This window comes from Sorex araneus, chromosome 3 (genome assembly GCF_027595985.1).
Source record: "Sorex araneus isolate mSorAra2 chromosome 3, mSorAra2.pri, whole genome shotgun sequence".
NCBI lineage: Eukaryota > Metazoa > Chordata > Mammalia > Eulipotyphla > Soricidae > Sorex > Sorex araneus.
Window position 1 is genome coordinate 222670226 of NC_073304.1, and position 70751 is coordinate 222740976.

The 70751-nt window shown below is 50.3% G+C and overlaps 2 protein-coding genes across 8 annotated transcripts in view; one reads left to right on the forward strand and one right to left on the reverse strand.

Moving 5' to 3' along the window:
• Nucleotides 1–4147, forward strand: part of ETV4 (ETS variant transcription factor 4) — a 16012-nt gene extending 11865 nt beyond the window's left edge. For all 7 annotated transcript variants that reach the window (XM_055131872.1, XM_004620971.2, XM_055131868.1 and 4 more), the window contains 5 exons: nucleotides 2033–2107; nucleotides 2273–2341; nucleotides 2509–2681; nucleotides 3105–3206; nucleotides 3478–4147. In XM_055131872.1, the coding sequence (XP_054987847.1) occupies nucleotides 2033–2107; nucleotides 2273–2341; nucleotides 2509–2681; nucleotides 3105–3206; nucleotides 3478–3702 (644 nt within the window). In that variant the 3' untranslated portion in view covers nucleotides 3703–4147. The remainder of the gene's footprint in view (nucleotides 1–2032; nucleotides 2108–2272; nucleotides 2342–2508; nucleotides 2682–3104; nucleotides 3207–3477) is intronic.
• A 3204-nt stretch (nucleotides 4148–7351) lies between these two features.
• DHX8 (DEAH-box helicase 8) lies at nucleotides 7352–41616 on the reverse strand. Its single transcript, XM_004620970.2, has 23 exons — nucleotides 41401–41616; nucleotides 39422–39507; nucleotides 38137–38209; nucleotides 37672–37757; nucleotides 37276–37385; nucleotides 35956–36351; nucleotides 34995–35139; nucleotides 34697–34900; nucleotides 34005–34092; nucleotides 30702–30799; nucleotides 29024–29171; nucleotides 27177–27358; nucleotides 25622–25816; nucleotides 24731–24916; nucleotides 24408–24618; nucleotides 22752–22933; nucleotides 16759–16899; nucleotides 15846–16001; nucleotides 12917–13054; nucleotides 10889–11017; nucleotides 10570–10766; nucleotides 10011–10190; nucleotides 7352–8038 (listed from the first exon to the last, which is right to left on the reverse strand). The coding sequence occupies exons 1-23, from the start codon at nucleotides 41546–41548 to the stop codon at nucleotides 7819–7821; spliced, it is 3699 nt and encodes a 1232-aa protein (XP_004621027.2). The 5' UTR covers nucleotides 41549–41616; the 3' UTR covers nucleotides 7352–7818.
• Between the last annotated feature and the right edge of the window lie 29135 nt (nucleotides 41617–70751).

A 70751-nucleotide genomic window follows, 5' to 3' on the forward strand; every position in this document is an offset into this window, starting at 1 on the left:
ACCAGAAATTGGGGCTGGAGCAATAGCACAGTGGGTAGGGCATTTGCCTTGCATGTGGCCAACCCGGGTTCGATTCCCAGCATCCTACATGGTCCCCCGAGCACCACCAGGAGTTATTCCTGAGGGCAGAGCCAGGAGTTAACCCCTGTGCATTGCCGGGTGTGACCCAATAATAATAATAATAATAATACCAGAAATTGAACCTGAGTTACCCATGTGAGAAGGGAAATGCACTTCGCAAATTCAGTTCTCACGGCCCCCTTTTTCCTTTTTTGGTACTTTTCGGGGTACCATCTGGTGGTGCTCAGGGTGCTACTCCAGCCCAGTGCTCAGGGAACTAAACGGTACCAGGGACTGAACCCAGAAACTACTGCTTGGGCCCCAGTCCTGGAGTCATCTTCCTAAACCAAATTTCCAAAATCTCTCCCCCTCTCCGCCACTGAGGGTCGAATCCAATCCAGGTCTCATGCAAACAAGACATAACTTCATGGTGATCCATATCCCTGGCTGTTTGGAATTATTTTTAATGTTTATTTTGGGGGATGGGGCGCACCAGCTAGTGCTCAGGGTTTATTCCTGGGCTCTGTGTCAGTCGTGGAACCAGGAACTAGGAATGTGGTTCTGGAGATGAAACTTTAGGTTGGTCACATGCAAGGCAAGCGCCTTAACACCTAGTACCATCCCTCCGCCCCCCATTTGGAGTCTTAATGACCTCCAAAGTGCAGTTCCTGGAGCTCGTATAGAGGATGGGAGATGGCTCCGACAGATCCCTGAGCCGGGGCTCACGAGCTTAAATCCAAAGGGATCTGATGGAAGAGAAGCAGCAGCTCAAAACTAGCCAAACCCATGTTTCCTAGTAGGGATGCGGGGCTTCTGAGTGTTTTCCACGTCCTGCTTGAGTCCCCTGATTGACCGCTACCCACTGCCCTGGCCAGGAGTGTGTCCTGGACTGCTTGTCGTTTTGGGGGGGTTGCTATAACCTCAGATACAGGAAGCATTGGTAGCACGGCTTCCTCCGGGCCCCAGGAGGGATGCCTCTCTATTCTCGCTCCCGGCCCTCCGGGAGCGCGCGCTTCTCAGCCCTAAATGGGTCCACATGCCAGCCTGCAGCCCTGAGGGAGGACGCGTCCTTCCTCCGCGGCTTCTGCTACTCTGTTACTCTGTTGCGGGCGGCGGATCCGAGTTCCTTTGCAAACTTGCATTAGAGCGATCAATTCGGAGGTTAGAGAAGGCGGCCGCGGGCGAGAGCAGCTTTTGAGTTTACCTTTTCCGGGTGCCTGGTCTGTCGGTGGGAGGGTGAGCGGCGGAGCTGCGGGGCCGAGAGGGCGGCGCGCCGACCTTCAGCGGCCGCGGCCCCGAGGGCCGGCATCGGGTTACGTGCCCTTGAACTCCCGCCCCCTCCCTCGGCTTCCTGTGAATGGAGTCAGGAATTCCATTCACAAAATGGAGGCCTGAATGGGCCCGGCCTCCGCCCCCTCCCGGAGGTGTCGGGTTTCAGCGCCGCCGCCTCGCTAGGTGGGAGCGCTGCGCGGCCGCCTGCTCCCGCCGCCGGGCGGGGAAGCGGAGGGATGGGGTGGAATGTGCTCTGCTCGCGAACCCAAGCCGCGACGTACCGCTGCCCCAGTGCATTGCCTGTCTCTCCGTCTGTCCCCTTGTCCGTCCAGCTCTGCTAGGAACCTGACCCGCCCACCGGACCTTAGTCCAATTCCAAGGGAGTCACACGTGGACACCGAACCTTTTGCCCGGAGGTTCCTCCTACCCCTCCCTCCTTGCCCCCTAAAGTCGCAGGAAGCAGCTGCTCCCTGGAATCTTGGCCCGGGGAAACGGCTTGGCCCGGCCCTCAGCTGCTGCCGCCCATGCCCTCGGGCCCAGCCCTCAAGCTGAGGGGCTCAGGCCTGGCACTCCCACTGCCTGGGTGGCAGGCGGGCAGCTGGGCTGCCAGCTGGAAGCCCGGCTAGCAGGGAGATCTTGGATGTGTGGGGGGCTCCGGCCCTCAACGCCACTCCCTCCCATTGTCCTTTCTTTCCTGCAGATGTCCCGGGGTGCCCCTCCATGTACCTCCACACCGAGGGTTTCTCAGGGCCCCCCCTTGGGGACAGCAGCATGGGTAAGACACCCATCGTTCCCGTCCCTCCCCTCCCCCTGCTTTCCACTTGGAGGAGAGTCCTGCATTGGGGGGAGGGGGGGAGAGAGACGCTCCTTGATCAGGAGTCTCCCAGAATCATAATAGCAAACCCACAGATCTGAGTGACACCTCCCCCTTCTCCTTAAGGTTACAGCTATGAGAAACCCTTGCGACCATTCCCAGATGACGTGTGTGTCGTCCCTGAGAAATTTGAAGGTCAGAGGAGTTCCCGAGAGGGGCCTTAGCCTTTCTTCTGTGGGTGTATCCTCCGGAATCACACTTGGCATTATACTGGCAAAGGGCCTGCAGACGCCTGGGAGGGAAGAGGCTGGTTGGGGGTCCCAGAGGCCCGGACCCCTCAGCTCCTACTTTGCTCTTCTCAGGAGACATCAAGCAGGAAGGGGTTGCAGCGTTTCGAGAGGGGCCGCCCTACCAGCGTCGGGGCGCCCTGCAGCTCTGGCAGTTCCTGGTGGCCCTGCTGGATGACCCCACCAACGCCCATTTCATTGCCTGGACTGGCCGGGGGATGGAGTTCAAGCTAATCGAGCCTGAGGAGGTGAGCCTCTCCGGTGCCTCCCACCTCCCCCTGCACATCTGTGGGGTCTGCAGATGGGAACTGAGAAGTGGGGGCCGCCCATGCTTTACTGGACCTGAGTTCCGGCCAGGCCGGGTCACTGGGTCAGGGGCTGGGTGGGGCTGGATCGCAGGGATCACTGCCCATACTGGCCAAGAAATGTCCAGTGTTCTTTTGGGGAGTGGGGTGTGGGTGGTATTGGACCACACTCAGCGGGGTTCCGGGATTACTCCTGGCGCTGTGCTCAGGAGACCATTTGCAGTTCTGGGAATAGAACCTGGGTCATCAGCAGGCCAGCACCTTTAACGCCTATCTCCGGCCCCTCAAATGTTCTTTCTGGCTTGGCTTCCATATTCCCTCTGCTGAGCTCGACTCGCTGTCCCCACTTCCTTTTCCTGCGCCCAGGTCGCCCGGCTCTGGGGCATCCAGAAGAACCGGCCGGCCATGAATTACGACAAGCTGAGTCGCTCGCTCCGATACTACTATGAGAAAGGCATCATGCAGAAGGTCAGGCAAAGGGTCAAGGACACGAGGGTGGGGCAGGAAAGCACTTCTCAGCAGGCCTGTGGCCCGCCTAAGGTTTCCCTGCCCAAGAATACCAAGCTGAGACTGGAAGTTTCCAGAACCCGGAGAGATTGGGATGAGAGCGGAAACCAGAGGGAGCCGGCTTCTTAGAGAAACCAGCAGGGCAGGCTCCTGTGGGGGGTGGGGGAAGCTGCTGTCCCTAGTCCCTCCCTGGGTGGAGCCTGGGTGACCAACCCAGCCCCTCTTCCCGCAGGTGGCTGGCGAGCGCTATGTGTACAAGTTCGTGTGTGAGCCCGAGGCCCTCTTCTCGCTGGCCTTCCCGGACAATCAGCGGCCAGCGCTCAAGGCTGAGTTTGACCGGCCGGTCAGTGAGGAGGACACAGTCCCTTTGTCCCACTTGGACGAGAGCCCTGCTTACCTCCCAGAGCTGGCTGGCCCTGCCCAGCCCTTTGGCCCCAAGGGCGGCTACTCCTACTAGCCCCCAGCTAGTAGGGGGCACTGCCCAGTGTACATAGAGCTGTATCTGGCACTGGGAACCCCACACACTGCCGCCCACTGAGGTCTTGGGGCACATCACATTGCCCACCCTGGCCTATCTCTGAGCTGCTCGCTGGTTGCTGGGAAGGAAAAGTAGGGACTCTGCTGGGGCAAAGAAGGGGGGGGGGTACCGTCAGGCAATTCTGGGGACAGGCCTCTGGTTCCCTCTTCTATCCTGCTTGGAGGCCCAGGCTCCGCTCCCACACCAGAGAACGATGAGAGTGTTCCCACTTAACCCTGGCAGGGGTGCACCCCAGATCTCCCACTATAGGGAGAGAAGCCTGGCCCCATCTTCAGCTCCCGGCTGTGGCCCTGGACGGTTCTGCCCGTCAGTCCTTGGTGCTCTTGTGTTCCCAGAGGCAGGAGGCTGGAGTCGGGACTGTGGGGTGTGCAGAGGGTGCTGGGGGGAGCAGGGTGGGTGGGGCTCCTGCACTCGCCCCTGTGTCTCTGCTGTCCCCAGGCCTGAGAATCCACGTCCCCCTTCTCCATGTCTGCCAGGCCCCAATAAAGGTTCCTGCTTCCTGTCGGTTGTGTGTCTTCTTTGCTGCCCGGGGAATGGGCGTGCGTGTTTCGGAATAAGCTCTGGGGAATCCACCCTTTTTTCCCCTCTAGGAGTGGCCTGTGAGTGTCCAGCCCTGCCAGGGAGGCTGGAATGTCTCTGGCCCTGGGCCAGGCAGCCTCCAGACCGGGTCGGGAGGGCTCGGCACTGAGCTTTGAGGCCTTTCACAGGCTTCCTCAACGCAGGACCTTGGACCCGTGGGTCCCCATGACCCCACTATTCATATGTGTACCCCATATGTCCCCGTTCAGGCCTGGCTCCATCCAGGTTGCTGTCTGTCAGGCCAGGATCTGAAGGACAGGAAAGATAGCTAGGCAGGAGGGCGCTGGGAGAAGCTGGCGCCGGCCCCGAGTTCCAGCCAGTGGGAGAAACACACAGCTTCCGTCAGGCCTATAGGGGCCAGCCTCCACTATGCCCAGATATGGAGGGGAGCAGAGCCCCAGGGCCACATTTTCTGGGGGGTGGGGAAAGTGTCGGCATGAGAGGTGACTGCACAGATGAGGGGGCTGAAAAGGATAGCGGCTAAAGCACTTGCTTTGCACACGGCACACTGGATTTGGCTTCCTGAACACCGCTAGGAGTAAGCCCAAAGCATCACTAGGTGTGGCCCAAGACAAAATGCACACGTACACCCATTTTTAAGTTTCTGGAGGAAACTTAAAATATACATATGCTGGCTTTGTACACACCAGAAAGTGGAACAGAAAAAAACATTAAATGCCAGTTTGGAAAACTACATAGACTTTAATTCCACATTCCAATCAGGCTGTCAAGGTGAGAAGTAAAACCCCAAACCCTAGGGGCCTGGAGCAGAGATCGTGTAGAGGACAGGGCTCTTGCCGTGCACACAGCTCGCCTGGATTTAATCTCCCCACCCCAAATGGTTCCCTGAGCACCGCCGGGCCTGGCATCGAAATCAAAACCAAGAAGGAACCTTGAGGTGGAGCTATTCACCCCCTACAGTACCCAAAGAAGCTCTCTCACTGCTCTGCTGCTCGCCTGCTGCCACTCGCAGGGCACTAGGGTGCTCCAGCCGTCCCGGGGACAGCTCAGAACAAAGCAGCCGTGGGCTGTGTGAAGGTCCACCCAGACCCAGGGTCCTGCCCTGGCATGATTTTTTTTCTTTTTGGGCCACACCCGGCGATGCACAGGGGTTACTCCTGGCTCTGCACTCAGAAATCACTCCTGGTGGTACTCAGGGGACCATATAGGATGCTGGGAATTGAACCCGGGTCGGCCACGTGCAAGGCAAACGCCCTACTCGCTGTGCATAGGAGGGAGCTTAATAGGCTGGATCACACCAGCCCCCTGCCCTGGCGTAATTGACAGCTGCCCCCACAAGCACCGAGGCGGCAGCAGGAAGCACCCGAGCTGGGCTCCCGCAGAGTTGGGGTGAACAGCGTATTTTCATGGCCGAGAAGATTCCAGCTCCCTGCACGAGACCCACATCCTCTCCTGCACTGTCACTCGATCTTGGCAAACGGCGGTTCAAGGAACAGAAACAAGGACCCCATTGTGTGGGAGCAGCAGGCGAGGCCTTCCGCTGGCCAAGAGCTGGCTGCTTTCTCCCGGAGAGGCACAGGGTCAGGCCCCAGGCATGTTATCAGAGCACTGACCCCAGTTCCTGGGCACGATGTTCAGGGAACACCCACGGAGCTGGTCCTTGCTGCTCGCCAGCCCAGCTCTCCCGCCCGGGCAAGTTTGCTGTCCCCTTCTCAGACTCGAAAAACCCAGCCCTGGGAGCAGGGGGACCTCTGAGGAGCCAACGCCATCAGTGCTGGCCACTCGGGTCAGGCGCGCTACTCAGCCCAATTTGCTCCTGAACTGCAGAGAACTGGGTTGGATTAAGCCCGGAGAGCAGAAGATATTGCATATCTCCCTGTAAGATATGAAAGTTCAGAGACCAGAGAGAGTACAGTGGGTAGGGAGCTTGCCTTGCATGTGGCCGACCTGGGTTTGGTCTCTGGCACCCTATAGGTCCCCTAAGCCCCACCAGAAGTGACCACTGAGTACTGCTGGGTATAGCCAAAAAAAAAAATTGAATGTTGAGCCTGCAAAGATCCCTGCCCACCTGGAACTACTGCCCTGGGCTTCCGGGGGACAGACCCAGAACTGGAGCTGGCCCTCGGCAGGCTTCTGACCGACCCCAGGCCTGCGTTCCTTCGGCTGAGTCTTCGGGGCAGCTTCGTGGGCTGCCCACCTGTGGGCCGAGTCGCTCACAGTCCAGCACATGATTCCATGGTAGTTCCAGACTTTATGGTGGGATGAGGGAGGTCGAGGGGGTCGTGACTGGACGTGCCCAACCCCCAGGGAACTTCTCCAGCAGCTCCACGTTCAGACCAGTCTCTTGACAATCTGGCCTGGCAGCTTCTGCCGGATGTTCTCTAAGTCTCCCAGCTTCCCGGGAACTGGGACGGGGCTGCCAGGATGGGAGGGGCCCGTTCCCCACCGACTGCTGGGTTGAGGCCACGGAGAAGGAGACCCGGAGCACAGATGCCCGGGCAGTGCCACCCCGCTGAGAGGAAAAGGCTGGTTTTCTGTTTGGGTTGGGGAAGGGGCGGCTTTGACTACAAAAGCCCTTTGTTAAAAAGCCCGCAGAGCGACGTGGGGGTGGGGGGTAGAAACAACACAAAATAAAAACCACGCGTGGCAGGCAGGACGCAGCACACCATGTAAGGAGCGAGGACGCGTGGTGCGGCAGCATGGTGGGCGGGCGGACACCCCAGGGGGCACTCTGTATTCCACAGGCCCATCTGCAAACGCTCTGGCGTCAGGGTGGACACTGTCAGCCATCTGAAGGCCTAGGGGCCCCGAGAGTGAGCTCAAAGGGGTGGGGCATGTGCAGCAGCCTGGCCCAAGCAGCACCACTCTGCTGGGTACTGCCAGAGTGTAGCACCTCCTGGGGTCTGGGCATCATCTCTGAGTCCAGGCCCCAGGCCAGGCGCTGGTTTCACGGGACTCTCCACTCCGTCTTCCCAGCTCTGTCCAGACCAACAGCCTCATTCTGCTAAAAGAAATCACCACAAACCGCTTCTGTTTCCTTACAAAAATAAATATTTGCAGCAGGAGGTTAAGCAAAAGGCCAGAGAGGGGCTGGAGAGGGGGCAGGAAGTGGCGCCAACACTTTCTATGGGCGTCCCAGCTCCTGCCAAGACAGTTCGAGACGGGGCTGGGTGCCTGCGGCTCCCCTGGGCATTCCATCCCCAGGCTGGGCCGAGTTGTCCCTTCCACGGGGATGTGTACCTGTGCTGATGGAGACCCCCATACCAAATGGCTCCATGACCTGGGGTGTGGGAGCTGGTGGTTCGGTCACACCGGGAGGAAATCCCTGCTTCTGTTTACCACCAGGGAAGAAGTGGGAGTCCGGGTGAGAGAGTGCCCAGTTCAGACACGTAGGCACAGGCCAGCTGTCTCCACACAACCAGCTTTTCCCCAGGAAGAAGGAGGCCCAGCCCAGGCCCACCAGTGCACTCGAGGCAAACAGACCAGTCTCGCCTTTCAGCGCCGCCGGAAGGCCCGGGAGATTCTCCAGGCGTTGGGCTCCTCGTAGCGGTTATATAGGGGCTCCAGACGCTGCTGCTTCTTCTGCTTGCTTAGCTTCGTCGGGTCGGAAACCTTGAAGAAGGCCGGGGCAAACTCCACGAGCCACCGGGGGTCAATGGTGGTCACTTCACGCATGTACTCCTTCGTCGTCAGCACGAGCTCGTGGTACACCACCCTGCGTGAAAGGGAGCATGAGGACGCATGTCTGAGCCCATGAGATAGTCCCCCTGTCCCCGCTGACAACATCCCCACTGGCAGCTCCTGCTGACCCCTTCAGAGCGGGAGGTCTCGGCTCACGACAGCCACACTCCCGACCTCAGGAGAGCTCTCAGAACAGTGTCTTCAAGGACTTCAAGAGACATGGAGGGGCTGGAGCGATAGCACAGCGGGTAGGGCGTTTACCTTGCACGCGGCCAACCCAGGTTTGATTCCCAGCAACCTGTATGGTCCCCTGAGCACCACCAGGAGTAATTTCTAAGTGCAGAGCCAGGAGTAACCCCTGTGCATTGCCGGATGTGACCCAAAAAGCAAAAAAAAAGCAAAAAAAGAGAGAGGAAAACGGAGCTGGGCAGAGCTCAGCAGGCTGAGCGCACATTGTATGAAGGAGGTCCAGGTTAGAGCCCTGTACCACAAACTTCAGCCAGGAGTGACCCCTAAGCAGACCCCTAAGCAACTCCGGGAGTAGCCCGAGCACGGCTGGGTGAAGCCCCTCCACACAACAAACCCAAACCACCTAGAGCCAATCCCCATCCCTGGCCTTGTCTCCTGCTGGGAAGCTGGAAGGTGCTTTGTGGGTTGCCTCTACTGATCACGTGGGTCTTAGTGAGGGGTTGCCACAGGCTTGGGGAAGGGGGGTCAGGCAGGGGAGGCTCCGAGTCTCCAATCCAAGAGGCACCGTGGCTTTGAATCCACTTTCTTTTTTTTTTTTTTTTTTGGTTCACACCCGGCGATGCACAGGGGTTACTCCTGGCTCTGCACTCAGGAGTCACCCCTGGCAGTGCTCAGGGGACTATATGGGATGCTGGGAATTGAACCCGGGTCGGCCGCGTGCAAGGCAAACGCCCTACCCGCTGTGCTATTGCTCCAGCCCCTGAATCCACTTTCTATCAGGGTTAAGATTCTAATTTTTGGCTTATTTTGAGCCACACCAGTGGGGCTCAGGGGACCACGCAGTTTCAGGGCTTGAACCTTGAACTTCATCATGAAAGGGTCCGTAAATTGGCCTTTGCCTTATTTTCCCAGCTGAGATTCCAATTTCTTAGGGTTGGAGACAAAGTACAGAGGGTAGGGCACTTGCACATGGCCAACCTGAATTTGCCTTGCCAGCATGGCATGATGTTCCCCTGAGCACCACCAGGACTGACTTCCTCACACAGAGCGAGGAGTAAGCCCTGAGTGCTGCCAGGTGTGGTCTAAAAACCAAGGAAAAAAAAATTAGGGGATGTGGGGACAGGGATGCAGCTCAGCAGTAGAAAGCTGGGCCCTGCCTGCCCTGTGTCTGGGCAGGGTTTGATCTGCAGCACATTAAAATAAATAAATAAAAAAATTTAAATTTATTTGAGGACCACACCCAGTGATGCTCAGGGGTTACTAATGGCTCTGCACTCAGCAATCACTCCAGGCGGTGCTCAGAAAACCATCTGGGATGCCAGGGATCGAACCAGGTCAGTGGTGTACAAGGCAAATGCCCTGCCTGCTGTACTACTGCTCCAGCCCCCCAAATCTTTATTTTAAAAACCAACTCACAGGGCTGGAGCGATAGTATAGTGGGTAGGGGGTTTGCCATGCATGCGGCCAACTCAGGTTCTATTCCCAGCATCCCATATGGTCCCCTGAGCACTGCCAGGAATAATTCCTCAGTGCAAAGCCAGGAGTAATCCCTGTGCATCACCGGGTATGACAAAAAAAAAAAAAAAAAAAAACTAAAAACAAAAAAAACCAAAAAACCCAACTCACCAGAAGATCTCTAAGCACCTTCTCAGCTCTCACCCCTTATCTTAATTCTTGTAAGAGTCTGAGACAGTGAACTTTGCAAACTCATGCTTCTGCTACTCTAACTCAGTTACAACACACCTGGAGGCTGGGCGTACAGCCCAGGTCCTCTGTGCCCAGAGGAGCCCCCAGCCCCCCCCCGCCCGCCCACCTACCACTCGGGCTGTCTGTTGAAGAGCGCGCTGGAAGGGTGGATGTAGACCACCTGTTGGTCGATCAGTGTCCGGTAACCCTCCTGGGGGTCTTTCTTAGCGGCGTTACGGAAGAAGCCACTGCAGATGGCTTTCTGCACGCGGACTGTGGACTTGCCACAGGAGACCACATCCAGCTTGTGTCTAGCAGGAGAATGAAACAAGAAACATGTGAGCTCCCCACGGTTGGTTCTCGCTTCCAAAGTGCCCGCAACTCTGGACCACAGAGCAGGCACCGGGGCCCTCCCTGCCACCCGCGAAGCACAGAGCAGCTCCTCTGTGGGCAGACGGATGCCTAAGGAGCAGGTACTTCACTCACCGAGGGGCGTGCCAGCAGAGGGCATTTCCCGCCCCCCCAAACCCTCTTCCTCCGGGGGACTTTGTGAAGTGGCTCTCAGCCATCAGCTCAGGGAAAGGCAGGGGAGGCATGCAGCTGCCCATTGCTTCACAGGTGCGCACAGGGATGAGGAGACAAGGAATCTAAGGCTGTTCGCCTGCAGCAGCAGGAACAGTCACCAGTTACCTGTCCATTATGCCTAACATCTGTTTGCGAATGTCCTGGGCCCGGCGCAGGGAACGGGCCTGGATAAAGTTCTCATAGCACCAGGGATTGGAGAACTTGTTGTTCTTCCAGGAGTTGTACACGGCCAGTAGAGTGAGGTGGTCCCCTTCCGTCTGGTGGAACTTGGCCTTCTTCTGATCCGCCAGGGCTTGTTTATCCTGCCACGCAGAGGGGAACGGGGATTATTTTCCTCCCCACAGCCTCTAACTGCATGTCCAGGATGCACTGCAGTGATGCCACTGTGCCTCCCCCTCTGAATGGGGGGGTCTGAGCCCCTTACCTTGGGTCTGTAGAAGACATTCTGCACCGACAGCATGGACACGATGGTCAGCATCTCCTCACTGCAGCCCAGATGCACGGACATGATGAGCATTTTGCACAGCATTGGCTCCAGGGGGAATTCTGCCATCTAGAGGGAGAAGTAGAAACTGCAACTCATTTTGGGGAGGTGGTAGGGGTGCTCTGGACTGGTCAGTGTGAGGCAGGCCAGAATGGGTTGCCTCTAGCTGGTTAAGGGCTAGCATGACAGCACAGCGGGTAGAGCACCTGCACTGAACTCGGCTGACCTAGGCTTAATCCCCAGCATCCTGTGTGGTCCCCACCAGAGGTCTGCCAGGAATGATCCCTAGGAACAGAGCTAGGTAAGACCTGAGCACTGCCGGGCATGGTACAAAATCCACAAAAAATAAGCACTGCCCTCCCTCTCCCCCACCAAAGAGACTATACAGAATCATTTCCCAAAGAAACCCCGATCTAATAAGTGTAACCAATTACTCTCAGGGTACTAATCTCATTCTTTTGTGTTTTTATTTAAGGGGGTATTCACACCCAGTGGTATTCAGGAACTATTCCTGATGCTGTGCTCAGGAGCAAGCCCTGGTGATGCAGGTGAAGTACCTTCCCTCTCTGCGGCACTACCTCTCTGACCCCGGGGGGCTTTTTTTAAATCGACTCAAGAATATATACTGAGAGTGTCAGAGCAAAAGTACAGTGGGGAGGGCATTTGCCTTGTATGTGGCTGCCCCAGATGTGATCCCCAGCATCCCATATAGTCCCCTGACTGCCACCAAGAGTAATTCCTTAGTGCAGAGCCAGGAGTAAGCAAGTCCTGAGCATTTCCAGATGTACCCAAAGAACCACCAAAACACTATATGTGTGTGTATGTATGTATATGTGTGTATATATAGATATATAGATATATGCATACACATACATATATATATATATATCACTACCACTGTTATCCCGTTGTTGATCAATTTGCTCTAGCGGGCACCAGTAACGTCTCCATTGTGGGACTTGTTACTGTTTTTGGCATATCAAATACGCCACAGGTAGCTTGCCAGGCTCTGGCATGCGGGCGAGATACTCTTGGTAGCTTGCTGGGCTCTCCAAGAGGGACAGAGGATTCGAACCCGGGTTGGCCGTGTGCATGGCAAACGCCCTATCCACTGTGCTAGCGCTCCAGTCATATATATATACATACATATACATATGTGTATGTTTATATATGTGTGTTTATATATATATAAGCAAGTGTGTATACACACACACATATATATATGTGTGTGTATGTGTGTATATATATATATATATATATATATATATATATATATATGCTGAGGTAAGGTCAAATACGGACAGAATTCCTTTTTCTGTAAAGAGGAAACAATGTTGGAGACCGGAGAGACAGCATAGTAGGTAGGGCACTTGCCTTGCACAAGGCTGGCTGACCCGGGTTTGATCCCTGCACCTCATATGTTCCTGAGCATAACCAGGAGTGGCTCCTGAGTTAAAGCCAGGAGTAAGTGAACAACAACAACAACAAAATATAGAAAAACACTTTTAAGGCCCAGGGAAATGATGAAAGGACTGGAGCAGGAGGCCATATGCTCTATATGCAGGAGGCCCAGATTTGATTGCTGGTACCTCTGGAAGTCCCCTGGGTAATGCCAGGAACAGCACCCCAAGGACTAAACTGGGTGTAGCCCCTGAGCACTTCAGGCATGCAGGCATGCCTGACCCCAAAACCAAACCAAAACAATTTTCAGCAGGTAGGGCGTTTGCACTGCATATGGTCGACCTGAGTCCAATCCCCAGCACCCTGTATGGTTCTCTGAGCCCACCAGGAGTGATCCCAGAGTGAGAGCCAAGAGTAAGCCACAAGCACGACTGGGTGTGGCCCCCAAACAAAATTTTAGTGATAAGAGCAAATCCAGGTTCAACAGAGTGGGCACCTAGAGTTTATCCTGGCTTTACACAGAACCAGGTGTGTTCCCCCGAGCAGCGGCGTGAGTCTGGCTCCTACCCTGCGGCCCAGGCGGGTGAGCAGGCCCTCGTCATCCAGGGCCCCCAGCGTGTACAGCTGCTCCATGGCGGTGATCAGCGTCTCCATTGGCGGCGCATCCATGAAGTCAAAGGACAGCAGGTCATTGATGCCCATGGCCTAGAAGAGGGAAACAAGTGTATGGACTAAGGCTCAGCCCAGCGACAGTCAGCATGGAGAAAAGAAAGCTATGCCCCGTCTGTTTCTTCAGCCACAATCAGGAGGCTGCCAGCAGGACAGCAAGACAGCTCTTGCTCATACTTCAGCAGGAAACTCGAAAAAGCCCTTCCTTGACGTGACAGTGCCTACGACTCAACAACAAGACCAACGACTCAACTGAAAAATGGCCAAAGGACTTGAACAGCCACTTCTTCAAAGAAAACAGCCCAGCAGCGCATGAAAAAATGCTCAACATTACTAGTAATTAGGAAAGGGAAATCAAAGCCACGAGGAGGTACCACCTCATACTCACTGGGATGGCGATTAAACAAATAAATAAACAAAAGAACCAGTGTTGGCAAGAAAATAGAGAAAAAAGAATCCCTATAATTTGCTGGAGGGAATGTACAATGTTGAAGCCACGATGAAAAACAACCATCTCTCCCCACTAAGTTAAACATAGAATTACCATATGATCCCGCATTTCCACTGCTGAATACGCATCCAAAAGAACGGCAAGCAGGGATCCCAATAGGTACCTGCATGCTAACATCCACAGCAGCACAACCCATAATAATCAACAGGGAGAAACCACCCGAATGTTCAGACAGATGAGTGGATAAACCTACACAGGATATACCCAACATGCAACATACAGTGACTTAGATACTGTCACTTACCCTTAAAAAGTAATGAAAATCTGATTTTAGCTACAACATGTATGAACTATAACATCGTATTAAATAAAATAAGCCATATCACAAAGGCTATCACAGGATTTCATTGGTAAGCAGTACCTCTAAAACAGGCCAAATGCATAATAGAAGCAGATTACGGCTGGGTCAGGGATAAAGGTCATACTGCCTTGCATGTATGAGCACGAGACGTGGGTTCAATACCTGGCACCACAAGAGATGAGATAAGAAAACAGAAAAGAGAAAAGAAATAACCAGGGTTTGGAGCAATAGCACAGCAGGTAGGGCATTTGCCTTGCACGCGGCCGACCCGGGTTCGATTCCCAGCATCCCATATGGTCCCCTGAGCACCACCAGGGGTAATTCCTGAGTGCAGAGCCAGGAGTGACCCCTGTGCATCATCGGGTGTGACCCCAAAAGCAAAAAAAAAAAAAAAAGAAAGAAAAGAAAAGAAATAACCAGAGTGGGGCCGGAGCGATAGCACAGCGGGTAGGGCGTTTGCCTTGCACGCGGCCGACCCGGGTTCAATCCCCGGCATCCCATATGGTCCCCCAAGCACCGCCAGGAGTAGTTGCTGAGTGCAAAGCCAGGAGTAACCCCTGAGCATCGCTGGGTGTGACCCAAAAAGAAAAAAAAATAAATAACCAGAGTACAGAGGCAGAAAGGAAAGGGTTAAACAGGCAGCGATTCTGTTTGGGATGATGAAAAGCTTCTGCAACTGGACAGTGGTGATGACTGTACAACACTATAAGTAAACAATGCCATCATGGCGACACTCTGTGTGTCTTACTATGTCTTACTATGTGCGTCTCACTGTGATTTTCAGAGAGATCACCTGAGCTTATCTGGCTCTTATGTACATACACTGCTTCTGCGGAGCACCTAGGAAGCGCTCAGTACTAGTTTAAAGGGTAAGAAAGTAAAGGTGACTGAAGTAGCGCCCCAGGGCTCAGGCTGCACTAGGGTGAAAACGGAAACAAAACCACCGCCCAGTGCCATGTGCTTGCCTGGCACCCAGTGAGCTGCCAACATCTGTTCGCTCATCTGAAAAATAAATGAAGTGACTGAATGATGATTATCCAGGGATGTCCAAGCTAAGCGCTCAGCTTCTTCCCCACAAAGCGACCATGCCCATAAACACAGCATGTGCTCTGTACATGCCCATCTATGAATAATAACTAGAAGGAATTATGTGAGCAATCAGGAAGCACTGTGCCTCGTGCCTGTACCTGCCACAGCCCTCTCCCAACACACACACACACACACACACACACACACACACACGCACACCTCTTTCATGAGGACACAGAGCAAAGGGCTGAGAAAATACACCTGTCGAGGCCACGCGGCTCGGAGCAGAAGGGAAGCATCTGGGCTCCAGAGCCAGGCGCGGCTTCTCTCCGAAGCTCCACGTCAGCATCTCCTAGGGGGGAAGGAGAATAGACCGCGACAGCACTCTCTGTGCCCGTTCAGTGCCAGGGCTCCAGGGAGCGTGAGCGCCGGGGTGGGGGGAGGAAGCCCTCATCTGGGAAATTACTCAGGCGGCTCCCCTGCCAAGGGAGAATGAAGGCCCGCGCTGGGGCGCGCGGGAGGAAGAGCACTGACTCAGAATGAGCGCCAGGCCCCCGGCGGCCCGCCTGAAACCCGGACTGAGCTCCCTGGCAACGTGCGTGGCCTGCGAGTACTGCTTCCGTCTGCAGAGGAGAGGAGCGGTCCTGGGGTGAGGGGAAGTACACATCTAGCCCCTAGCTCGGCACTGACTCGACTTTTCTAATTTCCTATTAGAAAAGACTCCAGGGCTGAAATCTCTTACAACCGAGTCTCCCGCTGGTTATTACGGCGTGGGAAGAAGTATGGGCTCCCCAGCAGCCGCGCCCGCTCAGCCCTGGTCCCGAGGTGGGGATGCAGTTATCGCAGCTGCCAGCACTTCACTCCGAGGGACTGTTTTCAGGAGGTTACTTCGGTATTTAACAAGGTTCATAAAAGGAGAGCCATTTGCAAAGGCCAGAGCAGTGGCCCATTCCACCAGCCCACTCTAACAAGACAGTGATTGCTACCTTGAGGGACAGCACCGTGCTTGCCAAGTTAGTTCTCTGGATTTCCGGCACGTTGGTGGTCAGCATCTCGTCCCGGTAGGCGCGTTCCGTGTACAGCCGGTAGCACTTCCCTGGGCCGGTTCTCCCAGCTCTGCCAGCACGCTGCTTGGCCTGCGCCTGGGAGGGAAGGGAGAGAGCAGCATTCCTATTAAACACGAGCAGCTCTGCCTGGGAAATCGGTTAAAAGGGAGGCATTTGGCAACTAGCAGAATCAGAAACGCCATTTATCTCACTTCCTTTAGGACCATTTCCGAGACTATCAATGCTCTTAAAGTCGCACACATACATACACATACACAAAATCCTCAGCACTTCATCAAGTTTGTTAAGACACAATTGTAAAGATCACAGATAACACTTTCCATTGAGTGTGGCACAGTGTGAGAGAGGAAGCACGGAACAAGACAAAATACCACTGCACGGATCTGACCAGAAATAAACCAGACATCAGTCCCATTAACAGCTACCCTGTAGTTGTTTGAAAACACAGGTATGGGGGCCCGACAGACAGTGCAGTGGTTACGGCACAGGCCATGAATGCACCTGGCCTCAGTTGGATTCCCAACACCACGTGGTCCCCAAGGATGGCCAGGTGCAGTCCTGGAGGTCTCTGGGCAATGCCCAATGTGCCCTGGGTATCTCTAGCACTGCAGGACACAAGCAGCATCATACCCTTGGGTCCTTGAGGTGAACTAATAGCCTGGTTGCACAGATTCACTGATGGGGCCCCCAGAACTCCTGCGCACCACTCAGGAGGCAAAAATTTTTTAAAAAATAAAAATTGGGGGTATAAATGCTCAACGACAAAAACATTCACTCATATAAACAAACAAGTTACAAATCAAAACCAAAAAGAGAAAGCAAAGAAACATACCTGAGAAATGGGAGTCACAACCAGCTGGTCAATTCCTGTTTTGGAATTATAAACTTTCTGCTTCACGAAACCTGGGTCCACCACATAGTAGATGCCATCAATGGTCAGCGAAGTCTCTGCAATGTTGGTGGCGATCACCACCTGCAAACCAGAAGGACCGGGGGGAAGTGAAGAGGGCTGGCTCAGCCCCGAGGGATGAAATGGGATCCCCTCTCTCCATCCCTCCCAACCTCCCTAGATGACCTGCGAGCACTTTGTCTCAATTTGGCCCCGAGAGAGTGGAGGGGCAGAGACTTCATCTGAAGGTTTTGATGAGGAGCAGGTGGCATCCAAGGAGAAGCGGAACAGCAAAAAGCTAAGGCCAGGGACAAGCGATTTCATTTGCACAAAGGACTGCATAGCTCATCCCCTAGATCCAAGTTTGATTGTTACAATTTTAATTGTCTAGCGTCCTGGGAGAGCAGACACTTCCTGGCATCACATGTGCCAGTGCAAAATGAGATTTTTCTTCTCCCATGGGGACATCAGGATTATAAAATGAGCTGTTTGTGTATGTGGAACGAGAGAGAGAGAGAGAGAGAGAGAGAGAGAGAGATTTCCACCCTCCCCTCCCTCTGCTCATAAAATGAACCATGAGGCAGTCAAGGAGTTTCAGTGTGTGCGTGACTGTGTGTGTTGGTGTGTGTTGGTGTGTGTTTGTGTGCGTGCATGCGCACGCTGACAGCAAGTATATGTGATCTTGATTATTGGTCTCCGCTTGGCACTGCCACAGTTCTTCTACCCAGAGGTTCAGCTAATAAAACATAACTGCCGGGAAGAACTATTGCCAGGAGGCACCAGAACATCTCACATTCGGCCAGCATCTCACCCGCTCTCAAGGCTTTTTCTTCACCTGCCACAGAAGCAATGCCAAGAGGCAAGTGGATGGGGCAGGAGGAGAGCAGGGGAGTCACCAGCCCCGCGCCCCCTGCTCCCCTTCCCCTTGCCCTTCTCAGCACCACCCTCTGTCCAGCTACCCACACCTGCTTCCTGGGAGCCATTTCTCGCCTCTCCTCCACCACCAGACCCAGACCCCACTCTCTCCATCCTAACTGTTAAGGTTACTTCACCTTCACCTCCCTTCCATTTGCAGGGACTTACGCGAGAGAAATAAAAACATTGGTCTACCTAAAAATCTGTGAACTATTGACAGCAGCACTGTTCATGAGAGTCAAGATGTGGAGGGGGTAGGAGTCACAGGACAGTGGGGAGGGCATTCTTTACGCGGCAGACCCACTTTCGACCTCTGGCAGCCTGTATGTCCTCCAAGCACTGCCAGGAGTAATTCCTCAGAGCAGAGTCAGAGTAACCCCTGAGCATCACCAGGTATGGCCCCAAAAAAGTCAGAAAAAGGAGTTAAGAGTTAAGATATGAAATGACCCAAAATGACTAAAACGAATAAACCCCAAAGGCCACCCACCTCTTTTCCTGTTGTCTCATGCTCACACTCACACATGTATTTATATTTTGGGTGCAGAATATTTTACAACAGACTATTATTCAGCAGTAAAAGCAATGCAGTCTCTATACATACTACAACATGGATGAGTTTTGAAAAGAAGCTAAATGGAAAAAGTTGAATCACCAAGGATCACATATTATATGATTCTATTTACAAAGGATGATCAGAAAATGTAAATCTCCAAGCAGAGGATGTGGTTCAGTGGTATAGCATACACCTTGATGTGTGAAGTCCTGAGTTCAATTTTTGACACTGCTAATCATCATCATCATCATCATCATCATCATCATCATCATCATCATCCCCAGAGAAGACCATAGAGATGCTCAATGGGCTGAACACAGGCTTTGCAGAAGTCCTGGGCTTAGTTCCCAGTACCGCAAAGTTCCCCATGGAAGCAACACAGGGACTCACCCCCGAGCACAGAGCCAGGAATAGTCCTTGAGATTTTTTTTGTTTTCTTATGTTTTGGGGTCTTACCAGGAGATGCTCAGAAGTTAGTCCTGATTCTGCACTCAAGAATTAATCCTTGTGGGCTCGAGGAACCATATAGGAGGCCAGGGATCAAACCCAGATTGGCTGCATAAAGCAAGCACCCTTCTCACCGGACTACTGCTACAATCCCTATGAGTAGTCCTTGAGCGCTGTGAAGTGTGGATCCCAAACAAAAAACACCGGGGGTATGGTGCCGCCAGTAAGTCAACCTGTACCTGTGGGGCGAGTGCATCAGCAGCCTGATGGTGCCTTCAGGCTTCCTAGTACACCAAAATTGCCGTTATACCTTTGGCCAGACCAAATAACTTGGGGCCAAGTTTACCAAGAAATTAAGTGGCCAAAAGTTAGGTATGTGGGAGCCATACCCACAAACCACCTCCTGCTAGGCTATACAAGCTCATTTACTGGCCTTATTTTAGACACCCATAAATCTTGAAAGAGATCTTAAACCACAGTTAAACCCAGACATGTGCATGGCTAACCAGACCAGGGTAAATCAGAGGAGGCAGGTTAGTCTGGTGCCCGCCCGAGCACTGCCCCCGGCAGCCGCTTGCCTCCACAATCCACAATCGCAGCAATACCCCTGGCCTGACTCCATCATCTCAGGACAGACCGACCTCACCAAGACATAATCTGATAAAAATTTGGGTATGTGGGTTTTGGGATTGAAATTTCCAGATTTTCTCAGAATTGGGATGGGCTACCTCCCCCTAGTCCCCAATACTCCTGGAAGCACTGGCAGTCACTGCCATAAACTAACTCCAGCACCACCATGTAAGCTCTACTACTGGCCTTGCTTCAGAAACCCATAAATAAATCTTGAAAGAGATCAAAAGCCGAAGTTAATCCCGGATTCACACATGGCTGAACAGACTGGGGTAAATCGGAGGGGGGCGGGTTGGCCAGGGGTCCGCCCAAGTAGAGCCCCCGGCAGCCATTTGCTTCCACAATCCAAAAATTGCTGCCATACGCCCGACCTGACTCCACCATCTCAGGATAGATCTCACCAAGTTATAATCTGCTGAAAATTCGGACATGTGGATTTTGTGACTGAAATCTCCAGGCTTTCTTGGGGTCGGGATGGGCTACCTCCCCTCACCTCTCTGTACTTCTGGAAGCCTTGGCAGTCACATCCACACCCCAAAGTGGCCACCCAGTTGAAAAGCTACTCCAGCTTTACTGTCCCAATAAAATTACCGAATGCCCTGAACAAACACCATGACCTCTTAGCACCTGCATTGCAAACCATAATGCAAAGAAGGAAAAGGAGAGAGAGAAAGAAGGAAAGTGCCTCCCATAGAGGGAGGCTGTGGGTGGAGGGGATGGTGGTAGGGAAACAGGGGAAACTGGTGGTGGGAAATGTACACTGGAGGAGGGATGGTGAGGGATCATTGTATGACTGAAACCCAATTATGAACAACTTTGTAATGGTCTATCTATTGGATATTTAATTAAAAAAAATATCCAATAGATATAATGTGGAGTTCATGCACAATTCAATCAGCTTCATCAACGGCTTCATCAATGGCTGAATAAATAGTGGTACTCTTACATTACATATTGGATATGCCAAAAACAGTAACAATAAGTCTCTCAATGAAAGACGTTACTGGTGCCCGCTCGAACAAATCCATGAGCAACGGGATGACAGTGACAGTAACAGTGACTCCTACATTAAAAACAACAATAACAACTCCCCAAGGGGCCAGAGCAGGTAGAGCATTTGCTTTGCACATGGCCAACCTGGGTTTGATCCCCAGCACTCAATATAGCCCCTCAAGCACTGCCAGGAATTGTCCCTGGGTGCAGACCCGGGAGTAAGCCCTGAGCACCACGAGATATGGCCCCAAAACAAAACAAAAAACAACTTCACAAGAAAATTTCAAAAATGTAAGTATGGGGCTGGAGTGATAGCACAGTGGGTAGGACATTTGCCTTGCACATGGACAACCTGGGTTCCATTTCTCTGTCCCTCTTGGAGAGCCCTGCAAGCTACCAAGAGTATCTCGCCTGCATGGCAGAGCCTGGCAAGCTACCTATGGCGTATTCGATATGCCAAAAAACAATAACAAGTCTCACAATGGAGACATTACTGGTGCCCGCTCAAGAAAATCGATGAGCAACGGGATGGCAGTGACAGTGACAGTAACAGTTGGGGTCGAAGAGATCAGATAGTGGGTAAGATGTTTGCCTTGCATGTGGTAGACCCAGGTTCAATCCCTGGCCCTCCATAAGTACCCCAAGCATGTCAGGAGTGATTCCTGAGTACAGAGCCAGGGAGTAAGCCCTGAGCACAGCTGTGCATGGTGCAAAAATGAAACACACCAGAATGCCATGTTAATAACAGTAATCACTGCAAAATTCTGTAAATATACTAAAAGCCACTAAATAGTAAATGCATCTGTTTAGGTTTTTAGGCCAAACCTGTGCAGTGCTCAGGGGACTATACAGGGGCAGAGGGTAAAAACCTCTGCTGCCTGCGTGCAAGGTGAGTGCCTTCCCCACTCTCCTACCACTCCTGCTCCCTTGAATAAAATGCTTTAACGGAGTGAGCTGTTTCTCAAAAAAAAAAAAAGAAGCTGTTTTTAAAAACCTCACATATGGGGCTGGAGCGATAGCACAGCGGGTAGGGCGTTTGCCTTGCACTCAGTCGACCCTGGTTCTAATCCCAGCACCCTATATGGTCCCCTGAGCACCGCCAGGGGTAATTCCTGAGTGAAGAGCCAGGAGTAACCCCTGTGCATCGCCGGGTGTGGCCCAAAAACCCAATAAATAAATAAATAAATAAATAAATAAATAAATAAATAAATAAATAAATAAAAACCTCACATAGGCTGGCAATGTGGCTCAATGGTAGAGCACATACATCACAGTTTAAGACCTGGAGTTTGATCCCAAGTACAAAAAAAAAAAAAGGCAAATAGCTACTAGTCTCTTCTGCCCCTCATACAACCACACTCCTGCCACTGGAAGTCCACAGTTCCCTGAAATGGCCCCTATTCTACCCCCAGGTGCCCCAGGCTGCTCTGTCTGCTCAGAATGTGTCTACCTGTCCTTCCTGTGCTCTTGTGGGTCCTTAAACCCTGCTCACTCCCTCAGATCCTTACTTCCAGAGATGACTAGGCTGGGAGCACCCCTTCCCAACATCCATAAGCAGCGAGAGCACATTCACAGAAGCTGTTAAGAGAATCGGCCAGGGGCTGGAGCGGTAGCACAGCAGGTAGGGCGTTTGCCTTGCAAGCAGCCGACCCAGGTTCGATTCCCAGCATCCCATATGGTCCCCTGAGCACTGCCAGGGGTGATTCCTGAGTGCAGAGCCAGGAGTAACCCCTGTGCATTGCCAGGTGTGACCCAAAAAGCAAAAAAAAAAAAAAAAAAGAGAATCAGCCACTGGCAGCTGCCCGCACAGCAGGTTGATGCCTAACTTCAGACAGCAGCCCTGAGCCTAGTGGCTGCTCAAAAAAATGTGTCAAAGGTGGGGCTGGAGCAATAGCACAGCGGGTAGGGCGTTTGCCTTGTACTCGGCTGACCCAGGTTTGATTCCCAGCATCCCATATGGTCCCCTGAGCACCGCCAGGAGTAATTTCTGAGTACAGAACCAGGAGTAACCCCTGTGCATTGCCAGGTGTGACACAAAAAACAGAAAAAAAAATGTGTCAAGGGGCTGAAGAGATAGCACAGAGGGTAAGCATGTTTGCCTTGCATGCAGCCAACCTGGGTTCAATTCCCAGCATCCCACATGGTCCCCTGAGCACCGCCAGGGGTAATTTCTGAGTGCAGAGCCAGGAGTAACCCCTGTGCATCGCCAGTTGTGACCCAAAAAAGAAAAAAAGAGTTGTGTGTCAAGGGAGGAGACAGAAAGAAAAGAAGCAGGGGCCACTCCTGTTCCTGACTACACTACCGGTTACGAGGCAACAAGCGAGACTGGCCCACCTGCGAGCTACACATACTCTCCGGCCTCAGGGCTCATGTGCCTGCCATTCCTCCCCACAGTTACCTTTCTGCTGCCAGGAGGAGCTGGGTCGAAGATGCGGGTCTGCATCTCACTGGGCAGGGCCGAGTACACGGGCAGGATGATCAGCTCTGGCACATCAGGCCCCAGCGATTTCATTCTTTCGTACAGGATCTCACAAGCGGTATCAATCTCTTCCTGACCAGTCAGAAACACCAGGATGTCACCTACACAGAGAACAAAAGCTTGATGTCCACCAAGGTCACAGAGACAGATGCTTGGGCTGGGGAGGGCGCCGCCCACAGGCTGAGCACATGCAATTCCACGCAGGAGGCCCTGGTTCCATCCCAATGGGCACAGGGCAGGGAGTAGCCCCCAGCACGGCTGGTCGTGGCCCAAAGACACAACAAGTAAAAATAAAAGTTCCACATGACAACAATGCACACTCAGGGCTGGAGCAATAGCACAGCCAATAAGGGATGTGCCTTGAATGAAGTCGGCCCGGGTTCGATCCCTGGCACTACACACGGCTCCTGAGTCCCATCAGGAGTGATCTCTGAGTATAGGGCCAGGAGCCTGGCCTGCAGGATTTGCCCCCACACCAAAAGTGCTCCCCTTTTCAAAAAATTAAAAAATAAGGGGCCGGAGTGATAGTACAGCAGGTAGAACGTTTGGCTTGCACGCGGCCTACCCGGGTTCAATCCCTGACACCCCATATGGTCCCCTGTTGGGGACTGGCCTTGGTAGTCCCTGCCTGTTTTCCCTGAGAAGGGAATGAGCAGGAGGGAAACTTGGCGTGTGGGAGCGCCATGTCCTGGCGGTTGACCCTGTTCAGGGGGGCCGAAGGGAAGGCGGCACCTGATCCACCCTGCCCGGGCCAGAAGCCACATTCTCACTCCTGTTCTGTTTTGCTGAGAAAGTTCAAGGAACTGCCCGCATACGCAGCTGCAAAATAGAATAACAGACAGCGGAGCTCGCCCAACTTGTGCCCCTTGGCTTTCCCACGAACTGTCTACTGCATACTATAAAAGTCAACCAGCGGGGCCGGAGTGATAGTACAACGGGTTGGGCGTTTGCCTTGCATGCAGCCAACCCGGGTTCGATCCCCAGCATCCCATACAGTCCCCCAAGCACTTCCAGGAGTGATTAGTTGTGTCTGCAGAGCCAGGAGTAACCCTGAGCACTGCTGGATATGACCCAAAAAGAAAAAAAAAAAAAGGCAATAAGCTTTGCAATAAAGTTGCTGTATGCTTCATACAGTCCTCCCTACCCCATCTTTGCGGCTCTCATTCCCTCTCTCGGGCTGCTGTTCAACTAGCTGCACAGGTCGAGGCAATCCCCCAAGCACCACCAGGAGTAATTCCTGAGTGCAGACCCAGGAGCAACCCCTGAGCATTGCTGGGTGTGACCCAAAAAGCAAATAAATAAATAAATAAAATAAAATAAAATAAAATAAAAAATTTTAGGGGCTGGAGCAATAGCACAGCCGGTAGGGCATTTGCCTTGCATGTGCCAACCCGGGTACAATTCCCAGCATCCCATATGGTCCCCCAAGCACTTCCAGTAGTAATTCTTGAGAGCATGAGCCAGGAGTAATCCTGGTGCACTGCCAGGTGTGACCAAAAAAAAAATTTTTTTTAAATAAAAATAAACAAACATATCAGAAGTTTGACTAGGAGGAAGACTGCTCTTTCTCCTTACCTGGTGGTTCCGTTAAATGGATCTGCATGACAGTAATCAGGCTGGCGTCCAGATAATCTGTCTCGGGCTCCTTGGTGTACAGGATCTCCACGGGGTACGTTCGGCCTGGGATGGTGAAAATGGGAGCTTCGTAGAAGTACTGGGAGAACTTCACTGCATCCAAGGTGGCCGAAGTGACAATCAGCTTCATGTCCTGCCGCTTCTGAACTGTCTACAGGGAAACGCCAAGGGACTTTCAGAAGAGCCACCAGGAGGGCCCGGCACCCCCCAGCCCTAGAACTCGGTTCCACCCAAGGCAGAGAGCACCCAGGGGACCTGCTCACCTTTTTCAACAGGCCAAAGAGCACATCCGTGTGGATGGTGCGCTCGTGCGCCTCGTCCAGCATGATGATGGCGTACTGCGTGAGGTCGGGGTCGATCAGGCACTCTCGGAGCAGCATCCCGTCTGTCATGTACTTGATGACTGTCTCAGGGCTGGTGCAGTCCTCAAACCGGATGGTGTAGCCCACCTACAGCAGAACCAACGCAAAGACAAAAGTCATCTTTTCGAAATCACTGGGTATGGTTTCGGCCCCATCGGATCACCTATAATTTTCTTGGTTGGTTTTGTGTTTTGGGGGCCACACCTGATAATGCTCAGGCCTTACTCCAGGCTCTGTGCTCTGGGATGACTTCTGGTGGGGCTCAAGGGGCCATATAGGATGCTGGGACTCAAACCTGGGTGGGCTGTGTGCAAGGCAAGTGCCTGCCTGCTATCCTACTACTCTAGCCCAGATTACCATTATGATTTTTGTTTGTTTTGGGGCCATGCCAAGCAATGTTCAGGGGTTACTCCTGGCTTGGCACTCAGAAATCACTCCTGGCAACGCATGGGGATCATATGGGATGCTGGGAATCGAACCCAGGTTGGCCATGTGCAAGGCAACCGCCCTCCCCACTATATTATTCCTCCGGCCCCAGATTACCCACACTCTTTTTTATTTATTAAAAAAAAATTTTTTTTCCTTTTACCCACATTCTTAATAGCTAAGATGTACACTGATTATCTTCTAGTAAACTCTGCCCTGGACTTGACCCCGAAGAGATCAATAATGACCACGAGAATGGGCCCTCGGGAGAAAGCTGAAAGCAGAAGCGTTCTCCTTGTCTTAAGAGAGACAGGGCTTTCTACCCAGTTCCACTTTCGTTTCCCGGCAGCTTCGCCCCCTGCTTACCTCTTGGCCTAAGCAACAACCAAACTCTTCCGACACTCGTTTGGCCACCGACATGGCTGCCACTCTTCTGGGCTGGGTGCACCCAATCTTGCCCCTGGAAGTGTAACCCGCCTCTGCCAGGTACTGGGTGATCTGTGTCGTCTTCCCAGATCCCGTCTCTCCGATAACTATCAGGATCTGATTGTCATGCACAGCCTGAAAGCCACAAAGCAGAAATACAGTCATTACAATCTGCCTCCGTTACTCGGTAGTAAAATAAACGATGCTTATATTCTGCCAGTAAAAGGCAAACCAGGATCCTGACCGTACTGTTCCATTATCATGTGGAAAAAAAGCAATTTTTTGTGGGTGAGGTTCTTTCATGATTTTGAGGTTTCTTTGGGGAGCAGGGAGAAATTGGGCCACACCTACCTGTGTTCAGAGTTAACTCCTGGTTCTGTAATCAGGGATCAACTGTAGCAGGGCTCGAGGGACCAAAAGTGGTACCAATGGTTGAATGGGAGTATTACCCTCTTTTAACTATTTCTCATTGGCCCTGCTTCTTCTTTTTTTCTCCTCCTTTTTTTGGTGCCTGGGCCACACCTCGAAAAGTTCAGGGGTTACTCCTGGAAGTGCTCAGGGGACCATATGGAATGCTAAAGACCAAACCTGCGTCGGCCATATGCAAGGCCATCTCAAGAGGATCATGCACTTTACCCTCTGCATGATCTCTGTGGCTTAAGTCCTCCTCTTTCTTATTTCATTACTTTTTGTTTGTTTGGAGGTGATATCTGGTGGTGCTCAGAGGACCATATAGAGTCCCAGGGATCAATCTGGGTCAGTTACATGCAAGGCAAGAGCCTTCCCTGATACTACTTCTCAGGCTCCTCTTATTTTAATGCATATATGGCAAACTTAAAATCTTTAAATATATAGGCATTTTTATATTGTTTCTAGAAAACACCTCACAGTGCTCAGGGGCTAATCCAGGCATAACTGGGGACCACGTGATGCTGGGGACCAAACCTAGCTTATATAAAAATCACATACAAAGCATGTGCTCCAATCCTCTAAGCTATCTTTCCAGCCTAGGTTATTATTATTATTATTATTATTGTTGTTGTTGTTTTGGTTTTGGGGCCACAACTGGTGGCTCTGTGCTCAGGGATCACTCTTGGCAAATTTAGGGGAACAGATGGGGTACCAGGGATGGAACCATGGTTGGCTGCGTACAAACCAAACGCCCTACCTGCAGTACTATCGCTCTGGCCCCCTAGGAATTCTCTTTTTAACTGACTCACACTTAATATTAATTTTTTTTTGCTTTTTGGCTACACCTGGCGGGTGCTCGGGGAGTAAGCGCAGGGCTTACTCCTGGCTCTGTGCTTAGGGATCACTGCTGATGAGCTTGGGAAACCGCATGGATGCCAGGGACTGAATCTGAACTGACCACATGCAAGGCAAACGCCCTCCCTGCTGTACCATCGCCCCGGCCCCACAGCCGTTATTTTGAAACCACCATCCTTCTCTTAGGAAACACACCTTCGCCACCAACACAACAAAAGCGGTTTCTCACCTGGACCAGCTGCTCCTTCAGCTTGTAGATGGGCAAGCTCTCTCTCTGCTCGAGAATGGACATCTGGGTCTTTTTTCCGTACGAAGCCTTGTTGCCCCCAAAGGCGTGCTTCTTCCACTCTGGAATGTCGTTGGGCATCATCCCAATACCCCTCATGTTGGCAGCTATCTGCCGGCCTTCCGCTGGGGAGGAAACAGGAAACTCAGAACTGCCCTGAAGCCACCTCTCAGCACCCACCCCACACTCTGTGAACCAGGCGCCTCCCTCCACTCCTCTGCCACCACCTTTAAGTCGCCAGCTTCTACAGCATCCTGATTTATCCCAAGTGTTCCCCTATGTCCCACCGAGTCCACTCTGCAGGGCAGCCTCAGTAATCCATTGGAAATGCGATTCTGATCCTATAGTACTCTCCTGCTCAGAAATAGTAACTGTTCCCAACGCACTCAGAATTGAGCCACAGTGTCTAATGCCACGTATAAATGCCTCATCCCCATTTCCCTGACTGTGGCTGTCACCCCACCACTCAGGCCTGCTTTTTGCCTCCTCTGTTAAATTATTTTATTAATATTCTCTCCCAGTTAACTAAAGACCTTATATTAAGAGTAGCAATCACTGGGGGCCAGGGCAATAGTACAGCGGGTAGGTCATTTGCCTTGCATGCAGCTGACTGGAGTTCGATCCCAGGCATCCCATATGGTCCCCTGAGAAATGCCAGGAGTAATTCCTGAGCATCATTGGGCATGACCCAAAAAGAAAAAAAAGAGTAGCAATCACGACTACTTAATTGCTTTCTGTACCCCTCAGATGTCTGACAATTAGTTTTGTTATGAGTATTCTTAGCAGTTATTTACTATACACATTATATCAAAAGGACATTTTAAAGCTGGGTTATTGTTACAACACAATTTCTTTTTGTTTTGGGGCCGCACCTGGTAACGCTCAGGAGCTACTCCTGGCTCTGCACTCAAGAATTACTCCCGGTGGTGCTCCAGGGATGGCATGGGATGACGGGGATCAACCTAGGGTCAGTCGTGTGCAATGCAAATGCCCTCCCTGCTACACTAAGGTTCTGGCCCACAACACGACAAAGTTTAAGTTATTCAGGAGAGAAAAAAATCAATCTAACGATGTGACCAATATTACTGAACCAATCTTGGTTTTAAATAGGTTTCAAAAGTGACACTAGGGGAGGCTGGAGTGACAGCACAGTGGGTAGGGCGTTTGCCTTGCACGCGGCCGACGCGGGTTCAAATCCTAGCATCCCATATGGTCCCCTGAGCACTGCCAGAAGTAATTCCTGAGTGCAGAGCCAGGAGGAACCCCTGTGTATCGCCAGGTGTGACCCAAAAACCAAAAAAAAAAAAAAAAAGTGACACTAGGGGAGAGCCCAGAGGGTACAGCACAGGCTCTGCAATCTGGGGACCTGGGTTCATCCCCAGCTTGCAGGATACCCCCAAGCACCGACAGGTGTAGCCCGAAACAATAAAGAAAGGAGAAAATAAAACAATACTTAAACTGTTGCTTCTTTTTTTTGGGGGGGGGTCCCTCCCCAGTGGTGCTAGGGGTCACCAAAACTACAACCACTAGTGCCGAGGCCATGTGGCACCAGGGGTCAAACCATAGGCTCTGTGCAAGCCAAGCACAAGCTCAGAACGTTCGTGCATCTCCTTAGCCCTTAGCCCACGATACTTAAATCAAAGCTAAGGGAGATCCTCAGTCAGTTCTACCTCCCTGTGTACATGAAGGGTCAATTTTTTGGTGGGGGGAGCGTGCACGCGCACGCGCGCGCGCACGCGCACACACACACACTCACACCCACCACTACCACCAGCACCACCAGAACCTACCATCAGGCAGAGGATCAACCCAGTGCTTGTTGAGCCCCATGGGAATAGAATCCATCTCCGCTTCCCGCTGGGCCTGCTTGAGCTCCCGCCTCTCCTTGGCCAGGGCACTCTGCATCATCGCTGCTTGGGAGAGGGAGCCGTCTGGATTCTGGCACAACAGAAGGAAAACAACAGGATGGGATCTCTGAGTGCATGAAATGGCCAGAAAACCCTCTGTCAGGCAGAGCCACTGCAATTCCAAAACTGACCCATCCGGAAGGCCATCAATGCGACATACCATGTGAGAGGAAGAAACTGCACAAACTCAAAACAACACAAGCAAGCAATGGTAAATTGTGGAGGGAGGGGCCGGAGCGATAGCACAGCGGGTAGGGCGTTTGCCTTGCACGCGGCCGACCCGGGTTCGATCCCCGGCATCCCATATGGTCCCCCAAGCACCGCCAGGAGTAATTCCTGAGTGCAAAGCCAGGAGTAACCCCTGAGCATCGCTGGGTGTGACCCAAAAAGAAAAAAAAAAAAAAGAAAAAAAAAAATTGTGGAGGGAATTAGGGATGTTTGGCCTGAAACAAGAGACAGCCAAGAGACAGGAACGCTCTCTAAACGTCTAAGAAAGTTCTATCTGAATCAAGAACTACAAGGAGGGGCTGGCTGCATGACAGTACAGCAAGTAGGACACTTGCTTTGATAAAGCACTTGTCTCGCACCCAGCCCACCTGGTCTCGATGCCCAGCACTGCGTATGATCCCCCAGCACCAGCAGAAGTAAGCCCTGAGTGAAGAGCCAGGAAGGAGTAAGCTCTGAGTACCGCCAGGTATGAGCCCCCACCCCCCCCAAAAAAAATTCTCTTCATTGCTCTGCCTTTTTGAAAGGTTCAATGCAATACCTTTCTATTAAAGGTCAACCCCAATGGACAAATAAATCTTTAAAACGAGTTTTAAAACCTGCAAAGTAGGGGCTGGAGAGACAGTACAGTGGGTAAGGTGCTTTCCCTGCATGGAGCCTACTAGCAGGAGTGATTCCTGACTGCAGAGCCAGGCCTACCTCCTGAGCACTGTGGCCCCAAAACAAACACACAAAATAAAGAAGTAAACAAACAAAACCTGAGAAGTAATAAAGCCTGAAGGAAAAAAATAAAAAATAAAGCCTGAAGGTCTGGGAGAGGCAGTGCTGGCAGACCAGGCATTCTATTTATTGCTACTTCCACCCAAACACACTGAGAACAAAACAAATCAAAAAAGACAAAAGCAATGGAGCCAAGTTAATCTTCCTCAAAAACAAAAATACTACAGGGCCTGGGCTGCAGCTCAGCGGTAGAGCACTCACCTTGCATGTAAGTGCTAAACTTGATCTCAGCACCACAAGAAATGAATTTTAAAGATCCTCATTTCTGAATAGTGCTATGGTCTGAGCCAAAATTCACAGATCTAACATCCCCTAAACAGCTGATTTGTTAAAAAGAATCCACTTGACCTGGGGCCGGAGTGATAGCACAGTGGGTAGGGCACTTGCCTTGCACGTGGCCAACCTGGGTTTGATCCCCAACATCCCATATGGTCCCCCGAGCACTGCCAGGAGTAATTCCTGAGTGCAGGAGCAACCCTGAGCATCACCAGGTGTGGCCCCCAAAACAAAAAGAATCCGCTTGACCTTTCCACGTGGAAGCCCCCACACGTCTCACCTTCACAATTTTTATAGGGCTCATGTCCATGCTTTGCTTGGTGTGTCCCCGCAGGAACGGCGGCTCTTCCTCAACCAGCTCGATCTCGAGGTCCTCATCTGAAAGTCCCGCGAAAGAAGCATGAGCCAAAACCAAAAGAGAACTGACCCATCATTTTCACCAAAGCTCTTCATTTTCTTCACTTTTTTCAGTTTTTGAATTTGGACCATACCGGGCGGTTCTCAGGGCTCACTCCTGGCTCTGCACTCAAGAGATGCCCATGTGCAGTGCCAGGGAGCAAAATCAGGTTGGCGCATGCCAGGCAAGTGCCTTATCTGCTGTACTACCTCTCTGGTCCCCAAATGATTAATTTAATAAGTAACATAAATCATCAAGCACAAATATAAAAATTTCGTCTAGCGAATTATTCCTAAAAGTTAACAAGAAAGCCCCCTAAGCAGTAAAGAGCCAAAGAGATAATATAGCAGGTAAGGAGCTTGCCTTACACGCCACCAGCCCTGGCCCAATCCTCAGCACAGCATGGGGTCCCTGGACCACTGCCAGGAGGAACCCCTGAGAGCAAGCCAGGAGTAAGCTCTGACCCTCAAAACCATTCATAAGTAAAATGTGGGCCAGAGATAGTACAGCAGGTAGGGTGCTTGCCTTGCACGTGATCAACCCAGGTTCAATCACCAGCATCCCTTGATCGTCCCCTGAGTCCTCCAGGAGTGATCCCTGAGTTCAGAGCCCGAAGTAGGCCCCGAACACTGCCAGATATAACTCTCCCCCAGCAGCAAAATACAAAAAGCAAAATGAATAAATATGATGAACTTATATAAACACGTTATAGCAGCAAAAACAAATGTTACATAAGAATCAACATAAATATCAACAGCATTAATAAATAACAAAAGTCAACCATGGGGCTGGAGCAATAGCACAGCGGGTAGGGCATTTGCCTTGCAAGTGGCCGACCCAGGTTCAATTCCCAGCATCCCATATGCTCCCCTGGGCTCTGCCAGGAATAATTCCTGAGTGCAAAGCCAGGAGTAAGCCCGGTGAATCGCTGAGTATGACCCAAAAAAAAAAAAAAACCCAACTGAGTTTAAAACAGACTAAACAATATAGGCTGGATCGATAATACAGCAGGTAGGGCATTTGCCTTGCGTGGGGCTGACCCAGGTTCGATTCCCAGCATCCCATATGGTCCCCCAAGCACTGCCAGGAGTAATTCCTGAGTGCAGAGCCAGGAGTAATACCTGAGCATTGCTGGGTGTGACCCAAAAACAAAAAAAAAAACACCCAAAAAACAAAAAATATCATGTTCAGAGAAAATATGTAATGAAAGGTGAGGAAATAACATAAAGGCTAGAATAGTGCCACCCAGAGGAAGAAAGATCTAATCTCAGGTGGATACATAATGGATCTTAGTTCTGGCAAAGTTCTAGTTCAGCTGGGTTGCAGGTCACTGGTTACTACTACAGAATCTCTGTGTTCTCATAAAACTCATTCCACAGATGAGAAAGTTATCAGTGGGCTGAGTTAAAAGTTGCTTCCAGGTTTACTCGGGATGGGAGATGCGTGCTGAATGCAGGCCATAAACGAAACATGATGGCCACTTACTACCTGTACCACAAAACATAACACCCAAAAGGTAAGGGGCAGGGGGGAAAAGAGAGAGAGACAGAGAGACAGAGAGAGAGAGAGAGAGAGAGAGAGAGAGAGAGAGAGAGAGAGAGAGAGAGAGAGAGAGAGAGAGGGAGAGAGAGAGAGAAGAGAGAGAGAGGGAGAAGGAGAGGGAGAAGGAGAATGTGCCAATGTGCCTGCCACAGAGGCAGGAGTGGTGGGGGTGGGGGGGTGGGGGTGGCGGGAGGAGACTGGGAGCACTGGCAGTGGAGAATGGGCACTGATGGAGGGAAGGGTACTCGACCACTGTATGACTGAAACATAATCACGAAAGTTTGTAAGTCTGTAACTGTATCTCGCAGTGATTCATTAAAAAAATATTAAAAAAAAAAAAAAAGTTGCTTCCATGACAACTTAGAGGTAATGTAGGTGGATCCAAGGATAGGATTACCGGGAGTCTCAGATCAGCCAGGGACGTCAGTCATCAAGCCTTGCAGGTCTGAGTCACCAGGTTTGTCCCCAGCATCATCAGGGCCCCCGCGCACCACTGAGTGGGTCCCCAAGCACTGTCAGGCATGGACCCCGCAATAATTAAACATACAGAGAGACAATATCACATTTTCTCTCCTGAATCTAACTTTTTAAATAGTTTTGGGGGAGGGTGCGTACGTGGTGGTGCTCGGGATACCCCGTGGTGCCAGGGATTGACCCGGACAAAGCCTGCGCATGCGCCCCAGCCCAGAGAGCAGTCTCCCCTGCCCCTTTCTCCCTTCCTTCTCTCCTTCCTTTCTTCCCTCCCTCCATCCCTTCTTCCTTCCTTTCTTTTCTCTCTTCAAATTTCTGAGTCACACCCAGTGGTGCTCAAGACCTCCTCCTGCCTCTGCGCTCAGGGGTCACTACTAGCGGGGGTTGGGATGCCGGAAATCAAACCCACGTAGACCCCTTCCTTTCACTTCTTAAGTTTTATCCTCAAATCTTCTTTTTTTATTTTCTTTTTGGGTCACACCCAGCGATGCTCAGGGGTCACTCCTGGCTTTGCACTCAGGAATTACCCCTGGCCGTGCTCAGGGGACCATATGGGATGCTGGGAATTGAACCCGGGTCGGCCGTGTGCAAGGCAAACACCCTTTCCACTGTGCTATCACTTCAGCCCCCTCAAATCTTCTTATGGCAACAGGATGATCAAATTTAAAAGATTTTCTGAAAAATGAGTTTTCTCAAAGACAATTATGCCTATTTCATATTAAATTTTAAATCAATCACAGGATTGTCTGTACTATTAATTTTAAAAATTTATATACAAAAAAGAAAAATATGACATAAGCCTATGTCAGACTGTCAATAAAATGCAAAGAAAATGACTGAATCACATATTTTGGGTATAGGAAGGAAAGGAAAATTATTGAGGATTGAAGAACCCAGTTTTTTGCTGGGCTCACACTGTGTGGTGCTCAGGTGCCCCGGGCGGACCTATGATACCACGGAGCGGTGGGGGACGGGGAGGGGGAGGAAAAAACAGAAAAATGATTTTTTTCCCCTTCTGTCACGGAGAGAGCCTCTTATTCTTTGAGAGATGAATGGCGAGGTCAGAGGAATCAATGGTTCATAACTACTGGATTAAACTACAAATAAACTACAAAAAGCCAATGACTCAACCTGCCAAATCCATCCCCCTGCTCGATCCCAGCGGCCAGTTACCTTCTTCGTCATCTACTTTAGGGAGAATGCCAGTCTCTTCATCGAAGTCTGGGAACTCTTCTTTGGAAAGGACATTGGCCGCGATCATCTAGACAGAAAGGAACATCTGTCACCTGCCAGGATCAAAACTCTTCCCTGGTGAGCGTTAGTACGACGGTTTCACCTAGGAAATGGAGGTTCTCTTCTCTGAGTCCCAGACCCAAAAACTCGGGGCCTCAAAGGTCCTAACGCCTGTCCGTGGAGGTGGCTGCTAACAGTGCCGGCGACCCCGGGTCCCCGGGGCCTCACCCCAGGGAGAGCTCGCCTCTCCTTTGCTGTTCCCACAGCATCCATGCACTCGTCATGGACCACATGAACCTTCACGACTAGCTGTTCCCGTCCATCTCCCCTTCTGTGAACCAGAGGTTGGAGCAGGGGTTGGGATATGCTCATTCTGGAGCCGAGATCCATCTACACAGCCCCTGGCGCTGATACCAGTGACACACCTACAGCGTCCCTGTCACCCGCACACGCTCACTTGTCTGTGTCTGTCAGCTCACTTCATCCCCACCAGGCCACCACACGTCCTGTTTGATCAGCAGTCAGAAGCGAGGGCAGGTCTGCGCACTCTGGGCCCGCACCCTACCCTCGTGACGAAGCGTGACGCGTGTGCGCCGCGTGACAAAATGCCCATATGAGCAAACGGCCCCTACCTGTTTGATCTCCCACTTCTCGGGGTCAGAGATGCGGGTAAGGCGCTTCCGCTCCAACGAGTCGTCCTCCACCTCAGGAGCGCTGACAAGAGACAGGTGCGTGGGTCTGTCTGGGTTCCGCATGGAGGTCTCCTCGTTGGTCTCCCCGACAAGGTTCCGTCGCCGGTTCGGGTTGAGATCTTCTCCGGTCTCTTGATCCACATCCTAAGACACCAAAAAAGGGGGGAGTGTCGGCCCCTTGACATCCTCTCGGCGCTCGGCGGTCATCGGATGTGGAAACCCGCCAACTCTCACCTACCTTCATGCTCAGACTGGTCTTGGTCCCGGTGAAGGACAGCACTTTGACCTTTACCCTCTGTCCTTTGCTCACCACGTCAGCCACGTTGGCCACGCGGCCCTCTCGCCGGAGCTCCGAGATGTGCACCAGGCCTTCCCACCGCTTCCTGCGGGACAGCAGAGAGCCTGGAACACACCTGCAAATGCTTTGTGCCCTCCCGACCCTACCCCTGCTCGAGCCGAACAAGCAAAAGGTTTTTACATCACCCGGAAATGGCCAAACAGCCAAAGACATTATCACCCTCCCAGGGAAAAGACACATGAAAGATTAGCTTTCATACGTCTCAGCCAGTCAACGGACAGAGCCTCCTGCAGGCGGAGAAAAAATAAATGTCCGCGTGATGTTTCGAATAAGTTGATTCCTAACGATCTGATATGGCTGATTGCTTCAAGTATCATTAGCTGCTTACAGCATTACTTCATTTCTTTTTGTTTTGGGACTACAAGTGTTCAGGACTTACTCCTGGCTCTGTGTTCAGTGATCCCTCCAGGTGGTACTCAGGGGCCCTTTGGAGATGACTGTGGGGTCGAGCCTGTGTCAGCTGGGTTTAAGGCAAGCATTTTATGATTGTACTATCACCCTGGCCCCACGTTGTATCGATTCAAAAGTGAAACCTCAAGAGACAGAAGAACATGGCCCTTCTCTGGTGTGAAAGGACTTCCGTAGGACCAGAGATGAAAGTACAGTGGGTGAGGCCCTAGCCTTGCATGCAGCCGGCCTGGGCGACATATGGTTCCCTGTGTAAAGAAATAAAGGAAAGGAGGCAGGCAGGCAGGAAGGGAAGAAGGAAGGCAGGAAGGCAGGAAGGGAGGATGGCAGGAAGGAAGGGAGGGAGGAAGGGAGGGAGGAAGGGAGGGAGGAAGGGAAGGAGGGAGGAAGGGAGGAAGGCAGGCAGGCAGGCAGGCAGGGAGGCATCAGTTACCTCAGGCCCTCCAGCTGCACAAAGCAGCCAAACTGCATGATGCTGGTGACTTTGCCGTTGTAGATGTCCCCGATGGCCGGTTCTTCAGGGGGAGGCCGGTCCACATGCTTATCCCGCCATCTGTCCAGATTCCTCTCCCCATATTTGTCTCGGTCCTTCCGGTCCTTGAGGGGACTCTGACTTCTGCTTCTGGAGCGGTATCTAGACTTCCCTTTATTCCTGTCCCGGGTCCGGGAGCGGGAGCGGTGTCTCCGCTTGTGGTCACGACTGCGGTCCCGGTCGCGCTCTCTGTCTCGGTCTCGGTCCCGCTCCCGCTCCCGCTCCCTGTCTCGCTCTCGCTCTCGCTCTCGGCTCCGGCTCCTGCTCCGACTGCGTTTCCTCTTTTTGATCTTGTCCCTGACAAACCAAGAAACAGCCATTTGAAAAACAAACCAGGGGCTGGAGTGATAGCACAGCAGGGGAGGGCGTTTGCCTTGCACGCAGCCAACCCAGGTTCGATCATCCCATATGATTCCCCGAGCACCGCAGGAGTAATTCCTGAGTGCAGAGCCAGGAGGAACCCCTGAGTATGGCCGGGTGTGACCCAGAAAGCAAAAAAAAAAAGAGAGAGAAAGAAACCAGCCCCACCTTTGCACCCCTAAGTACCTGGCACCTACACAGGAAGCCACCACTTGGGGTTGAGCTGAGCTCGAGTTTCAGTGGCAGTGGCATCCCTGCAGGCCAGTCAAGGACGCTGCCTCTCTGAGCCCAGATATTTTTTTTTCTTTTTGGGTCACAGCCAGAGATGCTCTTGGCTCTGCACTCAGGAATTACTCCTGGCATTGTTTCGGGGACAATATGGGATGCCGGGGATTGAACCTAAGTCGGTCGTGTGCAAGGCAAATGCCCTATCCACTGTACTATTGCTCTGGCCCCCCCAATCTTTTTTGCTTCTGGACATCTCAGCATTTACTGCTGAAACACAAGAGGGAATAATGGAAGACAGATGCAAGAATATGGTACGTGGGGCCAGAGTGTACCATAGTACAGTGGGTAGTACAGTGGGTAGAACACTTGCCTTGCACAAGGCCAACCAGGATACAATCCCTGGTACCCCACATGGTCCCCTCAAGTACCGCCAGGAATAATTCCTGAGTGCAGAACCAGGAGTGACCCCTGAGCATTGCCTGGTGTGGCCCCAGAACTAAAAGAAAACCAACAACAAAATATGGCCATATACAGTCCATGGCCAGCCTGGACTGTAAACTTATTGCACGAAGGGTCCATAAAATTCAACTGCCACAGCACATCCTCAACTTTCAAACGAAATTAAGGACACACCGGTGCTCAGCATCTCTCGGCTTTTCCTGGCCCGCAGCGCTGGGCATCAAAGCCTCCAGTTCTTTCAGAACATCCACAGCTACTTTCACGTCATCTTCGTCCAGCATGGTCTGCAAAGGGCAAAAGGCAAACATGTGAGGAGGGGGGAAAAATAAATCATTCATTCAAGAGTCTGTATTTGGGGGGTTGAAGTGATAGTACAGGGGTATGAGGCTGACCCAGGTTCGATCCCTGGCACCACATAGGGTCCCCCACGCCCCACCAGGAGTGATCCCTGAGCATCACTGGCTGTGGTCCAAAACCAAAAAAGCCAATAAAACAAATGTATGATCCAGAGAAAAGCGCAGGGCAGGGGACACGCATTTATCGGAGACGGTCTCAAATGTTCATCAGTACCCGAACAGAAGGGTTGTCTGGTTGGCACAAGACTGGGAAGAGTTCCTTCAGCTTCTCTTTCTCAGTTTTGGGTTTAACAACGAGATCTTGTTTCATACAGACATAGGAGGGAATGAAAGAAAAAAATATGTATTTAATACTCTGAACACTTTACAGAAAGAACTTCAACATTAGATTTGCATCCTGCTAACACAGGTCGTGGCATTTTACTTCATATCACCCTGCTCACCCAGTAGAAACACAATTTTCTAAAAACACCGATTACAGAATCCTCAACAAACTATCTGGGCATGTAATGCAAGGTATTCATTTCATTATGTCAACTGCATTTTCTCCTTGAGTCACATGACATCTGTTATTAGTACAATGACCTCAGCAACCATGAGAGGGTAACAAGCAATGTGCAGGATGCCCACAACTGCCACACCTTTCTGGAGGCTCAGCTCAGCTGGATGCTCTGCTTACCTTTGCTAGCGGAAGGCTTCGCTGGAGGCCGCATGGTCTGGATGAGACGCAGTAAATTACTAATGAGAGAATCCTTTGAAAAGGAAGAGAACAAAAGTTATTAGGTCCCCCACAGGTGCTTAAATCCACTTCTTTTTTTTTTTTAACTTTTAAAATATTTTGCTTTTTGGGTCACACCTGTCAATGCACAGGATTTACTCCTGGCTCTGCACTCAGAAATTACCCCTGGCAGTGCTTGGGAACCATATGGGATACTGGAAATCGAACCCATGTTGGCTACACACAAGGCAAACGCCCTACCGGCTGTGCTGTCGCTCCAGCCCCTTAAATCCACTTTTTAAATAAAGGGTATCCTTGAGGCTGGAGACATAGTACAATGGGCAGGGCACTTGTCTTGCACACAGCTGACCAGGGATCAATCCCTGGCATTCCATATAGCACTCCATGAGCACAGAGTCAGGAGTAAGCCATGAGCAAAGCAAAGGAAAAAACTCCAAATAAACAAACCGGAACAGGGATATCCTAAAGAGCAGTGGCAATGTCCTGGGTTCACTAAACTGATTCGGTACAAATCTAGTAACATGGGTTCAGAGAAAGCTAATATTTGGGTTCCTTGGAGATGGGGGCACGTGCATGCATCATTTTGTTCCCTTTAATATTGTATTCTCCATGGCCCACAACAATCTCTAAAACCTAGACTCTTGTTTTTTACTTTCTGACTCACAGAAAAAGAATCTAAACACCCATTAAGACTTAATCCTGGGGGCTGGAGCGATAGCACAGCAGGTAGGGCATTTGCCTTGCACGAGGCCAACCCGGGTTCGAATCCCAGCATCCCATATGGTCCCTTGAGCACTGCCAAGGGTAATTCCTGAGTGCAGAGCCAGGAGTGACCCTTGTGCATTGCCGGGTATGACCCAAAAAGCAAAAGGAAAAAAAAAAAGACTTAATCCTGGTGGGTGGAGTGATAGCACAGCAGGCAAGGCTTTTAAAAGCCTTGCATGTAGCTGACCCGAGTTCGATCCCCGGCATCCCATATGGCCCCCCAAGCACTGCCAGGAGTAATTCCTGAGTGCAGAGCCAGGAGTGACCCTTAATCCTACCTCATTTCCCAAGGTACCACAGGAAATCTGACTGTATCACCACTGCTTCATGGTACATAAGCTTTATACACTTAAGGGCCAGTACATACTCCTTTCTCTATCAAGATCCTGTGTTAATTAATCCCTGTCAAAATCTTAAGCACAACAGTAAATATTCAAAAGGGATCTCCAGATACACTTACCGTAAACTCTGCACCATTTTTGACGAGAGAAGACTTAAAGCTGTCAAAGGTGGTGTTTTTCTCAGCAAGACTGATAACAAATTCAGCTGCAAAATAGAAAAGGAGTTAAAAAACAGAGGGACATAGGTCAAATGTTGTAGCATATCCACAACATACCCTGAGTTTGATCCCTGGCACTGCCTGGCCCTTCGTGCCAGCCTCGCCCCACTAAGCATACCCTCATACGCCCCTCAAGCATCACTGGGAATGGACTCTATTAAACAAACAACAAACCAGGGGCTAGAATGATAGTACAGCAGGTAGGACACTGGCCTGGCATGTGGCTTAGCCAGGTTCGATCCCCAGCAACCCATATACCTCCCCCCACCAAGCCTGCCAGGAGCAATCCCTGAACATCACATGTATTGCCCCCAAAGAGCCAATTAAAAAAAAAAAAACAGTGAGGGGGCGGGGTGGAGCTATACTGGGATTCTTGGTGGTGGAATATGAGCACTGGTGAAGGGATGGGTATTCGAGCATTGTATAACTGAGATTTAAACCTGAAAAATTTGTAACTTTGTAACTTTCCACAATAAAAAATTAAAAAAAAAAAAACAAAAGCAACCAAAAACCTGGGGTGTGGAGATGGCTCAAAGGAGGCAGAGCATACTGTGCATGTGACAGGCCCTGAGTTTGACCCCAGCAACAGAGTACCGCTGGGGAGGGAACCCCCACTCCAAATAAAGCCCAACACACAAACCAAAACAGATTTGACTGAGAAATCCATTTCAAAATAAGTTGGAGGTTGGTTTGTTCTGCTTTTGCAGTGCCTGGTACTGAAGCTAGGTCCTGCACACGTCAGGATGTGCGCTACCACTGATCCACATCCCAGGCTCAAGTCTGTTAAGAACAAAACCAATTAGGATTGGAGAGAGAATACAGCAGGTCCCCCGCATTTGAGGGGCGCAGGGCTGAGTCCAGGCCTACACACACACACACACACACACACACACACACACACACACACACGCACACTTTCTTCATCCATTTGGAGAGAGAATACAGCAGGTCCCCCCCCATTTGAGGGGCGCATGGCTGAGTCCAGGCCACACACACACACACACACACACACACACACACACACACACACACACTTTCTTCATCCATTTGGAGAGAATACAGCAGCTTCCCCCCATTTGAGGGGCGCATGGCTGAGTCCAGGCCTACACACACACACACACACACACACACACACACACACACACACACACACACACTTTCTTCATCCATTTGGAGAGAGAATACAGCAGCTTCCCCCCATTTGAGGGGCGCATGGCTGAGTCCAGGCCTACACACACACACACACACACACACACACACACACTTTCTTCATCCATTTGGAGAGAGAATACAGCAGCTTCCCCCCATTTGAGGGGCGCATGGCTGAGTCCAGGCCTACACACACACACACACACACACACACACACACACACACACACACACACACACACACACACACACACACACACACACACACTTTCTTCATCCATTTGGAGAGAGAATACAGCAGCTTCCCCCCATTTGAGGGGCGCTGGGCTGAGTCCAGGGCCGAGTCCAGGCCTGCCTACACACACACACACACACACACACACACACGTTTTCTACACAGACACACAGACACACACACACACACACACGTTTTCTTCATCCAGAACGGTCACTGCTCTCAGACACGCCGCGACCCAGCACTGAGCACGACATCACGGATAAACGTCGACGTTCGTCATCCTGGAGCGGCGGCGGCAGCAGCGGCTGCTAAGGTTGGTGAAGGATGTGGGCGTGAAAACGCGGCCTCGGGCTGCACTGACAGCTCGGAGTGGCGCGTCCCCGAGATAGGCGGCTACGACCCCGGGGCCCCCGGTCCGCGACAGCGCCACGGACACACGGACACACACACTCGGCCCACCGGCCCGCTCTCCGACCGCTTCCCGAGGACCTACCCAGGTCCTTGTCGTTGATCCCCAAGTGATTGTCCAGCTCAGTGCAGACCTTCGACACCAGAGACAGGTACTCGAGTTTGGCGAGTTCTTCCGCGGGGCCCAGTTCTGATCCGATGGCGGCTCCCGCCAGCGCCACGGCCACAGCCATCGCAACGGCCCGTGCCCACTCGGGAGCTTCCGACCCGCGGTGCTAGCCCGACCCCGCGCCGGGTTCCACTTCCGGGTTGGCGCACTTTTCTTTTGTTTACGGCAATGACGCAAACCGGATGGATCATAGAGCTCAGAGCGGAAGAACCTAGAGAAGAACCTAGAGAAGGGACGGCAGAGTGGGTGGGCGCCCTCTACTGATGGGCAGCCTCTACGGACCCGTGAGCTTCTGTCCCGCTCTCGGCCCCGGAGACTTTCCTTCGGCGCGTTCCCCCATTTGGTCGGCAGAGGGCGATAGTAGCCCGCAGAAGAGGCGCCTCGGGAGCCTGTAGGGAGGGGGAAAGGCGCTCTCTGAGCCTGGGCTTTGGAAACATCTGGAAAAAGGGGCTGGAGTGATATAGTACAGCGAGCGGGTAGGGACCTGCCTTGATCTCGGCTTAACTTAGTTCGATCCCTGGCATCCCATATAGTCCCGTGAACCCCGCCCGGAGTGATCCCCGAGCACAGCCGGGTGTGTCCCAAAGAACGAGAAAAAAGAACTGTCTGAAGGTGAAACTCCGTTTTCCAGCAGATCCCTGTATTCCTGAGATTTTGTCTCTGCATTGCTAGGAGCAATTGGAGGCATTGGAGTCTCATGCTATCATAAATTCATTTTACCGATAAAGAAACGGATAGGTCCCACTATCCAGCCGAGGGACCTCAGGCAAACCACTGCACTGTCTGGGACCTTGGCTTTCTCCTCTGCAAACTGGGATAATCCTGCTCTAACGTTGCTGGAGTGAGGAATGAATGAGCTAGCTCCGCAAAGAGCTGACACATAGTGGGCGCACTGCAAGGGGCAGTTCCAATTCCAAGGCCAAGCCCAAGGTCACTGTAGAACCTGTCTGTTGAGCGTAGATCACAGCCCCCACCCGGACCCCTCTTGTGAAAACCACGTCTTCACCCCTGAGTTTCCCAATGCTCATATCCGCAGGCTTCAGAACCTGTTCCACATAGAGCATCTAGAGCTCGGGGCCCCCTCCCCCACAGCTCTCAGTCTCTGAGGCAGCCTAACGGGGTTGCCTTTCTCCTGCCACATGACTCAGATAAATGAAAACAGACCTTGCAGTGTACACAAAGGCAAGAAGTCAGACCCTGGGTCTGGAGTGGTAGTCTAGCCAGGAGGGTGCTTGCCTTGCAGGAGGCTGACTCAGATGTCCAGCATCCTCTATCGGCCCCAGAAGTGATATCTGAGCACGGAGCCAGGAGTAACACCTGCGCATCGCTAGGTACGTCCCTCGCAAAAAAAAAAAAAAAAGACAAACCCAGGTTTAGCTCCTAAGTATCTACACTGCCTCACCCTGAGACTGACTTCTCACCCGACACAGAATGGCAGAGGAAACGCAAGCCGTGCTCACTGCTCCAAGAACTGCAGTTTCCAAGCCCTGAGGAACGGCCCTGTGCCTCCAAGCTCTTCCCACCCAGCTCGGTACCTCCTTCTCCCCATGAAGGAATGGAAAAATCTTCGCTCAATGCCATGTGCTCCACAAGCCAGCTTGGAGCCAGACTCTCCAGGGTTGATTCCATTCGACTTCCTTTCTTTGTGCTTCTTTGCCTTAAAAAAAAAATCTTATTTATATTCCACTTTCCTCCGATATTTAACTAGAAGGGGGAAATAAACATGTAGTTTCTTTGTTTTCAAAGCTGTGTGGCAGAAAGGGCTATGGAACCATAACACAGTCGTAGTAGCAGTGAGTACTGTAGGCATTTTTTTTTTTTTTTTTTTTTTGCTTTTTGGGTCACACCTGGCAATGCACAGGGGTTACTCCTGGCTCTGCACTCAGGAATTACCCCTGGCCATGCTCAGGGGACCATATGGGATGCTGGGATTTGAACCCGGGTCGGCCGCGTGCAAGGCAAACGCCCTACCCGCTGTGCTATCTCTCCAGCCTCTGTAGGCATTTTTTTTTAATTTTATGGAAATTATTGAGGATGCAGCACAGCCAAAATGGAAATGGGAAACTTAGTTTTATTTATGTGTGCCATTATCTGTGCGTCTTCAAAAGTAATACATATATTTCCTATAATGCCAAGAAAATCTTTTTTAAGCCAAGGAAGGGAAATAAAGTTGAAATAATTTTGAAACTCAAACACAGATACTCCTAATTTTCCCTTTTAAGAAATTACCTTTCCAAGGGCTGGAGCAATAGCACAACGGGAAGAGCGTTTGCCTTGCACTCAGCCGACCCGGGTTTGATTCCCAGCGTCCCATATGGTCCCCTGAGCACCGCCAGGAGTAATTCCTGAGTGCAGAGCCAGGAATAACCCCTGAGCATCACCGGGTGTGACCCAAAAAGAAAAAAAAAAAAGAAAGAAAAAAGAAATTACCTTTCCAAAGTGAATGCAGTCTAATTGTCCTTCGGATAAATATGGATATTTAAATGTCATACAGAAATTATCCATTATTGCTATCTGGCTTTCTTTGGGCAGTCTCTTTGTGGTCTTTTTAATACCGCCATTGAAGCCTGGGCTATAGATCAGTGGTAGAGGAATGTCTCACATACAGGAGGCCCTCAGTTTCATTTCTGGCACAGAAAAAAAAAAATTCCAGTGCTTTTGTTTTTGGGTCACACACCTGGTGGTGCTCAGGGCTTACTCCTGACTCTGTACTCTGGGATCACTCCTGGTAGGCTCAGGGAACCATACGAGGTGCTAGGGGTTCAAACCTGGGTGGGCCATGTGCAAGGTAAGTATTATATTACTTCGTATAATATATTACTGCTGTATTATATTACTCCGGCCTCAGTTCCCAGTAATTTGGGGGGGGTGTTTTTTGTTATTTGGGGGGTTCACCCCTGGCTATGTTCACAGGCTACTCCCTGCTGGGTGCTCAAGGGTTGCTCCCAGCAGTGCCTGGAGGACCAAGTGATGCTTGGAGGGAACCCAGGCCTCCTGAAAGCAAATCATGTGCTCTGGCCCTATCTCTCCAGCCCTCCCAGCAAATAATTTACTTTCACACACACAAAAAAAATTTTTGTAATAGTCTATGCTTGCACTCATAGGAAAATATCTCAAAATATCTTCGCCAGGGGCTGGAGTGATAGCACAGCGGGTAGAGTGTTTGCCTTGCACTCCACTGACCCGGGTTCGATTCCCAGCATGCCATATGGTCCCCCAAGCACCGATGAGTAATTCCTGAGTGCATGAGCCAGGAGAGACCCCTGTGCTTTGCAGGTGTGACCCAAAAAGAAAAAAAATCAAAATATCTTCGCCAGCCATCATACATCTATGGTCTTACCTCTGTTCATAAAGTCTGGACAGTCTCTTAACTACTTTTTCTTTTTTTTTTCAAGGACACCCAACTGTCCTTGGCGACCACTCCCAGCTCTGCACTTGGAGGAACTATATGGGTTGGTGCTGGGGATTAAACTGAGTCTCTGCATGCAAAAACATGCTCTCAACCCATTGCCCATTGGGCTATCTCTCCAGCGATAGCACAGGGGTAGGGCATTTGCCTTCCACACAGCCAACCCAGGTTCGATTTCTCCATCCCTCTCGGAGAGCCCAACAAGCTACCGAGAGTATCCTGCCTGCACGGCAAAGCCTGGCAAGCTACCCGTGTCGTATTTGATATGCCAAAAACAGTAACAACAAGTCTCACAATGGAGACGTTACTGGTGCCCACTCAAGCAAATCAATGAATTTGATGACAGTGATACAGTGATACAGTCTATACTTAGTTACTAGCTACATCACCACCCATGATGAATAAGAAACAATTTCCCATGGATCAGAGTACAGTAGGTAGGACATTTGCCTTGCATGAGGCTGACCTGGGTTCGATCCCTGGCAACCCAAAAAGAAAAAAAAAAAAAAGAAAAGAAACAATTTCCCAGGACCATGGAGTAGACAGTTCAAAGAGTTGGAGGGCATTCCTTGAATGCACCAGGCTCCGAGTTCAAACCCCAGGATAGCCTGGTGGCCCCCATACCACCCAGCCAAGCATCTAACCATCAGGCCCAACATCACCAGGCTGGGTCACTGAGAGTGACCTCTGGAGCTCCTAGGCACAGCTGGGGAGGCAACCCCCTCCAAAAAAGTTTCCCGGCTGGAATAATAATCACCATTACAGTGCTCATCTTATACACGGCCAACAAGGGTTCAATCCCCAGCACCAGATATGGTCCCCACAGCCCTGCCAAGGAGTGATCCCTGAGTGCAGAGCCAGGACTACGCCTTGAGCAGCATCAGGTGTGGCTCAAAAAAGAGGTTTCTCACTGTCACCCTTGTAACAAAGCCATTATTTTTCTTCTGATTTGGGGGCCACACCTGACAGTACTCAGGGCTTACTCCTCACTCTGTGCTCAGGGCTCACTCCTGGAAGTCTTCAGGGGATCATATGCAATGACAGGGATTGAACCAGGGCCTGCTGTATGCAAGAAAAACGCTTTAACTTCTGCCCTCCAGCCCCAGGTCACTGCTTTCATACGAATTTCGAGACTGATATATGTGTTCAGTACGAACCACAAATCCTTCTATTTCTGCTCTATCCCAGGTAAGTTCTGACGGGATAAAATCTTGGGGGACTGAGAGGAAGCAGAGAATAAAAAAATGAGCATTTTAGCAACTTTACATTCTGTGTGGGGGGCGGGTGTGCAGAAATCATTTAAGTGTGTCAGCTGAAAGATGGCATCCTTGGGGAAGTTGGTGAGAAAAATCGCAGGACTTCCTGTCACCAAAACAAAAGGGTGTTGCTACAACCAAAATATTCCTGTTTTTTTTTTTTTTTCTGCTGGAGTCAAACAGGGATTTGAGGAAAACAGAATGAGTGGCTGGAGAGATAATACAGCAGGTGAGGTGTTTGCCTTGCACTTGACTGCCCAAGGTTCGATCACCCACACCCCATAGGGTTCTCTGAGCCTGCCAGGAGTAATCCCTGAGTGCACAGCCAGGAGTAAATGCTGAATACCACCAGGTGTGGCCCAAAAACAAACAAAAAATTTTTTTAATAAAATGTAAGTATAAGATAAATTTAAAATGACTTCTTCGATGTTCCACCCATGACTTCCCATGTCCCCCAGAAGGCCTGGGGCCAATTTGAAGATGAGGAGGAGCTTCCCACACTCAATTGTGCACAGAAGGGCTACAGGATCAGGCAGGGGTTTGGGGCCTGGACAGATGGCAGTATGCGGGCAGGGCTCCAATGCCCAGCCACAGGTAGGTACTGAGCACAGGATTCTCACCCAGGCACACCTTGGCACGTGGCAGAAACTAGGGAAAACTCAGATGTCAGGAGATTGCTGGGTACTGTCCCAAAGAAGCCCAGCGACAAGATTTCAGACTAGGAAAGTGTGTGCTGGAGAGAGAACCGTGTAGGGACCCGGCCAGGCCATTAACCCTGGAAGCAAGTAGACTGCAGGGTCTAGGATTGGTCAATGCCGGGGACAGGACAAGTGACATTATACATGGGCAAAAGAGAAGCCTGGACCCATCTGGAGAGGGACCGGACCCATCTATTTGAACTGTACAATCAACTCTATAACTTGCAATCCAAAAATAAAGAAAGATGATGAGAAGAGAAACTGAACCTTTTCCTCTGAGACCCTAGAGAAAGTGAAGGGGTAATTCACCCATTTTTTCACTCTTTCATGTTCGTCTAAATTCGCAGACCTAGACTAAAGATCTGCTTTAGGGACTGTGGTCAGTTCTGGAAAGACTCCTTAAGTGTCTGAAAAGTTGTGAGAAATAGCAGGAAAGATCTAGAACACCCTAAATGCCACTTGTGAAACTGGTGGCAGACCTGTGTGTGTGGCCTGAACAGGAGAACAGGTGACTGGGAGACAAAGAAGCAACGACGACCCGAGGGCAGCTGGAAAAGGAGGGTGCAGAGCGGGTCAGGGCTCTCCTGGTGCAGCCCATTATTTTTCTGCCTTAATTTCTTTTTTTTTTTTTGCGGCCACAATGCAATTATTTATTTATTTATTATTTTTAATAGTTTATTTTTAATTAGTGAGTCAACGTGAGGGTATAGTTACAGATTTATACATTTTTGTGCTCATGTTTCCCCCATACAAAGTTCGAGAACCCATCCCTTCACCAGTGCCCATTCTCCACCACCAGTAAAGCCAACATCCCTCCCACCCTCCCCAGTCCCGTCTCCCCCCACCCCACACTGCCACTAGGGCAGGGTATTCCCTTTTGTTCCCTCTCTCTGATTAGGTGTTGTGGTTTGCAATAAAGGTGTTGAGTGGCCATTGTGTTCAGTCTCTAGTCTATATTCGGCCCGCATCACCCTTCCCCCACATGACCTCCGACCACATTTTACTTGGTGTTCCCTTCCCTGAGTTGCCCAGAATGAGAGACCAGCCTCCAAGCCATGGTGACAACCTCCTGGTACTTATTTCTACTATTCTTGGGTGTTAGTCTTATAGTCTATTATTCTATATTCCACAGATGAGTGCAATCTTTCTATGTCTGTCTCTCTCTTTCTGACTCATTTCACTTAGCCTGATACTTTCCATGCTGATCCACTTATATGCAAACGTCATGACCTCATTTTTTTCTAACAGCTGCATAGTATTCCATTGTATAGATGTACCAGAGTTTCTTCAACCAGTCATCTGTTCTAGGGCACTCGGGTTTTTTCCAGATTCTGGCTATTGTAAACAGTGCTTCGATGAACATATAAGTGCAGATGTCATTTCGACTATACTTTTTGTCTGCCTTAACTTCTAAGGCCCAGGCCTGGCCTCGGTTTTTGTTTGTTTTGTTTGGGGGCCACATCTGGTGGTGCTCAGGACTTATCCCCAGCTCTGCACTCAGGGATCATTCCTGGACGTGCCCAGGAGACCATATGGGGTGCTAGGAATCAAATCCAGGTTGGTCATGCCCTACTCACTGTACTATAGCCCCAGCACCCAGCCTTGTTTTGTTTTGTTTTGTTTTGGTTTGGTTTTTTTTGCTTTTTGGATCAGACCCGGTGATGTGACCACACTCAGGAATTACTCCTGGCAGTGCTCAGGGGACCATATGCGATGCTGGGAATCGAACCCAGGTTGGCTATGTGCAAGGCAAATGCCCTTCCTGCTGTGTTATCACTCCAGCCCCCCAGCCTTGGTTTTTAACAAAATGCCCCTGACGAAAAATTTTTGCCATCAATAACAATAGAAACTTGGAGGTCGTGTTCCTCACACCTTCACAGTATCAGGGAAGAGTCTGCCTTCTCACCAGGATTTGCTTCTTTTTTCTGCACTGTTGGTTTTACTCCTTTCTCTCTCATTTTTAAAAACTGTCTTTAAGGGACTTGGGAGGGAACTTGGGGATATTGGTGAGGGAAGGGGACATTGGAGGTTGGGGTTGGTGTTGGAACGCTGTTTGCCTGAAACTATTCTATTTTGAACAAATTTGTAAATTACGGTGTCTCAATAAACATTCTGAGGGGAGGGAGGACTGTCTTTAAAATGTCAGAAGAAAAGAATCAAATATCAGACAGGCTTCTGATGTGAACTTATTAACAAAATGTATTCTCTCTTCTCCACCTCCTCACCTTCTGTGAATGGAAAAATTCACAGAATATTTATTAGTGATTTCTTCCTTTACCTTATCCAACTTTTGGGCAGAGTTGATGTTTCTTAGACTTAGTTTAAGTTAGCTTTCTCTAGAAGGATTTTTTTCCACGCTGAGATTACAATAGTGACAAAGTGATAAGTGCCACTGGGCTTCTATTTTCTCTGGTGATATTCAGCCCCCCATCTCTGAGAGGGTGGGACTTTTTATAGCCTCTGGTTTCTATCTGAGGTAAATCTTTAGGGACACTTTTCAGATTTTTCTCAGAAGAGCACTGTAGCACTGTTGTCCCGTTGTTCACCAATTTGCTCAAATGGGCACCAGTAACGTCTCCATTGTGAGACTTGTTGCTACTGGTTTTGGCATATTGAAATACGCAACAGTAGCTTGCCAGGCTCTGCCGTGCGAGAGGGATATTCTCTGTAGCTTGCCAGGCTCTCCAAGAGGGACGGAGGAATTGAACCCGGGTCAACCGTGTGCAAAGCAAACGCCCTATCCGATGTGCTATCGCTCCAGAAGAGATGGGGGAGGGGGGGAAATAACACCAAAAACAGAACCAAAACCAGTGCCATACTGAGGAGAAAAGGCCGAGAAGAGAGTTCATAGTGTTCGAGAGCCAGGCGTGTAAAGAACTGTCCAGTGAGGGGCTGGAGTGATAGCACAGCGGGTAGGGTGTTTGCCTTGCACGCGGCCGACCCGGGTTCAAATCCCAGCATCCCATATGGTCCCCTGAGCACCACCAGGGGTGGTTCCTGAGTGCATGAGCCAGGAGTGACCCCTGTGCATTGCTGGGTGCACAATGCACCAAAAAAGCAAAAAATAAAAAAATAAACTGTGAGCCGGATCAAAGGTTTGTGTTCCCGTGAACACTCGCCACCTGAAAAAAAAATGGTTCCTCCAGGAATTCTGTGTCTTCCCTCAGGAGGGTTGAGCTCCCAGCAGGCCCTGCCTCAGAGTGTGCCCTGTGGGCAGACGCCATTCCGTTCTCTGCCCCAGGAGAGTGGCGGTGCTGGGACCCAGAGCGGCTGCCCTTGCGCCAGAATTAGCTGCCTCTGTTCGGGAATGATAGTCATTATGGTGATTTATGCCTCCGGAGTGAACATTAGCAATCTGGTGAGGTAACTGAAATTGAGTGCCTTTCCTCCTTGCGTCTGCCCCACCCAGCCGAGCCACCAAATAAAACCAGCATATGGGGCAATTAGGGCACCATGGACACCAGGGAAAGAGACAAAGTTAAGGGTCCCGGGCTTGCCCTTCCTGGTTCAGTGAGGATTATACACCCAGCCCCACCCCAACAGGCGTCCACTTTGACACTCCCTCCTGCAGCCTTCCATTAACACCAACCCTGTATTTTTTCAGTCATTTGTTCCAAGACATCACCTTTTACCATCTTTTATTGCAAACTAGCTGGGAATGGGAAGGGGAAGTGAAGTGAGGGTATTAACGCCCAGATACATGGGTCAAAGACTATGTGTTTTTTTTTTTCTTTTTGGGTCACACCCAGCAATGCACAGGGGTCACTCCTGGCTCATGCACTCAGGAATCACCCCTGGTGGTGCTCAGGGGACCATATGGGATGCTGGGATTTGAACCCGGGTCGGCCGCTTGCAAGGCAAACGCCCTACCCGCTGTTCTATCACTCCAGCCCCAAAGACTATCTTCTTTTGGCGTGGGAGGAGAGTTGTGGGAGAGGCAGGTGCTGGGCCATAGCTGGAGGTGCCCTGGAGGTGCTTAAGGATTACTCCTGGCAGTGCTGGAGGACCCTATGGGATGCTGGAGATGAAACTACAACCAGCTGCATGCAAGGCGAATGCCCTACCCGCTGTACCATCTTCTCGGACCCCAAGTCATCTTCTTAATCCTATATTTGCTTCTTCATGCAGCTCCCTAACTCCACAACCCACTCTCAGAGATTGGTGTGAGTGGACTTCACACACAATTTTGTAAATACCTAGAGATCCAATATTGATGGCTCGGCCTTATCACTGAGTACATGTAAGAAACCCCTGTCCAGAGGGCTGGAGCGATAGTTCAGCGGGTAGGGCGTTTGCCTTGTGTAAAAAAATTAAGGCACGCCGAGGGGCTCAAGGAGAAGAGAAAAACAATATTTACAAGTCAACAGAACACTAAGAAAGAAGCTACAAATAAACAAAGAGGAATGGGAGCACTGTAACAGGAGTAACCCAATAAACCTAAACTACCTGAGGCTATGTAATCCTACAGCCTTGCATGCCTTGTTTGATCCCCGGCATCTCCTATGGTCCCCCCACACCACCAGGAGTAATTCCTGAGTGCAGAGTCAGGAGTAACCCCTGAGCATAGCCAGATGTGACCCAAAAGAGAAAAAAAAATAAAGGAAAAAAAAAAACACCCACCCGTGTTCTGTTTTGTCACCATGGACCTAGATAGAATGAATCTTGATGGTGCAACAATTAAATGGGGCTGTGCTGTCGCTACATGGAAATTTGGTTTAGATGCAGTATTCAACGGCCAATATATCTCATAATGTTTTAGACTTCGAAGGGATTTAAGAGACAATGCAGGGGCTGGAGCAATAGCACAGCGGGTAGGGTATTTGCCTTGCACATGGCCGACCCGGGTTCAAATCCCAGCATCCCATATGGTCCCCTGAGCATGGCCAGGGGTGGTTCCTGAGTGCAGAGCCAGGAGTGACCCCTGAGCATCGCTGGGTGTGACCCAAAAAGAAAAAAAAAATAAAAGAGATAATGCAGACAAGCGGTAGATCATTATTTGAATGTGCCAAGCTTGGTTTGAGAAAAGCCTTCTCACCTAATGGATCCTTTCCACCATTAAACCCGCCTCTTAATTTTCACGCTATCTCCAAATTTTTCATTTACCACCTTCTTTTCCAATCCATCAGCAGTATTTTATTTCATTTTAGATTTGGAGGGAGGTCACACCTAACAGTGCTCAGAAGCTACTCCCAGCTTGCTGCTTGGGGTTGTTTCCAGAGGTGCTTGGGAAACCGTGCAGTGCCTGGGGTAGAACCCAGGCCTCCTACCTGCAACCCACAGACTCAGTCCAGAGGTCTCTAGCCCCCGGGTTATCATCACTCTTTCAATGTCACTCAGATTCCCTCTTCTAAACCCTTTATTTTGCTTCGGGGTCACATCCAGAGGTATCCAGGGCTTATTCCTGGCTCTGAGCTCAGGGTCAATCCTGGTAGTGTTTGGGGGACCATATGGGGTACCAGGGATTGAACCTGGGTCAGCTACATACAAAGCATGAGTCTTACCTGCTGTAATATATCTCTGACCCTTGTGGGGCAGGGGTCTTAAAATTTTTTTAATTAAAAAATAGTTAATACTGGGGGCTGGAGCGATAGCACAGTGGGTAGGGCATTTGCCTTGCATGCGGTCGACCCGGGTTCGATTCCCAGCATCCCATATGGTCCCCTGAGCACTGCCAGGAGTGATTCCTGAGTGCATGAGCCAGGAGTGACCCCTGTGCATCGCCGGGTGTGACCCAAAAAGCAAAACAAAAAAAAAAAATAGTTAATACTGATATCTGAGTCCCACCAAAATATTGTGAATATTTGGTCAAATGTGACAAGTTATCTGGATCTTTCAAAGTTCCCCAATGATTCTTACAGTAGAGTTTGGGGATCACTGCCCTAACCCCCCCAATGCAAACTTTCTCGACCTCAGCACTGTTAACATCCTGCACTGGGATCATGGTTTTTGGTTGGTTGATTGCTCAGTTTTTGGTCCATCTCAGCAGTGCTTGGCGTTCAGTAGTCGCCAAGGGATCAAATTAACCGGGGCCTTCCACATGCACAGCAAAGCACATGCTCCGGCCTGTTGAGTCGTCTCTCGGCCTCTGGGATCATTCTTCATTGTTGAGGGCATTTTCCCCCCACGTTGTAGCACATTGAACAGCATCCCTGGCCTCTGCCTATGAGATGCCAATTGGACCCACCCTTGCCAATTTTCACAACCAAACAGTGTGTCTGGAGAGTAACCAGTGTTCTCTAGGGAGGAAAATTGGCCATTTGAGGTGTGCTATCCTCCCATCTTCCGTTCTCATCCTCTTTGGCCTGTTGTGAAACAGTCCTGCCGGAGTCCGTCCTTCACAACCCTTCGCCACACTGCTCCCTGGCCCAGAAACCAAGACAAGCCGATCGTCAAAACATGTTTGCAGAGGGGACTTAGGACGTGATCGCATCCTGTCAGCCATTTGTCGGGGACATGAGAAATGCCATCGTTATCAAAAACAGTAAGACCAAGGCCTGGTTCTAGAGAACTTTTAATTTGTTGTTGTTGCTGCTGTTTGGGGGCCACACTGGTGATGCTCAGCAGTTAGTCCTGGTTCTGTACTCAGGAATTAATCCTAGCAGTTCGGGGGTGGTGGCGGGGGGGGGGGGGGGGGGGGAGATGGGCATATGGGAAGCGAGGATCAAATCCGAGTCAGCCACGTGCAAGGAAAACGTCCTCACTGGCATACTGTCGCTCCGGCCCGTCAGCATGGGATCTTCAGACCAAAATCCTCATTTCACCCCCACATAAACTCATCCTATTATATTCCCTAACACTGTTTAAAAAGCATCCTCAGGGCTGGAGCAATAGCACATCGGGTAGGGCGTTTGCCTTGCACGCGGCCGACCCAGGTTCGATTCCCAGCATCCCATATGGCCCCCCAAGCACTGCCAGGGGTGATTCCTGAGTGCAGAGCCAGGAGTAATCCCTGAGCATCGCTGGGTGTGACCAAAAAAGCAAAAAAATAATAATAATAAATAAAAATAAATAAAAATAAAAAGTATCCTCTTCTCGTAGTCACCCACTCTCCAAAGCTATGACACCTTTCTCCTTTTGACACCTAGAATCAACTAATAGCTCCCTAATAACCACGAGTTCCCTCTTCTTCTACGTGTCCCTATACACTTCAACCCACCCAGGCCTTGTTAGTCCCCGCCCCTAAATACACTTTATGTGCCCGGCACTATTGCAGATTCTGCGCTTGCCTCCGTAAGTCTCCCTCCGCCCAGTGTTGTCCTCAAGGACCTATCCCGTAGAAATCCATGCCAAAGCCTTAAGCACAGAAGGCACGAAAATGTTTTTCCAATGGAAGCAACCAAGTGGTTTGCCCCAAGCCACATGGCTGGTTACTGGATGTTGTCATCCATCTGATGGAGCCTGCACATTCCAATAATAAACTGTATTTCTTGCTTTTTTTTTGTTTTACTGGACTTTTTAACATTTAATGTCATGAGACATGGACTTCTGAGGGAAAAGTAGTGATTTGAGACATTATAGACTACAATTTAACTAAGTGTCCTGTTATTTTGACCTTTTGGCATCCAAGTACACTATAATTATATCCGTGTGCCTATGTAATACAAGATCAACTAGAAGCACTTTATAGATTTTAATTCACTAGATGTGAATCTTTAAATATGCTTTCGCCTGCCTGATTTCTTTAGAAGGCAGGAAGCATTTAGAATAATGAAAGCTCTTTCAAATTGAGTTTGCTCAGACCAAATTGGAATTCGCCGAGGGAGTCTCTGGGCCAATTTTAAACAAGTCAGAGTCAGATTTTTTTTTTTCTTTTTGGGTCACACCCGGCGATGCACAGGGGTTACTCTTGGCTCTGCACTCAGGAATTACTCCTGGCGGTGTTCAGGGGACCATACGGGATGCTGGGATTTGAACCCGGGTTGGCCGCGTGCAAGGCAAACGCCCTACCCGCTATGCTATCACTCCAGCCCCAGAGTCAGATTTTAAACACATAACAGTAGACATCTGAGCCCTGTGGCTGGCTTGACCGTGGAATGACTCTAGTTAGCCTCGCTGTTGTGCCCATGACTTCTCAAAAAGATTTTTAATTGTAGGAAAGACAGAGAGAGTGAATGTGTGTTCAAGACCAGCTCTATGTTGGTGGCTTTTAGTCACCTTCACCACAAGCTGAGGATGTAGGCAGGAAGGACGAGACCAGAGACATAGAGGGGAGAGGCGGCAGGATCGTACAGATGGGCTCTGAGTGGTGGGCCTCTGACTTCCGTTATCTGTCAGAAGCACGTGTGAACAAGGTTGATTTCAGACTCGAACTATCCCCTCTCACTCTTTCTTTCTTTTTTTTTTTTTCTTTTTGTGTCCCACCTGGTGATGCACAGGGGTTACTCCTGGCTCATGCACTCAGGAATTACTCCTGGTGGTGCTCGGGGGACCATATGGGATGCTGGGAATTGAACCTGGGTCGACTTCATGCAAGGCAAACACCCTACCTGCTGTGCTATCGCTCCAGCACCGTCTCATTCTTTCTAAGAGGCGGACTGACCCCATTTGCCTTAGTCTAGGCTAGTCACTCACAGCTCCTGTTATTTCCACCAGACCTGTGATCAGCAAACTGTCCCCCTGGCCCCTTAGGAGATGATGCTTAGGGCAGTGTTCCTCTTGCCAATAAGGAGAACTTGATTCTTCCCAGAGCACAAGGAAATAAATATATTCTTCATCTGTCAATGTAAAAGAAAGACTGGGTTGGGGTGGGGGTGATAGTTAGTGGGTAGGGTGCTTGCCTTGTCTGGACTCACCTGGAGTGATCCCTGAGAGCACAGAGCACAGAGCCAGGAGTTAGTCCTGAGCACTCCTTTTGCTGCAAGAGCCCATGCCGACCCCACCTCTGAGATATTGTCTCTAGCAATGTCAGAGTGAAAGACTCCCAGAGGCCTCGGACCCTGCACTCAGTTCCCACAGATACAGTGCACTGCTGGCGCTCTGATATGGTCTGTGGCGAAGTGGCACGTGTCCTTCAGGGCACGGGGCCAGAGGAAATGCTCACTCCCAGTTTTGTGTCTGCTCTGGATTTGGGTGAAGAATCAGCCTCAGGAAGCCACTCCCCAAACTCCTCCAGACTCAGAAGCCAGAACAGAGGAAGCAGAAAATCTGAACGGAAGCCCCCACCCCCAGCCCCGGTGGTTACAGGCTTTGCTGCCTCTAAGCACTTTCCCACATGCTATCTTGTTTGGAGTCCCGTGACCAGGGTGAAGCGACTGGAAACGGCTGTTTTGTATCTTACCCTGAAGAAAATGGAAGACAGCTATCATTGGACCAGGAGACAAAAAAACTCACTTTGTTGAAGCCACCCTTCACTGTGCTACCAAGGCCCAGCGACCATCTGATGAACGTGACACAGCCACATGGCTCAGAACTCTGCAAGCAAGACAGAACTTTATTTTATTGCTTTTTAAAACTGAATCACCAGGAGTTACACAGTTACAAAGTTGCTCATGATTGGGTTTTAGTTATACAATGTTCCAATACCCATTCCTTCATATGAGGCACATTTCCTACCACCAATGTTCACAGTTTCCCTCCCACCCCAAAGCGCTCTCTCTCTCTCTCTCTCTCTCTCTCTCTCTCTCTCTCTCTCTCTCTCTCTCTCCCACCCCCCCCTTTAAGGCATTGTAGTTTGCAATACAGGTACTGAAAAGTTATCATGTATATCATTTTACCTGGAGATTTCCTCACCCCAGCGGGAAGTCCTGTATTGCAAGTTCAGAGGCCCTAACTCCAGGAGGGACCCAGTCCTGCTGGTCTTCCTACCGAAAGGTCTTCGAAGAATCACATGCTTCCCAGCTTTGGAAACGACCAGTATTTTCTACCTTTGAAAGGTCTTGCTTCTCATACAAGCTGTGGCTCCGAAGCTCTCAAGGAAGAAACCTGAATGATTATCCAGGGAGCTGGTGAATGATTTATGAACCAGATGCAGTTTAAGTCTCTTCTGGGTCTTTAGAGGCACGTGAAGTAAATTCAAAAAGGCAGGAGAGGGGCTGGAGCGATAGCACAGCAGGTAGGGCATTTGTTCTTGCAAGCAGTCAACCCGGGTTCAATTCCCAGCATCCCGTATAGTCCCCTGAGCACCACCGGGAGTAATTCCTGAGTGCATGAGCCAGGAGTAACCCCTGTGCATCGCCAGGTGTGACCCAAAAAGGAAAAAAAAAGGCAGGAGAACATTCTAGCACCTAAATTCAGTGGCAGTATAAACCCTCCCCTCCTCTTGTAGGCTGATCTGGGAGGAAAAACATACCATGATTTCTGGCTGGAGGGACAGTACAGGGGTAGGGCTCTTGTTTGCATGTGACTAACCCAGTTTGATTCTCAGCACCCATCAGTTCCCCAAGCCCTGCCAGAAGTGATCCCTGAACACAGAGCCAGAAGGAAGTCCTGAGTACAGTTGGGTTAGAGTCCTCTGCTGGAAGGAAGAAGGAAGGAAGGGAGGAAGGAAGGAAGGAAGGAAGGAAGGAAGGAAGGAAGGAAGGAAGGAAGGAAGGAAGGAAGGAAGGAAGGAAGGAAGGAAGGAAGGAAGGAAGGAAGGAAGGAAGGAAGGGAGGGAGGGAGGGAAGAAGGAAGGAAGGAGGGAAGGAGGAAGGAGACAAAAAATATGATTTCTCCTGATAGACATTAGTCATGTGCAAGGAAGGGTCCTACCCCTGTACTGTCTATCCAGCCAAAAAAATCATTGCTTTAATCCCTTGTCACCAGAAGAGTATCAGATCAGAAATCACCTGTAGGGAACAGAGAGATAGTGCAGTGGGAAGGGTGCTTGCCTTGCACACACCTGGCTTGGATTTGATTCCCAGCACCCCATAGGATCCCCCAAGGCCCACCAGGAGTGATCCCTGAGTCAGAGCCAGGAGTAAGGCCTGAGCACAGCTGGGTGTGGGAGGAGAAAGAGGAGAGGGAGGGGGTGGGGGAGAGGGAGGAGGAGGAGGAGGAGGAAGAGGAGGAGGAGACAGGAGATTGAGAAGAAGATGATAACATGCAGAAACTAAAACCAGATTTAATTGGGAGCAAAGTGCTGCTACCACCTGGGGAGTCCCCCCTCCCCAGGAGAAGTCACAAGTCACAGCGGTTCTTCCCAGGCTTCTCTCACTGAGGCCCCTGGCATTGGACAGATCTTCTGTTCCCTGCAAAGATAGACTCATCAGGCAGAAGCTCTACTGCAAACATGTCCTGGACAATCAGTCAATGGGTTCTGGGTTAAATTCCAAACAGACCCAATTCTGAGGGAAGGAGTGTATAATTCCCTTGGGGGAAATGATTTGTTCCCTAGGGCAGACCTAGGGTGTCAGCCAAGATAACCAAGATTCCCATGGGCTTGATAGTAAAGGAGAATTCAGATCCGTCCAGAGCCAGGGTGGTGCTGGGCATTTGGCCCTTGGCAGCAACAGAGCAGCTCAGGCGCCAACACTAGGGAGGCTGCAAGGCTGAAAGAGCATTTTCAGTCCACATGAGGGATAAAGCACATCACGGTTGCTCATCCATTCAACAGACATTTGAAAACCTTCAGTGAGAACAGGGCTGGGAAAGACATGCGGGCTCCAGAGACTGAGGCAGGGCAGATGTTTAGTTGATCACCAACAATCTCAGACAAAGAAACTGGGTTGGGGGCCGGAGAGATAGCACAAGGGTTAAGGCACTTGCTATGCATGCAGCTGATCCCAGTTCAATCCCTGGCACCACATACAGTCCCCCAAGCAAAACCAGGAGTGATCCCTAAGGACACAGCCCAGGAGTAGCCCTTGAGTGAGGCCACAAAATCCCAAAAGAAAAAAAGAAACTGGGTCATAGCTAGAAGCTTCAGAGTTGCCTGCGTGAGTCTTGGGTTTGATCCCAAGCACCACATGGTTCCCCAGACACTTCCATTGACCCCCAAGAATAGCACTAGTCGCCCCTACACATACCGCGTCAGAGTACACGAGCACCACACCAGCCAAGCACAGCTCCAACAAGAAGGAAAAGAAGGAAATGAGGAGAGGGGGAGAACGTCTATTCTGGGATATATATATATATATATATATAGTATCAGTGCCCTAAATGCAGTCCCTGGAGAATTTATGGATACATACACACTAAAGGCATCAAGAGACTGACTTAGAAATCAGAAGGTAGGGCCAGAGCGATAGTACAGCAGAAAGGACGTTTGCTTTGCATATGGCCGACCCAGGTTCGATCCCCAGTATCCCAATTGGTTCCCCGAGCACTGGCGGGAGTAATTCCTGAGTGTAGATCCAGGAGTAACCCCTGAGCATTGCCAGGTGTGACCCAAAAAGCCAAAAAAAAAAAAGAAAGAAAGAAGAAAAAAAATCAGAATGTGCAGTTGACAGTTTAGGATGAGGAGATGAAAGGATGAAAGTTCCCGAGGCTAGGAGCACCCCAGCCTGAAATCCTGCTGGCGGCAGGACATGACAGGGCTGAGTGATGCAAACCCACGTGCTGGGTGAGGATCTCTCCAGCCTCCAGAGTTGCTCCCCAGGTCCTTCGTCAGTCTCTCCAGAGGCTCAAGGTTGTCTGAAAATGTCATCTTTCAGCTTTTGATATCCATCCTATGTTAAGTCATGTTTCTAGAAATTTATCCCAGAGACTTTGCACATAACCAAGCAAAACAATATGTCCCAATGCACAAGGACGTGCATCAGCATCCAGCTCATAGTAGCGACTAGGCAACGTGAACTGTTTATGGTGAGCGTAAGCAGAATGTGGCAAAATGGGTAGAACAGTAAGATTTCAATGTTGGTTTTTTTTTTTTTTTTTTTTGCGGGGCTGGGGGGAGTAGAGTGTCACACCCAGTGGTGCTTATAGACCACTCCTGGTAAGACTCGGGGATGGGGGGATCATATGGGCTGCTGCAATCAAACCTGGGTCTGCTGTTTGCAAGGTAGAGTACTACTCGCTGTACTATTTCTCCAGCTCCTGTTATGTTTTGTTATTGTTATTGTTGCTACTGGTAGTGGTAGGATTTTTGGTTCGTTTTTTGTTTTCCTTATATTTAAATTTTATTTTAGGGCCACACTGAGCAGTGCTCAAGTCTTACTCCTACCGAGGCTGGGAAAACAGAAGGCAAGGGCCTTACCTACTGTATTATCTCTCTTGTCCGTCGTTGCTATTGGTTTTTAAAGACTGGAGGAACCAGATGGATATAAACATACTGAAAACATGATCGTACATATTTTCACTCTGGGAAAAAGCATAAGAAATGGGAGAACAAAAGGAAGACAATTAATTTTCTCTTTTAACAGTGAAAAAAAATTTTTTTGTTGTTTTTTTTGGGTCACACCTGGCAATGCACAGGGATTACTCCTGGCTCTGCACTCAGGAATTACCCACTGGAAGTGCTCAGGGGACCATATGGGATGCTGGGAATCGAACCCAGGTCAGCCACGTGCAGGGCAAACTCCCTACCCGCTGTGTTATTTCTCCAGCCCCTAACAGTGAAAAATTTTATAAAAACATTAATTATTTGGGGGGCCAGAGCAATAGTACAACAGGTAGGGCATTTGCTTTGTATGCAACCAACCTGGGTTCTATTCCAGGCATCCCATATGGCTCTCTAAGCCCACCAGGAGTGATCCCTGAGTGCAGAAAGAGCCAGTAATAAGCCTGAGCACCCTCGGGTGTGGCCCCAAAACCAAAGAGTATAATTATTTGGGGGACTGAAGAGATTCATCAGAGGTAAGCCGCTTGCTTTGCACATGGCTGACCTGGGTTTGATCTTTAGCATCAGGTATGGCCCCCTGAGCCCCACCAAACCACCAAGATGATCCCTGAGTGCAGAGCCAGGAGTAAGCCGTGAGTACCATCAGGGGTGTGACCCAAAAGCAACAACAACAAAAAGCCCTACCTCCCCCTTTAAATGTGTGTGTGCGTGTGTGAGTGTGTGAGTGTGTGTGTGTGAGTGTGTGTGTGTGAGTGTGTGAGTGTGTGAGTGTGTGTGTGTGTGTGTGCGTGTGTGAGTGTGTGAGTGTGTGTGTGTGTGTGTGTGTTACAGGGCACAGCCCAGTAGTATTCCCTGTGGGTCCTGGACAGTGCAGTGTTTCGGAGGCACTCCTGGCAGTGTTAGGAGACCGTGGGGGACTGCGGGTGGGGGTGGGGTGAGTGCAACCACGCACTCCCTCTGTGCCATCTGCCCAGCCTGCTACTCCTAGGACTTAAAGTTTTTAATTTTTAATGAAAAAAAATTTTTATTGAGGCACCGTGATTTACAAAGGTATTTATGATTGAGCTGCAGGCATTCCGTGTCCGACGCCAATCCCTTCTTCCGTGTCCACTTACTTCCACAGTCCTTTTCTCTCAGGCACACCTTCCTGCCTCTATGGCAGGCATTTTCCCCCCACTATGCGGTGTGATTTGCAATCCTGCTACTGCAAGGGCTTCATGCATAACTTTACCTCCTCTCAGCACCACCTCCTCCCCCCACCAGCAGGGCACTATTTTTAAAAGACACGATTTGGGGGACAGGAAAATGGCTCAAAGGGCGGTAGACACGCTTTGCATGTGGGAGCCTCAGGTGGAATTCCTCAGCAGCACCAGAAGTGACCCCAGGGAGTAGCCCAGACACCACTGGGTGTGGCCTAAAACATTTTAAAAAACAATTATATGGGATGAGAGCAATAGCACAGCGGGTAGGGCATTTGCCTTGTATGCAGCCAACCCGGGTTTAATTCCCAGCATTCCATATGGTCTCCTGAGCACCGCCAGGAGTAATTCCTGAGTGCAGAGCCAGGAGTAACCACTGTGCATCATCAGGTGTGACCCAAAAAGGAAAAAAAAAAATCAACAAAAAAAAAACAATTATATGTTTAAAATTAAAGAAAGAATTTTTCTTTCTTTCTTTCTTTTTTGAGGGGGGAGGCAGTAGGGTGACCACACCCAGCAATGCTCAGAGATTACTCCTGGCTCTGCACTCAGGAATCATTCCTGGTAGTGCTCAGGGGACCATATGGGATGCTGGGGATCAAATCTGCCCGGCTGTATGCAAGGTAAGAAGTGCCCTGCCTGCTATATTATCTGTTCAGCTACGAGAGGAAAGATTTTTTAAAATTCCCTTTTCTTTTCTATTGCAGTGACCAAGGGTCACACATAAGTGGTCATTATGGGGTCTACAAGTGGCTGCAATGCTGACTTGGAGTGTCGGTGAGTGTGGAGGCTCACAGTGCAGAGCCATTCTCTGTCCCATTTGCAAGGCGGACACTCTGCCACTGAGCTTCCCCGGACCCTAAAAGGAAAGATTTGTGTAGGACAGCAGGAATGTACATCTGCTACCTTCTTCTTACGGATCAGGACAAAAGAAACGAGCTGCAGGCCTTTGAGTGGGACAGAGGCCTCACACCAAGGTCCAGAAGGAAAGAAGGGCTCTTCCAGAGGGGCCTGAGACGGACACACACAGTCCCACAGCGGCCAGCCGGTCACTACTTCCTCTCCAGTCACTCATTAATGTCCTATTGTCTGGCCAAACCACAGAGGAGATGCCTGACATTTGCCAATTCGGACAATCAGGGTCACGTAGCAAGTCGTTCAGAGACAGTGGGCTACTGCAAGACGGTGGTCAGGGGGCAGAGTGAGAGGGACAGGCCAGCTTCTGTTCATCTCCTCCTTTCCAGTCAGACACTGAACAGACACAAGTCAGATCAAAATGTTCCTGGTCATAGTTTCATACATTGTTTTCTGTTTGTTTTAGGAACACCCCTAGCAGTGCTCAGCTTGTTCACAGAGGCGCTCAGGGGCCTGTGGGATGGTGATGGATTGAACCAGGGCTCCAGTATACAATGTCTATGCTACAGGCTTTGGTTTTTCTGTGGTTTCGGAAGGGTTTTCGCATCACTCCTAAGCCCCACTAGCAGTGATCCCTGAATGTAGAGCCACGAGTAAACCTTGAGCACCACTGAGTGGCCCAAAATAATAATAAATAAATAAATAAATAAATAAATAAAAGTCTTTGGAGGGGCAGAGAAGTAAACCAGGAGGTCAGATGCTTGCCATGCATGCAGCTGACTCTAGTTCAAATCCCCGGCACAAATATGGCTTCCAAAGAACCACCAGGGGTCGTCGCTCCTGAGTACAGAGCCAAGCACGAAAACGAAACAAAACCACAACAAAGGACAATCTTAGGGCACCAGGGATAAGGCTCCCTGGTAGAGGGAGAGAGAGAGAGAGAGAGAGAAAGAGAGAGAGAGAGAGAGAGAGAGAGAGAGAGAGAGAGAGAGAGAGAGGGAGAGGGAGAGGGGGAGAGAGGGAGAGGGGGAGAGAGAGAGAGAGGAAGAGAGAGAGAGAGAGAGAGAGGGAGAGGGAGAGGGAGAGGGGGAGAGAGGGAGAGGGGGAGAGAGAGAGAGGAAGAGAGAGAGCACACATGTGAATGAAGAAGGGAGGGAGGGAGGGAGAGAGGAAGGGAGGGAGGAAGAAAGGAGAGAGAAAGAGAGAGGGGGGAGGGAGAGAGGGAGAGGGAGAAAGAGAGAGGGAGAGAGAAGGAAGGAGGGGGAGGAAGGGAGGGAGGAAGGAAAGAGAAAGAGAGAGGGGGAGGGAGAGAGAGGGGGAGAGAAAGAGAGAGGAGAGAGAGAGAGAGAGGAGAGAGAGAGGCCTGGAGCTCATGTTTTGCCTGCATGGTCCTCTGAGCACCACCAGTTGTGGCCCAAAGACCAACAGTAAAAAGCGGGAGCCGAGCAATAGTACAGTGGTAGGACACTTGCCTTACATGGTGCTGACCTGCGTTCAACCCCCTGCAGCCTATATGATCCCGAGCACCATCGGGAGTTAACCCTGAGCATCATGGGGAAGGCCCAAAACCCTGAAAATTTTTAAAAAGGAAGAAAGAAGCAGAGGTGTAGGTCCACATGCCCTTTCCCATGCAGAAACCAGCTGTTTCCTCTGCTACTACAGAGGTTCTCCTTACTTCATTCAGTTGAGTCTCAGTTTTTTCACCTGTAAAATGGGATGACAGTAGAGCCTCCAATAGGATTAAATAGGCTAACACCAGGGAGGCAGAGCAGTAGTACAGCGGGGAGGGTGCTTGCTTGAACACAGCCAACCTGGGCTCAATCACCAGTAGCTGAGCAGCCTGAGCACCACCAGGAATGATCCCTGAGTATAGAGCAGGAAGTAAGCCCTGAACACCACCAAATGGGCCCCCAAATCAAGAATAAATAAATTAACTAATTAACAGTAGGCCCAGGGATGGCTCAGTGGCAAAATAATTTCTGCCTTCCATGCATGTGACCATAAGTTTAACCCCTGGTGTCACCCACATGCACCAAATACATCCAACAGCTCTGCTGAGAACCCCAGAGCCACAGCAAAGTGTACGATGTCCCTTTTGTTGTATGCAGACAGCTGGAGTTTGAATCTCGGTGCTGCACGGTCTGCCAAGCACCACAGAGAGGCCAGAGTCACCCCCATGCACTGCTAGGTGTAACCTAGCAAAAGCCAGAGGCAACAATCTTCAGTGCACCAGGGCCAGGGGTGTGTGAGAACAATTAAAGTGTGTGACCCCTGGGGAAAAAAAAAGTGCAAGCACTAGGGAGCACTGTTGGGGCACCCCAGCGCCCCCCAGAGAGCACAACAACCAGCTTGTGTGTAAGAACCATTGTCAAGGGGCCAGAGGGATAGTATAGTGGGTAGGGCATTTGCCTTTCAGGGGGCCCACACAGGTTCAATTTTAGGCATCCCATATGGTCCCCCAGCACTGCCAGGAGTGATTCCCGAGTGCAGAGCCAGGAGTAACCTCTAAGCATTGCTGGGTGTGACCAAAGAAGAAAAGAAAGAAAAGGAAAGGAAAGGAAAGGAAAGGAAAGGAAAGGAAAGGAAAGGAAAGGAAAGAAAGGAAAGGAAAGGAAAGGAAAGGAAAGGAAAGGAAAGGAAAGGAAAGGAAAGGAAAGGAAAGGAAAGGAAAGGAAAGGAAAGGAAAGGAAAAGGAAAGGAAAGGAAAGGAAAGGAAAGGAAAGGAAAGGAAAGGAAGGAAAGGAAAGGAAAGGAAAGGAAAGGAAAGGAAAGGAAAGGAAAGGAAAGGAAAGATCCACGAGCCTGTGCCCAGGTGCCACCATTACCAAAGTGTGTCACCTCTGGTGAACACCCCGCCAAATGTGATCCCCAGAGCCAAGGTGTACGTGACCACCATCATCACAGCAGCGCCAGCCTCCAAAGGAAGGGACACAAAATGGGTTAATGTTGGACTAGCACAGAACGTGGCGCCCACGTGCTAGACCTGCCTTAGTCACCTTCATTATTTCCGGTTATTTCCAACTGCAATACCGGAAATAATGCCAGCAGCACTTTACCAATCCCATTACCATTGATTTGGAAATCCTTTCCTTGGCTCCTGTTTTTGTCCTCTCCACAGATTTGTCCCCTGGTGCTGCCCAGTTTGCTTTCCTTAGCCAGGACCTGCTGAGGTCGTTTCCACAAGCCCCCTTCCCTGGGAGCAATCAGTGAGCTGGAAGCCACTGGGGCTGGAGGCCATGAGAGCTTTATTTCTAAGACAGGTGACCTAGAAAGGCTGTCTGAGAGGTAGAGGAAGAGGTACCCGGGGCTGTTTGAGACGCCAGGGGTTCCCAGGAAGTGGAACTTTCACAGCTAAATACGCACATTCCTGGGCACATCAAGACAAGCTGGCCACCAGGCTCACAAGATCCAAAGACTCTAGAGATTGGATTTTGGGTCCTGCCATTTCCTAGCTGTATCACCTTGGACAAGTCACATAACCTTGAGGAAGCTCCGTATTCTCATTTGTGGATGGGGATAGTAAAGGTACCCTCTTGTATAGTTGGGAGGATTAAATGAATTAAGGGCAGGATAGGGCTCAAGTAGGACCCCTAAGTTTGATTCCCTCATGTGGAGCTAGGGATCCAACTGGGGTGGTCAGACACTATATCCCCTGGATTCTCTCTCTCTCTCTCTCTCTCTCTCTCTCTCTCTCTCTCTCTCCTTCTGCTGTCTCACTCTCTTTTTTTTTCTTTTTGGGTCACACCTGGCGATGCACAGGAGTTATTCCTGGCTCTGCACTCAGGAATTACTCCTGGCGGTGCTCAGGGGACCATATGGGATGCTGGGAATTGAAACTGGGTCGGCCACATGCAAGCCAAACACCCTACCCGCTGTGCTATCGCTCCAGCCCCTCTCACTGTCTCTTGCTCTCTCCCCCTCACTCTTTTTCTCATCCTCCTTCTCTCTCTCTCCCTCTCTCTTTCCTCTCTGATGCATGCACATCACCTACCCGCAAGGAACCCAAGTATCAGCTTTCTCTGAACTCATGTTACTAGATTTGAGCCATATTAGTTTATCAAAATCCAGGGCGTGGCCACTGTTCTTTGGGGTACCGCTTGGTGGGTTGTTTTGTTTTGATTTGGTGTTTGGGCCACACCCAGCTGTGCTCAGGGAGACTCCTGGCTCTGTGCTCAGGGATTATTTCTGCCTGATGGGGCCCCACGACCCATATGGAGGGTACCTGGGAATGAACCCGGATCAGCTATGTGCAGGGCAAGAGCCTTACCCACTGCACTATCTCTCCAGGTAAAAAGAGAGTTTTGGACACAGAAGTCCACCTACTTCACAGGGGGAACTCTGTGTGAAGACAAAGGTAGAGATTGAGGTCACATATCTATAAATCAAGAAATAGCAAAGATTGCCAGTAAACCACCAGAAAGAGGAACATTTGGGGCTGGAGAGATAGCACAGCGGGTAGGGCGTTTGCCTTGCACGCGGCCGACCCGGGTTCAAATCCCAGCATCCCATATGGTCCCCTGAGCACGGCCAGGGGTAATTCCTGAGTGCAGAGCCAGGAGTAACCCCTGTGCATCGCCAGGTGTGACCCAAAAAGCAAAAAAAAAAAAAAAAAAAAAAAAGAAAGAGGAACATTTCCCTTCTTGTCCTCAAAAGGGGCCCACCACGCTGATCTCTCTTCACCACGCTGATGAAGAAACTATTTGTTTCTGTTGTGTTACCCCACAGTTTGTGCTCCTCTGTCACAGCAGCCTCTGCAGACTGATAATGATGAAAGGAGATTCGAGTGGGAGATATGGAGGGTGGCGTCATGGCACTTCCGTGGCGGTGGTGTGTGGTGGATAACCTTGTACACCAATACCATAAACTTGAACACTATTATAACCCCATTACCCAAACTACGAGACATAATTTTTTTAATTAAAAAGATTTTGTTACTGTTAATTACCAACTGGATTCCACAGGACATCAAAAGAGCGCGTGGCCGCCCACTTCTGAGATGCTCAGACTTCTTCGTCAAGACCCTGAATGAATGGTTTGAGGCTCTCTGTGTTCCTGGAGGGAGCAGACACCACTGGGCAACACTAACAGGGACTGATGGAGACATTACTGGCACCCGCTCAAGCAAATCAATGAGCAATGGGATGACAAGTGATACAAGTGAAAAAGATTTTAGTATCTGCCACATGCCAAGTACTTTAGGCACTATTCACTATTTGCAGAGCTCCAGGCTGGGTACTATGGTGGGGATCAAGGTGAGCCAGGTCCAACCATCCATCAACGTACAGTGGTATCAGAAAGAACTTCCTGTACGATGCAGAACTTGAATGATGAGCTATAGAGACCCATGGGAATGAGAAAAAGGAATAATCCAGAAATAGGCAGGGTCTGTGCAGAATGGCAAAGCTAGAGGCATGAGCAGTTTGGGCTTGCTGGAGTAGATTCTTGGGAAGAGCTCTAAGGAAATCCTTTGACCCTGAATGCCAAGCAACATTGATTAAAAAAAAAAAATTAAGGAGCTGGAGAGACAGTACAGCAGGGAGAGTGTTTACCTTGCACGTGGCCAACCCAGGTTCGATTCCCAGCATCCCATATGGTCCCCTGAGCTCTGCCTAGAGTAATTCCTGAGTGCAGAGCCAGGAGTAACCCCTGTGCATTGCCAGGTGTGACCCAAAAAGCCAAAAAAAGAAAAAAGAGGCACCAGGGTTCAGACATGGTTCTAATGCATACTGACCCCCCTATCTTCCTGATCCAACAATTAGGTTTATTTTTTTTTCAATTTTTAAAATTTTATTGAGAGGTTTATTTTTTTTCTGCATCCAGGCACCAATTACTTCTCTATTCTGATCTGATAGTTTAGAATTCATGTATGCCCATCTACCTCCAAATCTGTGAGATAAACCAAGAGGGTTTGGGGTGGGGTTTTTTTTTTGGGGGGGAGGGGGCATGGGAAGGGTTGTTTTTATTGTTGTTTTGTGAAGCAGATTCTTTTTATTGAATGGAATTTATTTAGAAAGACGTGAGGAAAGAAAAAGAGAGGAAGTATGTGTTGGAGAGAGAACATGGGCTTCTCCAGAGTGGAAAAAGCAAAGAGACATAGAGACAAGTAGGTGAGATGTGTGTTCAAGAGCCAACACGGGCTTGAACAAACTGTGCTGTGATCTGCGTTGTCTAAACTTGTTTTCTGCTTTACATTTGTTCTCTCACATAGGGCACCCGCCACAGCCCGGAGCAGCTTAGACATACCCACTTTCATTTTGGTGGATTTCCCACCTCTTGTGTAAGTTGTCAAGCCCCAGAAGTGAGGAAGAAAGGCATCACTGCAGAGGTTGCCTCTTCACAAAGGTGTGACATGGGACTTTGGAGGGTGATTTACACCGGAAGCAGAGGAGGAAAGCTATTCTTTGTAACAGCTGGCTGTAAAGAACATTTCACACAAGGACAAAACTCACCAGTGACAAACTTGTAATGCCTTTTGCATCACACACACACACACACACACACACACACACACACACACACACACACACTGATTTATATATGTCACCTTCTCTTTTACTTCAGAGGGGGGCGGAAAAAAGTTTCAGAGTCATAAATCCCAGAGCTGGCAGTGGAGCGTGGGCCGGGTCTGGACCTTCACTTCCTCACCGGTGATGCTCCAGTGACGTCAGAGGGAACCGCCCTACCTCGCCCAAGGGCACATCACTTCCTCTGCTTCCCAGGCACTTCTCACCAGGTGCTCCTCCTCCCCTGGTGTGTGTGTGTGGGGGGGGGGGGAGAATTAGCTTCTTAAATTGCAGGAGCTTCCAGCCTCCAGGCATGGAGCCAGTGCTGAGGTGAGAACTTGGAAGAAGTTCAATCTTACAATTAGGTCGGTGTGGGCCAGGGAAAAGGTTCAAAGGGCCGGCAACCAGGCCTTGAACCCTGGCTGGATCCCAGGCTCTGTAAGGTGCCCTGAGCACCCAGCGGGTATGGCCCCCAAACCAAACAAAATATTAATTTATTAGGTTACGTTGGCTACTTGCCTCTTTGGAGATGTCGGGTTTCAAGAAGCTACTGAAGTCTACTTGTCCTTATGGGTCGTCCTGAGATGCAGGACTTCTGTATTTAGGAAAGGGGAGCAGAGACCCCAGTTTCTAGTCCTGGTTAGACAGGAAGTGGGATCACTGGGGGTGACACCCAGATTCCCTGCCCTTGGCTTTGATGGGACTTGGTTTGACCATTTCCCCATCTTTTGTAAAATGCAAGACTTTCTTCAGTGTTGCTTAGGTTCCATCTTTGAGCTCTCCTGATAAAAATCATTGTAATAATTTAATAACTCGAAAACCACTCAAAGCTCCAATTACTGAAGAGGAAACCGGTACTCAAAGAGGGTAAGTAGCTTGACCAAGGTCACACCGCTAATTCAGGAAGTAGTGAAAAAGGGACGCAGATCTAACCAAATAATTCAATTCCTAGTTCAAACAGCGGATCACCTCTGTTTCATGATCTCACTGGTTGGCAGAGACCACATATCCTTCGACTGGCCATGGAAGAAGACAGATCAGCTTTCCTGATAGAGGGGACAGAGTTCTCTCCGTGACAGGCTTGTTACAGTGATTAAATCCTCCTGTGTTGGTGACAGACTGGAAGATTAGGAGGCAGGTGGACTCAGAAGCTGAGAACTCTGGGACAACCCGAACCGCACAGACTATCCATCATCAGGAACTGGCAGGGCCTGGTGGGTACCTCCAGGGCCTCATTGGGCCAAAGAGCGGGGGGCTCCCCATAAACAGATGTCATTGACTGCCATTTGCATCATAAGTTCCTCATTTCTTGGCATGCAGTGATGGATGAGGCTCCGAAGGGTGGAATAATGGAGCTGGCACTTTCCATTCCTTCCTGACCCCCTTTCAGAGCAGCCTCCAGGGACACATTCCCCAGCGGTTCAACGACTTTAGGTCATGACCAAGAATATAATCAGACAACCCAGCCTAGGAGGGTCTGAAGCATGTGGAGGGCAATTCAGCAAAGTCGATGACTCTTAAATGAATTTACTCTATGGACCTATCTCTCAAAGGCCAAAGAAACATTCACAAAGACATTCATTGCAGCACAATGGCCCTCTAGCGAGCAAATCTCTTTCGAGTTCAGTGGATCTAGCAGGATCCACGCTGCAGTAGCTGTGCTCGAGAGCATTCCTTCTAGAAAAGGAACATTTATTCATTCATTTGATTTCGGAGCCCCTACTGTGTGCCAGGAATTGCTTGAGGAGAGGGTTACAAGCAAGAACGCAAGTTGCACAGTAAAATTTGAATTTCAGATACACCCTTTTTATTTTTGGAAAACTTTTTTTATATAACTATGTCCCAACTCACCTGCCCTCTCAGAATGTAGACATAGGACATACTTATACTGAAAACTTAGTGCTTATTTGAAATTTAAATTGAACTGGAAAGCCTGTGCTTTAATTTGCTGACTCTGAGAACCCTGGAAGAGCACCATGTACAGGAACAACGGCTCAGAAATAACATAAACGTCCTTCCAAAGGAGACTTGTTGGGGCTGGAGTGATAGCACAGTGGGTAGGGTGTTTGCCTTGCACACAGGCAACTCGGGTTTGATTCCCAGCATCCCATATGGTCCCCTGAGCACTGCCAGGAGTAATTCCTGAGTG

Bases quoted from the DNA above. Each gene is read 5' to 3' on its own strand.
- DHX8 (XM_004620970.2), bottom strand. From the start codon at position 41,548: ATGGCTGTGGCCGTGGCGCTGGCGGGAGCCGCCATCGGATCAGAACTG. The intron at 16,002-16,758 runs GTATGTTTCTTT...CTTCCCTCCCAG, and splicing joins TTGTGACTCCCATTTCTCAG to GCGCAGGCCAAGCAGCGTGC. The intron at 13,055-15,845 runs GTAGCAATCACT...TCCCTCTTCTAG, and splicing joins GCACGGTGCTGTCCCTCAAG to GCCATGGGCATCAATGACCT.